The sequence below is a fragment of the Rhinolophus sinicus genome, linkage group LG18 (genome assembly GCF_036562045.2).
Source record: "Rhinolophus sinicus isolate RSC01 linkage group LG18, ASM3656204v1, whole genome shotgun sequence".
NCBI lineage: Eukaryota > Metazoa > Chordata > Mammalia > Chiroptera > Rhinolophidae > Rhinolophus > Rhinolophus sinicus.
Window position 1 is genome coordinate 17,721,424 of NC_133767.1, and position 60,270 is coordinate 17,781,693.

At 50.3% G+C, this 60,270-nt stretch overlaps 5 protein-coding genes and 1 long non-coding RNA gene across 12 annotated transcripts; 2 read left to right on the top strand and 4 right to left on the bottom strand.

The window, feature by feature from the left end:
- Positions 1-1,236: 1,236 nt before the first annotated feature.
- ZG16 (zymogen granule protein 16) lies at positions 1,237-2,765 on the bottom strand. Its single transcript, XM_019754742.2, has 3 exons — positions 2,608-2,765; positions 2,306-2,438; positions 1,237-1,634 (listed from the first exon to the last, which is right to left on the bottom strand). The coding sequence occupies exons 1-3, from the start codon at positions 2,660-2,662 to the stop codon at positions 1,328-1,330; spliced, it is 495 nt and encodes a 164-aa protein (XP_019610301.1). The 5' UTR covers positions 2,663-2,765; the 3' UTR covers positions 1,237-1,327.
- Positions 2,766-7,640: 4,875 nt separating this feature from the next.
- On the bottom strand, positions 7,641-34,785 carry QPRT (quinolinate phosphoribosyltransferase). Of its 4 annotated transcripts, XM_074322605.1 has the most exons (5): positions 34,629-34,785; positions 26,288-26,823; positions 25,630-25,761; positions 11,154-11,279; positions 7,641-7,694 (listed from the first exon to the last, which is right to left on the bottom strand). In XM_074322605.1, the coding sequence occupies exons 1-5, from the start codon at positions 34,639-34,641 to the stop codon at positions 7,656-7,658; spliced, it is 846 nt and encodes a 281-aa protein (XP_074178706.1). In that variant the 5' UTR covers positions 34,642-34,785; the 3' UTR covers positions 7,641-7,655. The 4 variants fall into 4 exon arrangements, with proteins under 4 accessions (XP_074178706.1, XP_074178705.1, XP_074178707.1 ...); XM_074322604.1 differs by lacking the exon at positions 7,641-7,694 and having other exon boundaries at positions 10,652-11,279; XM_074322606.1 differs by lacking the exons at positions 7,641-7,694; positions 11,154-11,279 and adding an exon at positions 25,119-25,463.
- Positions 13,858-16,175, top strand: LG18H16orf54 (linkage group 18 C16orf54 homolog). The gene is made up of 2 exons (XM_019754648.2): positions 13,858-14,012; positions 14,373-16,175. Exon 2 carries the CDS (start codon positions 14,373-14,375, stop codon positions 15,075-15,077), a length of 705 nt encoding a protein of 234 aa, XP_019610207.2. The 5' UTR covers positions 13,858-14,012; the 3' UTR covers positions 15,078-16,175.
- LOC141569442 (uncharacterized) lies at positions 34,043-36,718 on the top strand. 2 transcript variants are annotated; one of them, XR_012493060.1, is made up of 3 exons: positions 34,043-34,448; positions 35,188-35,608; positions 36,481-36,718. It is a non-coding gene; the product is annotated as an uncharacterized LOC141569442 (long non-coding RNA). The 2 variants fall into 2 exon arrangements; XR_012493061.1 differs by having other exon boundaries at positions 34,256-34,448; positions 35,188-35,272.
- Positions 36,719-37,622: 904 nt separating this feature from the next.
- SPN (sialophorin) lies at positions 37,623-41,356 on the bottom strand. Of its 2 annotated transcripts, none has more exons than XM_019717209.2 (2): positions 41,253-41,356; positions 37,623-40,864 (listed from the first exon to the last, which is right to left on the bottom strand). In XM_019717209.2, exon 2 carries the CDS (start codon positions 40,846-40,848, stop codon positions 39,676-39,678), a length of 1,173 nt encoding a protein of 390 aa, XP_019572768.2. In that variant the 5' UTR covers positions 40,849-40,864; positions 41,253-41,356; the 3' UTR covers positions 37,623-39,675. The 2 variants fall into 2 exon arrangements, with proteins under 2 accessions (XP_019572768.2, XP_019572769.2); XM_019717210.2 differs by having other exon boundaries at positions 41,261-41,344.
- A 13,522-nt stretch (positions 41,357-54,878) lies between these two features.
- On the bottom strand, positions 54,879-59,397 carry CD2BP2 (CD2 cytoplasmic tail binding protein 2). Of its 2 annotated transcripts, none has more exons than XM_019717318.2 (7): positions 59,128-59,397; positions 58,548-58,651; positions 58,178-58,313; positions 57,903-58,060; positions 57,372-57,804; positions 57,184-57,290; positions 54,879-57,108 (listed from the first exon to the last, which is right to left on the bottom strand). In XM_019717318.2, the coding sequence occupies exons 2-7, from the start codon at positions 58,623-58,625 to the stop codon at positions 56,998-57,000; spliced, it is 1,023 nt and encodes a 340-aa protein (XP_019572877.1). In that variant the 5' UTR covers positions 58,626-58,651; positions 59,128-59,397; the 3' UTR covers positions 54,879-56,997. The 2 variants fall into 2 exon arrangements, with proteins under 2 accessions (XP_019572877.1, XP_019572875.1); XM_019717316.2 differs by having other exon boundaries at positions 58,548-58,656; positions 59,128-59,368.
- Between the last annotated feature and the right edge of the window lie 873 nt (positions 59,398-60,270).

Below are 60,270 nucleotides of genomic sequence, written 5' to 3' on the forward strand. Positions count from 1 at the left end.
CAAAGACTCTTGCCCTACGATGTCTGTCAGATTCAAGTATAAAAAGGATTGAAGTGCTGACATATGTTACAACCTGGATGAACCTTTAAAACATGTTCAGTGGAAGAGACCAGACACACAAGGCCATGTTGCATGATTCCGTCTATATGAAATGTCTGGCATAGGTGAATCCATAGAGACAGAAAGTAGATGCGTGGTTACCAGGGGCTGGGAGAGAGGATGACTAGTGCCTGCTTAACGGGCACGGGGTTTCTTTCGGAGGTGAGGAAAGTATTCTGGAATTAGAGAGCGGTGATGGTTGCACAACCTGTGAATATACTCAAAACCACTGAAATGGCACACAGGGCAAATTTTATGTTATGTGACATATATCAATAAAAAAATTAGTGACATAATATTCCATTCCACGGACTTGAATGTTTAAAAGAAAGGAATTGTTATAAAAACAGGCTAGGTGTGTGTTTGTTTCTATAACGTTACTATTTCTTTATAACCTTTGTGCATATGTACCACATGGACATAACTTATCTTTGTCTAACTGGGAAGAAATGCCTCAGGACTGGGACCTAGAGTCCTGAAAATTCTTTCCAAAGCAGCTTTATGTTAGCCAGTCACTCGAATGCCTCCCATGAACTCTCACCAACCCTATGGAGATCTTCCCCATCTTGGAATGCCCTTCTTTGAGGATGGTGTTGGCAGCGTCGAAGCTGTGAGGCCGTGGTGGCTTCCTAAGGAGGGAACCCCAGTTCTGAGAGAGCTAAGCAAGAACACACAATGAGGTGAATGAAACTTGGGGAGTCAGGTGGGTTCTGGGAAAGAGCAAAGGATAATGACCCATGCCACCTACATACAGTGAACCGGTTCAGATCAAGAGACTGAGGTGCCCGCCTTTTGGTGCGATCTCAAAGCGGGGTGGTAAAGAAGAGAGGACGGCTGGAGAGTGGAACAGCTGGGGTGTTGGCAACAAGCCATGACGAGCCCTCAGCCTCAGAACCCCAGTTTGGGTAAACACTCTTAGGAGCTATCCTTGAAAACAGAGCTGGTGCAAGCTGGAATCACCTCCTCTTGATAAATAATGAAGAAAAGCCCAAAACGTTCACCTCTTTCCCCCGTCCTCCCACTCTACCCCAGATGGAGGTCCTAGCCAAGAATGAGAGTCCCACACCCGGAGTCAGAAGGGGATCGCAGCTGCGTGAGCGCACACACACAAACACACACACACACACACCCCAGGAGCCTTAGCCATGCCCTTTTATTGTTTTATTGCACCACGTGGATGGGGTGAGTGGTGAGGGGTTCTCGTACCCCCACTGCAGGTGCCTGGGGCTCAGCAGTCACTGGGGTATTCGTCCCAGTGCAGGCCGATGGCATTGATGAGGGATCCTGACCGGCCACTGATGTATCGCAGCACATTGTTGGGGTGCAAGGGGACGGCATTGAAACTCGTGCCTGTGTCTTTCCCGAAAGGCAGGTAGCGGCCCTTGTTAGTGACAAAGACCAGCTTCCGCAGGTAGTACTTGTACTTGCCGGACACCTGGATCACCGACTCCCCGGGGTGGAAGAAGATCTCCTCCAGGTCTCCCTGGGTGCCACCCACGTAGTCGCTCCACACCTTGCCATAGCGCACCTGGAGACTGGGGGCGGGGCGCGGAGGGAAGGGAGGGAGACACTGAGAAGTGTGATCAGAGCCCGGGACCTGTTGGCCTGTGTGCGGACAGCTCCACCTTGGTGACGATGACAAGTCACCCGCTAGTCCCACAGTCCGTGAGGGCTGCGTGAGCCCTTGCAGATCATACGAGAGACCTCAGCTCCTCGTTTTGACGACAAACAGGCTCACAGAGGGAACACAATTCGCCCAGAGTCACCCAGACAGTAAGTGCCCGCGCTGGAATGGAAAGTCTAGACGCCCACTCGGCCCCCACCCCCTCCCTCAAAGAAGCAGGGATTTTTCAAACATCGGAAAGGCTCTCCGGAGGGAAAAGCCTTGTCCGTGCTGTCCCGGGATGCAGAGCCACGATCGGAAGGATACACGCAAAGATGGAAGGTGCCACAGGGGACTCACACCTCGGGTGGGGGCCAACCTAGATAACTTTCGGCCCCGGAGGGTTTACAGTACGCGAGCCACCCAAGGTCACGCGTGTTTGGGTTGCAGGTTTCAGCCGCACTGGTCTGGAATCCGACTCAGCTCTAATACACCATGTTATCCCTGGGCCTTACTGACTGAAACAGATGTGACCCAAAGTGACTGAGAACTTCCCAATTTGGTGAGACGCTACAGGGTCCCCAGAAACTCAAAGCCTCTTACCCTACGATGTAGTATCTGTTGACGCGGACGCGGATGGCGGTGATGGGGCCGTCCAGCTGGTTGCCAGAATGAGAGAAGCGCTCGCCGCCGCCGCCGCCATACTCGCCGTTGTAGGAGGAGGCCCTGATCTGAACTGGAGGGGAAGCAGGAGTTGGAGGGAGCCGTTCCCTGAGCACCCGGGTTCTGCCCACCGTCCCTGTTCCCTGTTCCCCGCACTGCTCAGTCTCCGCCGCCCCGAGCCCGCCTCCGAGAACTTTGGCCACAGCAGTGACCTTGGGACCGGCTCATAGCTTCTCACTTACTGGAATTGGCCGAGGCGGCTGCACAAAGAAGGGCAAGAAGAGCAACGGTCAGCATTCTGGCGCTGGAAGGGCAGAGAGGAGAACGTGGAGATGGACCCTTTTTCCTTTGGGATTCACTTACCCAGACTCCCCTGACCTCTAGTTGAGACTCAGCCTCCTTGGTCCTTTCGCTCAGACCTTGCCGACCCAGCCTTGGGCTTAGAAAGGATTATCCATAGTCTCTAGTCCTGTTCCGTGCAGACATCATCTTCTGTGTCCCTAACCCTCTGCCTTTCCCTCCTCTGACTGTAGCCAGGAGATGGGCCCTAACCCTCCGTCTGGATCAAGCTGTGTCACGCCCCGTTCCCTCCTGGCACAAAGCGGGAATGGAGTTCTCCAAAGAAGCAGAGGAACTCTCCAAACCATGGAAATGGTTTAGTTTACCCAACCAGGAGTCTGAGAAAAACCTGACAGAAGTCTGCCTATGGTCAATGGGCCTGGCTCACGGGGCACCTGGGGCATAGTTTAAGTTCCTAGCTTCTCCCTGGTCTCAGAAAGAAAGGGGCATTTTAAAGATGTGTCTCTGCCACCTGGGGAGTCAAGGTGGTGATAGAAGACACTAGCAACACCAGAGCCCAAGTAATTCTGGTGGAGGTGGGGTAGATTGAGAAGGTGCAGGAGTTGGGACCAGCTCAAGATATTAGGTCCCAGGTGCCTGGTCTGTTTGTCACAATTCTGTCTCCACTAACACAAATCTGGCCATATCCATGCCCCTGAGCATGCCAGGGGTCCCCAGCCCTTCATCTGAGATCCAGGTACCGCTACATCCATGGGTGGCTCAGACCCTGATGCCACAGGTCTCCCCTGCCACTCCTTCCAGGCAGGCTCTTCTCTAGCTCAGCTTGAACTCCCCCTAACTCAAATCCAGGCATCCCTGTCACCCTGTCACCTTAGCCCAGGCCTCTGTCACCCCTCACCTGGCAGTTTCAAGTGCAAAGTAACCCCCCAGAAACTTCCAGATCTTTTATACCAGTTTTAAGCCCTCCCCCCACTCTTTATCGTGTGAACCTCACCTCCTGAGCAAACATGACTAACCTCTTAGGGTCAGTTGTCAAGCAGGGTCTGGAACATCTTATCCTGCCCCTCCTCCCAAGGGTTACAGGTGGCAGGTGGGGTCCACCTTAGGCCAAGGCCCAGCTCTCAGGAGGGGCAGAATAAACTTAAGAAAAAGTCACCAACGGAGGGGTCAGCAGCTTGTGGTGGGCAGTTACTAATCACCTCTGGGTGTGGTCTAAGATTCTCTTCCTCCTCTAGTGGGTGTTTGCAAATACTCTACCTGCAACCTCTCCAGCCATTCAAAATATCAGTTCTCCTAGAAAGGGATTACACTGCTGACCCCTTACAATTAGGGGTGCCTACTACTTGCCAAACAATTTTTCTCTCTCCCCCTGATATTTTATATGAAAAAAAAAATCCAAACATAGAAAAGTTGGGAGAATTACACAAGGAACGCCCATATACACACCTGTAGATTCTACCGTGGTTATATTTTGCTGTACTTGCTGCCCCCCGCCACCCCCATCTATCCATCCTCAATCTGCCAGACCCTTCACAAACCTTTTCTCGCTGAGAAGGGTGATTTGGTGCCAGAGGTTGTCGTGCAGGGCGTCTGGCAGGGTCTCTGCTCCCGCTCCCCACATAAGAACGCAGGACATGGTGAGGCCAAAAAGGAACACCCACGGAGCCATAGGTAGGGGAGTCATACTAGTATATTCTCGCTGGCGGTACTATAGTCTCACTGGAGGCTGGAGCCACACTGTCCACAACTACTTCTCTCTGCCAACCAACCTCACTTGCTAGCTGCAATCCACCGTACTAACTGCAATCTGCTTTTGCTAGCTCAGCCACCATCTTGCTAGCTCCCATTTGCTGCTAGCGTAGCCATGGCAGTTATATTAGTGGCCAATGGCTCACTGGTTACAGCTAACGGCCAACTAGCCACTGCTGATGGCCATCCAATCACAGTTGATGGCCATTTACTACCTAAGCCAGCACCTTTCTATGTGAGGCCGAGAGCCTGGAAACTGCTTTCTGGGGCTCTGTCCCCACAGAGGTAGATACTGAACAGTCTGTTCCCCTTCCAGGAACAGACTCAGGCCATCAGGCAAGTGGGAAGTTGAGGGAAGACAATGAACAGGTCGCCCTCTGGGGGCAATTCAGGGCTCAGGGCCCTCAGAACTCCTGGGCCCCAGGCTGGGCCAGCAGCCCACGCAGGACAATTGTTCTCCCCATAGGTCTGAAACTTCCCTGGGGTTTTGTCAGAGATGTCTTCTTTTCCCACGCCCTTCTCTGCCAGGACTGATTTCCTCTCCACCTAAAATCCCCAGGACGGATTCCTGGGTCCTACCCTGCGACCCCTCTAGGGTTGATCCCCTGAGTCAGCAGGTCTTCTGAGCAGAAAGGAGTCCAGGGAGGGGCTGGACTCATTAGCCCAGGTTATTAATGACTGTTCAGAGCACCCCACCCCCTGACAGGCTCACCACCTGGGACTGGGGCTCCTGGGAACAAAACGAACCTGATCCCAAGGAGCTGGAAAGAGAGTGGGACTCCTGGCGGGGAGATTCCAGAGCCAGGAGGATGCTGAGAATATATCATTGTCTGAGCTCTCGGAGTCCAAAACAAACACGTCCTGGTGACATGACTCAGACCTCATTCCAGCCATTCTGTCCTCTCTCTGTTTGCCTTTCTTTCCTGATTCTCTCCTGTTAAACAAAAATCTTGACTTCCATGGATGCAAGCCTTTTTAAAAGAAAGGGTTTACTGAGCCATATGGTAGCCCCGAACTAACCAGGTCCTGGGGCGTGAAATCACCAGCAGCAGCAGCAGGGCTGGCTGGAAAAGACAAACATGGCCGCCGTCCTGGAGTTGAAGGGCTCTTTCATACATTATGTTTTGGGGGGAGGAAGATGTAAGTTGTCTTGAAAGGATTTACATTGGCTGCACATATGGGGGGTTGGAAGAGGTGAAGTGAAAGGGGGCAGTGCTAGGACAGGTGCGGGTCTGCAAGGAAGACATATTTACTACTCGTTGTTTCCTGGTGACAGTCCTGAAAGTTCCTGCGTATTCAGGGCGTGGTGGCATCTAGTGGTCGGCTGATAGATGCCGGCAGGTTGATCCAAAGCTCCAACAGACATTCAGGAATGCGAGCAGTCGTTTGTCATTTGGCCCACAGCTATTAACCGGTTAATTATTCCTGTCTTTCTCTGCCTCTCCTGCCTGCTGTAATTGAATTTAAAACGTCTCAGAATTTTTCTCTTGTCACTCTCTTTCCCTTTGTCTTGACCTTCCTTCCCCCCACATCTCCAGCTCTGAGGCTTTTTCTTTACATTCCCTTCCTCCCTTGCCGTTTTACTTCGGCCTCCTCTCATCTTTGTCTCTCCATCTCTCCCAAGCTCTGTGCTCTCTCTCCTGTCTCACTATTGTCCATCTCAGCTCTTCCTTAGAAGCATATTGATAACACAGTATGAGACCAAACACAGGCAATCAATGCTGAGGTCTGAGGCAAACACCGTGGGAGAATGCCCTCATTTCCCTGCGTGACATATCTGGGACCATCAGAAAACAGGCTCCCATACTTGTCGTAGGGTCACTCTGACACACCGACCCCATCTGTGAAAATGCCAGTGGGGCAGCCAACAAGTACCCTACTGCATGATATGGCCGCTGAAGAAATCGACAAAGCAGAGAGTGAGCATGAAGAGAGATGGAAAGGCTGTTTAACTGTGGGGAGGCCCTCTGGTCAGGTAGCATTTGCAAAGAGACCTGATTGAAGTAATGGTGAGAAGCACAAATAATTTGGGTGAAGAGGGGGCCAGGCAGAGCGAACAACAAGCACCAAAGCTCTAAGAAGGAAGTGTGTGGGATGAAGTTAGAAGCAGCAGGGAGGGCAGGGTGGCTGGTGGTGAGGTCTGGGCAACAGCCATGAGCAGATGGCGCAGGGCCTGGGGGCCCCTGGTTGTGAGCTTGGATTCCTTCTACGAGTGAGGGGAGCCATTGAAGGGTTTTGCCTTTTAAAAGGGATTATTCCCTCTGGATTTTGATAGAGGGAGAATGGACTGGAGGGTGGATAAGAATGGAGATGGGAGGCCGTAGCAGGAGATGCATGGACCTTTCCCCATTTCACTGGGTCCCTCTCTCCTGCCCTCCTGGATTGCCTGGGAGCTCTCCCCTCTCTCAGACAAAACAGCTTTGTTCTCAAAGTCTTGGTGCAAATTCAGACCGCAAAGTGAGAATCTGATCCTTGATCCCCATCAAGGATTTTTCAAACAATATTTCTAAGCAATGGCATATACATTTCCTGTTAAGGAAAAAATAAATCCTCTACCGAGTCACTTACACGTTAGGCTCCTTGGTGGTTTCATCTGAACAAAGGATTTTACCATAAAAAATCTGAACATCACTTTCCTGTCTGCCCTTCACTGTTCCAATGAAGAGTCTAGTGAGTAGCAGTGACTTCACTAAGTGGCAGAGGGTCCCTCCACTCCCTGCCCTCCTGACGCATGCACCTCACATCGTAGCGCCTGCAAGTTGCTGCATGTGTGGTTCCCCTTCTGCCCACTGAGTGTCCTCTCCCTTTAAAACGTTCAGTTCACACCAGCACCACCACCACCACCTTCCCCTGCACCCACCACCAAGCCTCTCACAAGCACCTCTGCCCCATTTCTTCCCAGCCCCTCCACTGCAAACAGAATTCCTCCTTCCTTTCCCTGGTCTCCAGCTGTGCTTTCTACATCACTAGCCTGGCTCAAATTACCCTGCACTGTCATTTATCAGTTTACAATGGAAGCCTCCTTTGCTAAACACACGAGCATGTTTGAAGGCAGGGACTGTTTGATCAATCTCTGAACTATCTCTTGCATCTCACCTGGCACAGAGCAGGTGCACCCCAAAATAACTGTCAAATGCATAGGCTGCAGGGAGACTTCCATGAAATGCTCCTCGTTAGTCTTTTCACACCTCTGTGTGTCTCCTCTCCCAGGGTTGCAGCTGGGTTTCCTTCAGTTTCTTAATCAGGATTCCTCTGGAGAAACTCTGTATTCAGAAGAAAGCTGGACATAAAGACAGAATTCCAGGATGAGGTCCTCCTTCCAACACTTCTTAGCTGTGTGAACTTACAGAACTTTCATTGGTAAAATAGGAAAAAAAAATCTCAAAATCCTCAAGGACAGGGTTTTTCAAACTGTACGTCTTAGCCTACTCAGTGGGCCATGAAATTGGTCTAACAGCTCAAGACCAGGATATTTCAAAAGTGGAACAGAAAATAAGAGAGCATCACATGTCACTACTGCTTGAGCAACGCTGACCAAAGTGTCTACTTGTATACATTTTTTTGGCACCCCTGGTATTGCTTCAGTTAAATACTATATTCTGTGTGTACTGGCTCACAAAATAGTGTTTTTGTATTTAAAAAAGATTTGTTGTTTTAAACAAACAAAAACCTTGAAAATAATGAGAACTCTACTACTCTGAAAAGGTAAGGTGCTTTATATACCAACACTCAGTGCAAAACTGTCAGGCTGGACGTGGTTGGGACTCCTCAAGGGCAGGAACTAGAGCGGACGCCCAGGTTCAGGGTGGGTAAATGTACATTGTTAATCATCTGTTAAAATTGAGATATAGTTGACCTATAACATTATATTAGTTTCAGGTATATAACATAATGATTCGATAGATGTACATACCTAATGATTCAATATACAAGTATGTATATTGCACTACAACATGAGCTCATTTGTTTTTTAATTGGGGAAGGGGAACAGGACTTTATTGGGGAACAGTGTGTACTTCCAAGACTTTTTTTTTCCCCCAAGTCAAGTTGTTGTCCTCTCAATCTTAGTTGTGGAGGGCGCAGCTCAGCTCCAGGTCCAGTTGACGTTACTAGTTGCAGGGGGCACAGCCCACCATCCCTTGCAGGAGTCGAACCGGCAACCTTGTGGTTGAGAGGATGCGCTCCAACCAACTGAGCCCTCTGGGAGCTCAGCGGCAGCTCAGCTCAAGGTGCCGTGTTCAATCTTAGTTGCAGGGGGCAGAGCCCACCATCCCTTGTGGGACTCGAGGCATTGAACTGGCAACCTTGTGGTTGAGAGCCCACTGGCCCATGTGGGAATCAAACTGGCAGCCTTTGGAGTTAGGAGCATGGAGCTCCAATCGCCTGAGCCACCGGGCCGGCCCGAGTTCACCATTTCTTGAAAGCAGAAACCTATAGCAATGTTTTTAAGAATTGGCAGACAGAATGTTATATTATAAAGAGACATGCGCTTAAAGCCTGCTTCCAGCCCTTGACTTGCTCCGTGACCAACTGAGCTCCAATTTCTTCGTCTGTAAATTGGAGACAATGAGACCAACCAATTTTTGTCAACCCCCTACCTGGCACATGGTAGCTGCTGAGTAAATGTTTACTCTCCGCTCCCCGCAGATTCTCACAAAACATAGCCTTTCTTTTTGGTCTCTCAGATAAAGTTGATCTGGGCAGCCATGCTCTTTCTCATCTACAGTTAGCTTTCTTTGATGGTTTCGCTTGAGTTCAGATCCTAGGGATCTTGTCAAATGCGTCAAAAAGAATTTTATGTAAGTTGGCTTGGATGGCCAAAGTTGAAGTCACTCGGGAACCTGGTTTTAATTTCCTTTTATGGAGATAAAGTGACATGGTAGCTTTTTGTAAGCCTCCGCATTTTTTGCTTTCTGCTTCTACATCTCTTGCTGAATTGTTTGTTGAATGGCAACTCTCTTTGTTCCTGTGTTTTGTTTATCTTTCCTTTGTTTTCTTCCTCACAAAGGATAATCACTCTCCAAGGCCTAGGACATATGTAATATTCAAAGAGATGAGTGCCCACCCGAGTTCCTTAGCTGGGTCCAGTGCTCCCATCTTGCAGGAGAAGCTGCTATCCAAGCGAGAGTGGGCTGAAATCATTCCACCAGAATGCACTCCTCCTTGTTCTGTGTCAGGAAGAATTTATCTAAAACTACGGGCAGATTTGGTCTCCTTGGTATCGATCAATGAGGTTCAGTCATCTGCTCTCACACAGGCTGTGGTCTGTAAACGCATTAAGACAGAGGCAGAGCGGCGTACAAGTGAAAAGCACCAGCTGTGGGAACCAGCTGCTCCATTCAGAAGCCCTGTGCCCGGAGCAAGTGGTTTAACTTCTCTCTGCTTCTGTTTCCTCACCTCCCTCTTAGGGCTGCTGTGAGAATCAAATGGTTAATGTGAATCAAGCTCCAGGACTCATGAGCCCGGTAAGTGCCCTGGAAGTGTTTCTATCTGAATCAAGTGACCACAATGAAAACCAGAGTTTTTCCTAGGAAATGAGAAAACCATACAATTCCTAATTATCCCTCCTGTTTGAGTTATAAACCTAAATCATATATTACTAGCATTCCATACATATGAGTCAATTTTGTTCTTATTATTCTCGATTGAATATACTGCAGACCCACGAAAGCCCAGCTAGGGAGAGTCTGGCTGGGGCCAATCATGGGATTTAGCATCCACAGTACTTCTCAATTTTGTCCCGATTGCACCAAGATTATGAGGTGTTATGTTTCATCCCTTTTTGGTCACCACTCAATTTATGAAAGAATAAGGGCAAAATGCTCAACTAGCCACAGAACACTGATACACAGGCAAAGATAGCTTGGGTTTAATACAATCAAAAGCACCTGTGAGGTATGACCCAGCAATTCCACTCCTGGGTATTTATACAAAGAAATCCAAAACACTAATTCAAAAAATATATACCTATGTTTACTGCAGCACTATTCACAATAGTCAAGATATGGAAACAACCAAAATGCCCATCAATAGACAATTGAATAAAGAAACTGTGGTACATTTATACAATGGAGTATTACTCTGCCATAAAAAAGAATGAAATCTTACCATTTGCAACAACATGGATGGGCCTAAAGGATATGATGCTAAGTGAAATAAGTCAGACAGAGAAAGACAAACACCATATGATCTCACTTATATGGAGACTCTAAAGAAAAGATGAGCAAACAAAACAAATAGACTCAGAGACACAGAGAACAAACTAATGATTGCTAGATGGGAGGGGGTTGGGGACGGGTGGGAAGGTGAAGGGATTAGCAAGTACAAATTGATAGTCACCGGGTTGTGAAACAGTGTGGGGAATATAATCGATAATATTAATAATAATAAAAAGCAGCCCCCAAAAAAACATTTAGGAGGGTACTTGGAAACGGAAATGAAGTTTCCTGCCCCAGAGGGGCTCAGAGCCATCTGGGGGGCAAACCTAAAGGAACTAGTGAATGAGGTCAGAGGATCCAAGACATTCAGGCACAGAGGAGGGAATGTGGGTCCCTCCGGGGCCAGGGAAGTCTTCACATAAGCCAGGACTGCAGAGTGAAGAAAGAAGCGGGTGCCGAGCTTTTCACAGGGTCAAGCGCCTACAAGTCACCAGGGTGTCCTAATGAGATGCAGCTTCTGACTGGGCAGGTGTGGGCGGAGCCTCAGGTGTGCATTCTGTGTGCTCCCAGCTGATGCTCACCTTGCTGGTCCTCAGACCCCGTGGGCAGCGAGCGGGGTTCTCACGCAGCACCGTCTGGTAGAACTTTCTGGTGGAGGAAACGCTCTGCGGCTGTGCTGTCAAATACAGTCGCCACTGGCCGTGCCTCTAATGACATTTGAAACATAATTAGTGAGACTGAAGAACTGACTGGTGTCTGACTTCATTTGAAGAACCCCATGTGGCTGATGACTAGTGTATTGGTGAGAGCAGGTCTGCTGGAGCTCAGCTGGGGGAGGGCAGATCGGAATCAGCGGTGGGATTTCCTAACCAACTCCACACTCTTGCCGCTGCATCCCTCCCCCTCCCCAATTCAGGCCCTAAAACAGTGACATAGGATGGGTGGAGGGGGGTATGATAGGGTTAAGTCCAGAGTGAACCCTGGAAAAGGCCCCGCTGTTCCTACCTGATGAGAACCATTGACGTAGAATGTTCCAGTTACCTATTTCTGCGTTACAAACCACTCCAACACTTAGTGACCTAAAACAGTCATCTTCATTTTTCTCATAAATTCATGCTTTGGGCGGGGCTCAGGGGGCCTATCTCCCCTCTGGGCTACTTGGTGTGGGCAGAAGTGGCTGGAGGCTGGGGTCCTCTGAAGAGCTGCCCAGTAGGGGGCGGTAGTGGGCAGTCAGGCCGCTAGCAGGACTTTCATGAGAGCACCTCTAGGTATCCTGGGCTTCCTCACACATGGTGACTGTTTTCCAAGGCAGTGCATCCAGCGTGTGTGGGGGGGGTGGGGGGACTGCCCAAGCTGTGTAGGAATGCTATCACTTTTCTTAACTAGCGTTGGAAGCCATGCTGTCACTCCACAGGACTGAGTCGCTAAAGCCAGCTCATAGCCAAGAGGCAGGAGATTAGACCCAGTGTCATGCAGGGTGTTATGCAGGGTCTCTGGTTCCGCTCCTGAGAACGCAGGATACGGTGAGGCCTAAAAGGAACACCCACAGAGCCATAGGTAGGGGAGTCATACCACTTCTCGCTGGCGGCTGGTTGGAGACACAGGGAGCAGGAGCCACACGATGTGCAATCCGCCAGCGGCCATTTCTCTGCCAATCAACCTCACTTGCTAACTGCAATCCGCGCTTGCTAGCTCAGCCACGGCAGTTACATCAGTGGCCAATGGCTAACTGGTTACAGCTGATGGCCAACTAGTCACAGCTGATGACCATCTACTACCTGAGCTAGCACCTTTCCATGTGAGGCTGAGAGCCTGGAACCTGCTCTCTGGGACTCTTTCCCCACATTCCTAGAGGTTCATCCATGTTGTAGCAGAATTTCCTTTCTTTCTTTTTTTTTTTTAAAGACTTTATTGGGGAAGGGGAACAGGACCTTATTGGGGAACAGTGTGTACTTCCAGGCCTTTTTTCCAAGTCAAGTTGTTGTCCTTTCAGTCTTAGTTGCGGAGGGCACAGCTCAGCTCCAGGTCCAGTTGCCATTGCTAGTTGCTGTTGCTAGTTGCAGGGGCGCTGCCCACCATCCCTTGCGGGACTCAAGGAGTTGAACAGGCAACCTTGTGGTTGAGAGCCCACTGCCCCATATGGGAGTCGAACCGGCAGCCTTTGGAGTTAGGAGCACGGAGCTCCAACCGCCTGAGCCACCGGGCCGGCCCAAGAAAACTTTTTTATCGTCATAAATACATACAACATAACATTTACTATCTTAACCATTTTTACGTGACTAGTTCAGTGATATTAAGTTCAGGTTTTAAATTAGAATCTCATCAAATTCTATCTCATACGTCGCAAGGTCCAGAGCCCCAGGGCTGTTCAGGTCCAGCCATCCCACCCCATGCTGTACTTTGTGCTCCTTCTGGGACTTTCCTGCAGACCACAGGACAGAGTGATCTGAGTCAGGCTGCTGTCTGACTGCCTTGGGTAAGACAATAACATATCAACATATTTTTGTAGCTCTTCACATTACGTAACTGTCATTTTGCAAAACAAACTATTAATACCTAGTAAGAGTTGTGTTGTGTTCAGGGAGCCTGCCAGACCAGGAATTCACGTCTATGCTGCCACATACATGGGTTGTGTGACTTTGGAAACAACACCTCGCTTATTTGGGGCTTACCTGTCTTCTGTCAGCAAGTGAATCAAACCAGACAATCTGAAAGGACAGTGGTCCTGGAACTGATGACGCTCCATCACACCCTGGCCAGGATCCTTCCACCCCCAGCGTCAGGGGAAAGGAGACCAATGGCCAATGTTCAGGGTCTTGGACACAGGCCTGAGCCTCGTTTTTACCCTCCCTGGACTCTTCCCGGAGGCCTGACATTGTTGCTATCCAAGCCTAACCTCCCAGGTATTTTCTAACCACAACTGGGGCTAAATGGTCTGAAGACAAAGAGATGATGTGTGTCCATGGAAGAATGGAGAGGGCTGGCTCAGGCAGGAGGGCGTGTGTGGGAGGCTGGATGGCAGCAGCGGGTTTGGTGGGGCCTGTGGACAGGACAACCCCACACAGCAGGCAGAGCGAGGTGCCTCGGTGCTTGGGGGGCCATGGAGGGGGGTACTCTGTTTCCCCTTTCTTGGCCTCTGGGTGACGATTCTGGGGCCTGGGGCCTGCCTGTGGGGTCACACTGAGTTCAACAGAGCCACTGCCCATTCCGGCCCCACCTCTCTCCCCAGGAACCGCCTCCCCACCGCAGTGACCACATCCCTCCAGGTTGCCTTGGAAACACTCCTCAGGACAGGGGTGCTAGCACAGTTGCTCAGCAACAGGTGGTGCCCTCCCTTCCGGCCTCATCTGAGACTTCTGCCCAGTGTCTTTCCGCCTTTCCAAAGGCACCAGGAAGAGCTGCTCTGAAGGAAGAGGGGAGCCCGGACTGAACGACGTGAGGTGAGGCATGCAGAAGGCCCTCATGGGTGGGAACCCCTGGGGGCAGCACCCATCACTTCCTCTCTAAGACCTGCGGGGCCCAGGGAATGGGAGGAAGACGCCCTGGGGGCCCTTGGAGCTTTGTCTGAGGGACCCTGGGCTTTGGGGGGAAATGGAGCTTCTGGGAAGGGGCTGGGGGTTCAGAGCAGGAGGGCCTGGCTGCAGGCCTCAGTGGGCCCCCTGATTCGCTCGCCATCTGACTCCGCTGGTCCTTTCTGGGTCCCCTCTGCTGGGTCTGTTTCTGAGGCCCGATTCCCAGCCTCCTGACCTCTGTCTCTCACCCGGCTCCTGACTGGGCCCTCGCGGCCTCTCTCCCTCCAGATGGTGCTTCCTCTCCTGACCCTGTCTCTCCGGGTGCCTTCAACTCCAGAGCAGCCCCCTGGGTACATGGAGGGGCCCTCTGCATCAGAGCTGGGCTCGTGGTCCCCGCTGCCCTGTGGACCCTGCATCCCCATCATGCTGGCCCTGGCCTGCCTGGCCGCCCTCTTCCTCCTCACCACATTTGTGCTGGCCGAGCGCCTATTCCGCCGCTCTCTGCACCCAGACCCCAGCAGCCGCGCACCCACCCTGGTCTGGCGTCCTGGAGGGGAGCTGTGGATTGAGCCCACAGGCACCCCCAGAGAGCGCTCCGAGGACTGGTATGGCTCTGTGGTCCCCTTACTGATGGACCAGGCTCCAAACCCTCCTACCCCCGGGGGCACCTTGGAGGCCAGAGCAACAGCCCCACCTGCCCCTTCAACTCCACACTTCCCTCTCAAGTCCTTAGCCCCTCAGCCCCCGCCCAAACCCCAGGTCAGCAGCACCTTCTGGGGTCCCCAGGCCTGGCAGGAGAGACCCCACGCCCCAGGCCTGGTGAGCTGGGCTGAGCCTGAACAGAGGCCTGATGCCAGTGTGTATCTGGGGAGCCCTCAGGCTCAAAGGCAGAGGCCAGGAAGCCCTGATCCTGAGTGGGGCCTCCAGCCTCTGGTTACCTTGGAGCAGATCTCAGCTTTCTGGAGGCGGGAAAGGACCAGTGTGGGTTTCTGAATCCCCAGGGCCTGGAGGACTAGCCTCCCAGAGCATTGAGGAAGGCCCACCCTCTTAAAGACTTTGAGACCCTGAGGCTCCAGCCAGGGAACCCAGCTGGCACCTGAAGCAGCCTCAGGGAAGCATGCCCCAGGTTTTTCACATCTGGATTTCAATTCCACTGGATTTGGGTTTGGCCAGGCTGTGGGTGCGGACAGAGCCTGAGCTGCAGAGGAAGTTGAGAGGTGCCGAGAACTGGAGGTGGGGCTGACTCTGGGCCAGAAGCCAGGAAATCACACTGCTGGTGAAGAACTCAAGGTACCAACCAGGCATGGAATACCATCACCACAGTTGCCTCCAGCATGCATCTAAGATGCCAGTGTGAGAGGGAAGGGGTCCCACGGATCCTCAAGTACAGACAGTGCGGTGGTGACCAGTGTCAGCGGTGCTAGCAGGAGATGACAGGAATCCAGTTTCCAGAGCCACAAACCATCTCTCCAGGAAAACGCATAAAGAGAGGCCAAGACCAGGAAAAGGAGCATCTTCTATATATGAACTGTGACTTTGAGCCCCAGCTCACAGAAGGACACTTGAGGAGCCAAACTGGAGAGACGCGCTCTGGCATGCAGAGGGGACCCGGAGTCCAAACCATCGGGCTTGTCTGCCTGTTCTCTGTAAGGCTGACACACGCCAGCCCTCCGAATCTTACCCCTCCACGTGAGGGAGGCCTGGATCAAGGAGATCTGCGGTGGATCCAGTGTGCAAAGGAGTGCTGTCCCAGGCCAGGGCGGCTCCCAGGACATGCCTCTGGCCTTCTTCCCTCCCAGCTTGCTGGGCTGTTCCAGAGAGACAGATTTCCCCCCAGACAGGCTTACTTATAACGCTCCACCTGAGAAACAGAGCCGCAAAATGTCCTTGGCCCTAAAGCCATCTGTATCAGCTGACCTCTTTGGGAGGAGGTCCAGGGGCTGGGGACAGATGGAGTTTCCATTCCCCAGAGGTCTGATTTCCCGAAAGTTAGGATTTTTGCCATATCAGTTTACCACCTGTAATCTTATTTACTTTACACTTTCCTTTAAATTGGTTTCCAATTTGCGCAATAAATTTATTTTCAAAGGATTCTTTTTTTGGATCACCTCTGTAAATGGAAAGCCATTATCACTTGCCATAAATAGAAGGTAACACATGAAAAGAAATACAATGTAAACAAAGATTTTAAAATCTAAGTGGACACTGTTCCCTGCTGGAGTCACTGACCCACAGATGGGTTCTTTCTTTGTTAAAAGGAACCGATGGGGGCCGGCCCGGTGGCTCAGGAGGTTAGAGCTCCGTGCTCCTAACTCCAAAGGCTGCTGGTACGATTCCCACATGGGCCAGTGGGCTCTCAACCACAAGGTTGCCGGTCAACTCCCTCAAGGGATGGTGGGCTCCGCCCCCTGCAACGAAGATTGAACACGGCATCTTGAGCTGAGCTGCCTCCCTGATGGCTCAGTTGGTTGGAGCGCATCCTCTCAACCACAAGGTTGCCGTTCAACTCCAGTAAGGGATGGTGGGCTGTGCCCCCTGCAACTAGACACGGCAACTGGACCTGGAGCTGAGCTGCGCCCTCCACAGCTAAGACTGAGGGGACAACAACTTGAAGCTGAACGGCACCTTCCCCAACTAAGATTGAAAGGACAACAACTTGACTTGGAAAAAAGTCCTGGGAGTACACACTGTTCCCCAATAAAGTCCTGTTCCCCTTCCCCAATAAAAAAAAAAGGAACGGATGGGTCAGCAAGTGTTAGATGTTCTGGCGCCACCCTGAGGCCTTCTCCGGAAGTACAGCCGCCGACGGCCCGGCCCAGGGAGCTGAGACCCAGTGCTACTTAATGCCGTCCAAGGCTCCCCACGCCAGGGAAAGGCTGCTGGGCAGAGAGGCCAACACTCGGCTCTTCCTGCTTAGTCCTTGACCTCCCCTCTCACCCTTTTGATGCCAGCAATTGAAGGAGCAGCAGGGGACTGAGAAGCCCCCAGGCTAAAGGACTTCCCCAGGTGCACTCACCCAGCACTGGTCACCCCACACCTTCCCTGAGCCAGGCCCTGGGGGTGGAGGAACCAGACCTGGCCCCCCTCAAGGAGTTCACCATTTCTCTAGAGGCAGGGCTGGGGTGGAGGGTGTGAGATAAGAAGGGACACATAACTGATACAAGGCAGGGCTCTTGTCCCATCTCTTGTCACTTACCAGCTGGGTAACCATGTCACTGCTGGTCACCATCAGCTGCCAGGACTTGGCTGTGGGGATTCTAGCCACGATGAGTGGTCAGTCCACCCGGGAAACAGCGATCAGCGCTCAGATGTCTGCACACCAAGAGCTCAGCAAAAGCAGGACAGAGGGGAAGGGACACCTGAGCCAGGCCCCCAGGCCTCCATCTGGCTCTGTCACCCACTCACGTGGGTGGGTGACACTTCAGAAAAATGATTTTTATATTACAGGACCTCACAATCTGTCTATACAACGAGAGTTGAAAATTGAACAAGACGCTCTATCAGGACTTTTCCAGTTGTAACATCTGAGGACGGTACACAATGAAAGATGCATGTGTGCATGGAAGTTATCTTCCTCAGGCAGAGGAAGATAACTGTCCCCAAAGTCCTGCTGTCCCCCAAGTCCTCTTTGTATTCCCAGCCTCAGGACGTGGTCTAGAACAAAACAGGAGCCCAGGAAAGGGAAACGAATGAGCAAGTGGGTGGACAAAGGGATGTATCAGCTGTACCCTTTTTTCCTTTCTCCTTATCTTAAACCTGTCCCCGCCTTTCAAACATCACCTTCTGACTTTCTCATGTTGAGTGCTTCTTTTATTCTTTAGGCATGTGAAACACAGTCACCATCTGGTCCTTTATGCCATCATTCTGTTGTCTGGAGTTCTAGGGTGCTCAGTGGCATTCGTGACGATGGCTTCCTCTCATGCTTTTAATTTGGGCCTGTGAATTTGGCTCAGCAGTGCCTTTTTAGTGGGAATCCATGTGGCCAGTCAGAGGGGATGTCTCTCTAGAGAGGTTCTGTTTGCTCCTTCCCAGGATGCTTCAGGGGTATTACTGACGCTAGACCACATGATCTGTTCATGTCCTTTGGGCTTCTGAGACCATGCAGATGGTGTAAACAGGAAGGTAAATCCAAGTGAGGGCAAAGCTTTGGTTATGAATTCTTAGGGGAGACTTTTCTATTGCCCCCAGGTCTCAGGGTGAGTCAGACACGGTTCTTTTGTGCTGCCCAGACTGATGGGAAGGTTTTTTTCTAGCCTATTCTTTCCCTGAAGGTGTCACCCTTGAAGGGGCTGAGCTTGGTATCAGGGTTTCAGTGTCCAGTGCCCCAGGCCACGCCTCCTCTCCAAGCTCTAGGTGGATGTCAAACCCAGGCCCATCATTGCCAAAGCTCTGCAGGCACCGACAGCTCACACAGCTCTGGTTATTTTTGTGTGTGGCTCCCGGGGATTCCCCTTCTTGAAACCCAGCTGTGTATTCTAAAGGATGTTTGCTTGTGGGTTTTTTTGCAGCATTTCTAGATGTTTCATGGTCGGGATGTGTTCGTCAGCTGATACCATTCACAAAACCCGGACGGTTTCCTCTACAAACAAGTTCAATCTCTCCCACCTTAAAACAACAGCTGACCAACAACTAATTGTCCATCGCTCGCCATATAACATGACCTCTTGCCTCCTGCACAAACTTCTAGAAAGAGCTGTCTATCCTAGTAGTCCAGATTTTCTCATCTCCCCATCACTCTACAACCCGCTGCAGGCTTCCTCTGTACCCTTTCAGCACTCTGCAGAAACCGCTTTCACCAAAATCATGGCCTACCTGTTTTAACCAAGGGACACCTTTCAGCCTCCTGTTGGCAGTGTTAGACATTTTGATACTGTTCTTGACACGTTCTCTTCCCTTAGCTTCTGTGACTGCACACGTACCTGTCTTCTCTGCCCTCTCTCTGGCTATCCTGCCTGACTCTTCTGCCGGCTGCCCTCCTCAGAGGCCGCCTGTCCTGCACGGCTTCCCTCTCCCTCGACACGGGGTCTCGGGTGCCACGGCTTCCACTGCTGTCTCCTGCGTTGGAGACCCCCCAAGTCTCTACCTCCAACTGGGGCAGATATGGTCCTCCCCTCTCTAGGTTTTCCATTGTTCTAAAGTGATAGCACTCGTGGGAAAGAAAAGATAGTTAACTAAAAGGTTATCTCAGAACCAGTCCGTTGCCATTCCTGGGGATAGGCAGTACTAGTCCCCGGGATAAAGTCAGACCCCCACAAAAGCAGGGGTCAGGAATTGATGTGCATAAAGAGGCGGAGCCCAAGACACAGGTGAGTTGTGTGGATGAGGGATGGAGGTGAGAAGAGACCACGTGCCTGACTGCAAGGGGCGCTGCCACTTGGTGCCAACAATGCTGTCCATCCTGACTCTTCAGCAGAAGCTAGAAATCAGGGATTGTAGGTAAAATCAGCCAAAATGTACACACTCACTCACTCACTGTCGTGCGGGGTGGCCTGCGGGGTCTCTCTTCCCGCTCCCCGCACAAGAACGCAGGATATGGTGAGGCCAAAAAGGAACACCCACGGAGCCATAGGTAGGGGAGTCATACCACTATGGTCTCACCGGAGGCTGGGCCCACCAGACGCGCGACCTGCCGTCCGCCTTTCCGCCAACCGACTGACCAACGACTCTCCTCCACTCTCCTCGAATCTGTTCCTCTACTCTCTCCCGCTCTCCTCCGTAGCCGCAGCAGTTATACTAGCGGCCAATCGGCCAACCGGCCACAGCCAACGGCCAATCAGCCACAGCTGACGGCCATCCACTACCCGAGCCAGCACCCCTCCACGTGAGGCCGAGAGCCTGTAAACTACTTTCTGGGGCTCTGCCCCCACACTCCACCCCTACAGGGTCTCGCCTCACAATATACGCGACAAGCGTCTTCCACAAGGCGAGGGTCCCTGTGTCATATTAGCCTACTGATACCTACGGACGAAAAGAAACGGTAGTCTTAGGAACCAACAATGGCAAATCCCTTCCATCTGGGAGGATACATGCCAGCTTCTTGTCCTGGGAAAGGAGGGTCACTACCACTGGCACCTTTCCCGGTTTGTGGTTGTCGTGCGGGAGACCCTGCTCGCCGCGCCATTTTTCAGGCAGGGCGGCCTGCGGGGTCTCTGCTCCCGCTCCCCACACAAGAACGCAGGATATGGTGAGGCCAAAAAGGAACACCCACGGAGCCATAGGTAGGGGAGCCATACCACCACGGTCTCACTGGAGGCTGGGCGTGCAGACGCCGACCTGCCGTCCGTTTTTCCGCCAACCGACCGACCGACCGACGACTCTCCTCCACTCTCTCGACTCCATTCCTCTACTCTCTCCGCTCTCCTCCATAGCCGCAGCAGTTATACCAGCGGCCAATCGGCTAACCGGCCACAGCCGACGGCCAATCAGCCCCAGCTGACGGCCATCCACCACGCGAGCCAGCACCCCTTCACGTGAGGCCGAGAGCCTGTAAACTACTCTCTGGGGCTCTGTCCCCACACTCACTCACACACACACTCACACACTCAAACACACACGGACCAAGCCTGGGGGCCACAGAGGCTCATGAACCATCAGCTGGAGATCTCTCCTGAGCAGTAGGAACAAGCACTCCTGAAGTGGGTGTGCAGTGTCCCTCACTGTTCTGGCCTTTAGTGGTTTGAAGTGCCAGATGGGAGGGGGGTTGAGGAGGTGGGTGAAAAAGGGGAAGGAATTAAGAAGTACAAATTGGTTGTTACACAGTAGTCATGGAGATGTAGTGTATAGCACAGGGAATACAGTCAATAATATTGTAATAACTACGTATGGTGTCAGATGGGTACTAGAGTAGTCAGGGGATCACTTCTTAAATTATATAAATGTCTAACCACTATGCTGTACACCTGACATGAACATAAAATAATATCGAATGTCAACTGTAATTGAAAAATTTAAAAAAGAGGAAAAAGGTGAAGGGGCATAAGCGGTCCACATTTGCAGGTATAAAACAGTAAGTCATGGGGATGTAGTGTACAGCATGGGGAATACAGTCAATAGTACTGTGACAGCGTGGGACGGCGTCAGATGGTTGCCGGACTTCTCATGATGATATAAATATGTAGGTATATAAATGTTGAATAACTATTGTGTACACCCGAAGCTATTAGGTTGGTGCAAAAGTAACTGCGGTTTAAAAGGTTAAAAATAATTGCAAAAACCGCAATTACTTTTGCACTATCCTAACATAATACAGTATGTAAGCGATATTTTAATGAAAGTCTTTTTTAAAAGTTAATCGAAAGAAGGTACGGGGGGAAAGAGTTTTTAAACATCTGTCAGGATGTAGAGCAAAATAACAAAGAAATGGAAAACAAGAAAGAAAAGTTAAAAGACGAAGGATCATTCCATTCACTATTCATCTAACAGAAGTCCAGAGAAAACTGAGGGGAGGAAATAACCACGTTTGCATCCAACTGGGGAAAACATTTCAAGTGGAGATGAGAGGTCTGTGGAGCTGCCCTCACCTGGCTGCATTCTGGAATCGCCCGCCACCAGGGGAGCTCTTGGAAGCACGGCCTGGAGACCCCACTTCTCGCTTCTCTCCAAAGTGTGTGTGTGTGGAGGGGGGGGCGGGTTATCCTCCTGCCTGAAGCAACCACCACCCCCCTCACAAAACAAGGCAAAATATGAATATACGTGTAACAACTGTAATTGAAATATGCGGTACACCTGAAATTAATGTAATTAACATAAGTGGTTTTCAAAACACCGGACACCAAGCATTGAAAGATAGTAATGAAAACAAGTCCCAGAGACAGAGGAAAACAATTAAGGCTTCACCTTGTAGGATGGTTCTGCTTATGCTTTGAGAACTTCCAAACTGCAGGCAGGGGTCGGGGGTGGGGGGTCAGTGAGACTCAGAAGACTTCCTGAGCGGAGGGAATGGAGCTAAGAGTCCAAGGAGACCACAGCAGCTAGAGGTGGGAGAACAGAACACCGAGAAGAGCGAGTTGCCCAGGGAGAACCCCAAGATCTGCCCAAGGGCCCCCTGGAGTAGTCAGCAGAGAATTAGCACACGTGTGTGAGGAAAGTGCCAGGGCCAGGGCCCCCTGAAGAATTAGAAGGAGCTCTTCCCAGGCCAGGGCCGCTCCCAGCAACCGGACTGGGTCAACTACACAGGAAGGTGTTGCCTTAGCAGTGAGGAGTAATTAACCCTGAGACTGAGCTCTTCTCTGAAACTGCCTAACAAATCACACGCATCACAAAAATACCTGGTGTTCAACGAGGTAAAATTAGGGCAAGCAAGTAAAGATCACTATACACATGCAAAGAGGCCACAAAACATGACTCATACTGAGGAGAATAATCAATCAATTGAAACTAACCCAGGACTGATACAAATGTTAGAAGGAGCAGAGAAGGACATTAAAATGGCTCCTCTAACCGTATTCTGTATGTTTAAAACAGGTAGAGACATGGCGAAATGAAAAAAAGATATAAATTAAATTTCTAGAAATGAAAATGACAATATTGGAGATGAAAAGTACACTGGAATAACAGATTGGACACTGCAGAAGAAAAGCTTAGTTAAGTTGAAGACATAGCAACAGAAATGATCTAAAATGAAACCTACAGAGAGAAAATAATTTTAAAAAATGAAAAGTACATCAGTGAGCTGTGGAGCAGCCTGCGATGTGAGTAATTGGAGTGGAAGGAGAGCCATGAGGGCACAGAAAAAATATTGTAAGAAGTAATGGCTGAACAATTTCCACATTGCTGAAAATTATAAACCTACATATCCAAGGAGCTCAATAAACCTCACCCACATGGTTCTAGAGAATGCACCCATCAAAAAAAGGGACAAAGCAAGAAAGAGGAAGACATAGAATCCTGGAAACTAGGGATCCAACTCAAGACATGAAGGAGATTGAAACAACTATTTGACTTGGAGCTGATGGGTCCTGGAAAAACACACTTAAATAAATAAAAGTAAAAAAAAAAAAAAAAAGAGGCCGGCCCGGTGGCTCAGGGGTTTAGAGCTCCATGCTCCTAACTCCGAAGGCTGCCGGTTCGATTCTCACATGGGCCAGTGGGCTGGCAGGTTCGATTCCCACATGGGCCAGTGGGCTCTCAACCACAAGGTTGCCGGTTCAACTCCTCGAGTCCTGCAAGGGATGATGGGCTCCACCCCCCTGTAACTAAGATTGAACACTGCACCTTGAGCTGAGCTGCCTCCTGAATGACTCAGTTGGTTGCAGCGCGGGCTCCCCCAACCACAAGGTTGCAAGTTCGATTCCTCGACTCCCGCAAGGGATGGTGGGCTGTGCCCCCTGCAACTAGCAACGGCAACTGGACCTGGAGCTGAGCTGCGCCCTCCACAACTAAGATTGAAAGGACAACAACTTGACTTGGAAAAAAGGACTGGAAGTACACACTGTTCCCCAATAAAGTCCTGTTCCCCTTCCCCGATAAAATCTTAAAAAAAAAAAAAAAAAAGACATGGAGGAAGTCACAGCAGATGAAGCGAGCTCTCAAGGAGACAGCTACGAGTATACAGCAGGCCTGGAGAATAACCACTCCAGATGGAGGCAGGTCAGAAGGCTACCGAAAGGGGTCTTTAAGAAAATTAAGCCATTAGAAAATGTAACGTGTTTGAACGCAATGAGACATCTAACCCTCAAGGCAGAGTTTCGGCTTGAATTAGTGTTATACATACAAAGCAAACAGAACAACAAAGATGCATTCTTTTGGTTAAAAAGCAGCCAAATATCCACAAGTGACTTGTGGATAACTCTTTGCTGGGGCTAAGTCTTCTGACTGTTTCAGGTAAGAGGGAGGGAAGCGGTTACCCAGTGACCCACCAAACTAGAGATATATACGAAGATCTCTTTACCCCTCATCATTTTCTGGGTGTGCTGTGCTCGAGTCCAGTGATCTAAAGAGCCCTGCGTTTCTGAAATAAACAAAGCCTGCATTATCTGGGGAAAATCCGATGGGTAGAGCAATTAATGGAGAAGTTATTCACAGCCTCATGGTCAGCTCTTCCTCAGTACTTGGTAGTTTGGTCTCACACGTTGAGCTACTGAGAGCCCAGAAAGCAGGTCTTAAATGTTACTGAGGGGGTGGCTGGTTAGTTCAGGTGGTTAGAGCGTGGTGCTAATAACACCAACGTCTCAGTTTCGATCCCCACATGGGCCACCGTGAGTTGTGCCTTCCTTAAAAAAGCAAATAAAATAAAATCATTATTTAAAAAAAATGTTACTGAGTAACTGTCAAAATGATCTATTACTCAGGAAGTGATTGGAACAACATATGGAGGTGTTGAAACATGTATGGAATTTTACCTACCATCTTGTCTTTTTTTTCCTTAATTTTTAAAAATTTATATAAGATGCCATTAATTCAAAAGAACAAGACAAACAACTGAAAGAACAAAATCTCATAGACATAGACAATAGTTTAGGGATTACCAGAAGGTAAGGGAGGAGGAGGAAGCGGGGCTCTAGAAGAGGGTAAATGGGGTCTAATATATGGTGATGGAAGAAGAAGTGACTCTGGGTGGTGAACACACAATGTGAGATATAGATAATGTATTACAGAATTGTACACCTGAAATCTATGTAACTTTACTAACAATTGTCACCCCAATAAATTTTAAAGAAAAAAATTTAAAAAACGATACCATTAATTGTAAAACACAAACGATCACTCAAAAAGAAAATTGTCAATTAAACTATGACCAACGCTTTCTTATCACTTACCATTTCTATTTTATACTTGTAGAAAGAGTTCTTTAGGATTCATTTCAATGTAGATTACTATGTTTTGTCTGTAACCTGCATGCACAGGCCACAGCAGCTACATGATGGCCAATGCCTGGTTGACAGTGGCCATTAGATACCATTGATTAAAGATGTACTTTGACTTCAGAGAAGGCAGTGTGTGTGGGGGAAGTGCATCTTAGAACAAATGAACTATGGTAATTTCTAACATTTACTGAGGACATATCATGTGTGAATTATCACCCAAAGAAATCCATAAGGTTGATCATTTATTAGACCCATTTTACAGATTTGACAATTGAGGTGAGCAGAGGTAAAGTCAGCCCTTTGGGGTTACACAGCATTAAGTGGCAGAGTCAGATATTAGCCCAGGCTAACACTGAGAGTGTCCTGTTGGCCACTGTTCTTAAAGATATGTGACCTTGAGGGTCTCAGGAAACCATGTTATCCCACTGCCAGTGTCATCTCTTCGGCTTTAGGACAGGCGGGCATGGGGCACTGGAGTGGTCCCTTCAGCAAACAGCTTGAGGGAGAAGTCCAGGGCCGGGGCAGCCTGGGTCAGCATCCCCAAAGAGATGACATCTATGTGTGGCCTGCAGAACTGAGGGAGGTTGCCCAGTGTGATGCCCCCACTGGCCTCCACGCCCACGCTCGGGAACCGGGCCTTCAGTACTTCAGCCGTGGGGTACAGCTCCTTGGGGACACAAACCAAGGGGAGGTAAGAGCCCCCACCAGAGCTCTTTCCCAGGGAGGAGACCCTGCCTCACCTCTGGCCTGAAGTTGTCCAGCAAGATGAGGTCCGCTCCCGCCTCAGCTGCCTGTAAAGCCTCCTGTAGGCTGCTGCACTCCACCTCCACCTTCAGGGCGAAGTTAGCCGCCTGCCGGGCCCTTTGCACCGCCTGCCGGGCCAGGAGGGGAACAGTGAGAACAGTGAGCTGGGACTGGCATTCCAAGGGCCACAGAAGAATAACAAGCTTGGGAGTAAGGAGGAAATCGGGCACCGGGGTGGTTTCTTTCGTAGTCGGTGAAACCACATGAAATGACCACTTTTGTGGGTCCAAAAACATGGTCAATATTAGCACTATTTTGTATTTGGACCCGAGTTCAATTGACTTAGAAAATTAAAACAGGAAGGGTTTTCAAAAATATAGTCACAAATGGGAAACGGGTCCAGGGACGCAGAGTGACCTGTCCAAGGTGGTAGAGCCATCAACACCGGGCTACCAAGGTTTGTCCTTTGGTTTTGAACATCGTACCAAGGAGCAGAAGAACATGTGTAGAGAAGCAAATCCAACCCATTTGACAGATGGAGCGACTGAGGGGTCCAGGAGCCTCACCCGATTCCAGGCCAGGGCGCTGGTAGAGGGAAGGGCTATGATGGGGGTGGGGGCAGGGCCAGGGCAGGGGGCAGGGCCGGACATACACCTTTTTTACACCACCGGCTGCCACGACGTGGTTGTCCTTCACCATCACCAGGCCTCCCAGGTCATAGCGGTGGGGGACGGCTCCACCCACAAGGAGCCCATACTTCTCAACCAGCCGGAAGCCTGGCGTGGTCTTCCTTGTACCGGCCACATGTCCGGCCCAGCCAGTCCCCCTGGCAGCTGCCACCGCAGCAGCTGCAGAGCTGGCAACACCACTGCAGCGGGCGAGCATGTTTAGGGCCACCCGCTCCCCCAGCAGTAGGCAGTGGGCAGGGCCCCGGACCTCGGCCACCTTGGCCACAGGCACCAGCTTTGATCCCTCAGGGAGGAACCAGGAGACCTGGCAGTTGACTTGGGCAAAGATGGCATCGAAGAAAGGCCTCCCGGCCAGGACCCCAGGGGATTTGGCCCACAGCGCCGCCTGCGAGGGGGCTGCCCCTGTGACCAAGGCTGCGTAGTTGAGGCTGGGGCAGTCCTCATGGAGCCAGCTGTCGGCCAGGGTGGCCAGAGTGGTGGGGGGGAGCAAGAGCGCCAGGCCTGTGAGGAAGACAGAGAGAACACAGCATGACATTCTGGCTGCCCCTCTCGTAGTCAGGGGTGATTGTCAAAATACACTTGACCCTTGAACTTGGGGGTCAGGGACGACAACCCCCATGCCATCAAAAATTCCCATATAACTTTTGACTCCCCCAAAGCTAAGTACCAGCAGGGGAGGGGATTGGTTCCAGGAGCTCTCCACCAATACCAAAATTCACAGATGCTCACGTCCCCCATACAAAAGGGCGTAGCTCAATGCATCCGCGGACTCCCACCCATGGATCAAAAACAGCACAGATGAAAAAAAAGAAAAAGTACAGGTATTTATTGAAAATCCACACCAGTGCCTGGGCACAGTTCAAACTGGTGTTGTTCAAGGGTCAATTGGTTTAACAATCAGCTAAGCTGGCCAATCAGGGTAAAGATCTGGGGGTCCCCGGGGAGGAGCTGGGGTGCTGGGTGGGCCCTGTGGGCTTGTCAGGAGTGCCTGATTGAGCAAATAAAAACACAGGACACCCTGTTAAATTTAGATTTCTGACAAACAAGAAAGATGATATATCCTAGGTGATGTTTAGAACATACATATACTTAAAAATTATCTGTTGGTTATTTGAAATTCAAATTTTAACTATGTCCAATATTTTTTCTGGCAGACTTGGTGCTGGATCCACAGCTATTCACCAGCTAGGAGAGAGTAGGAACCACCTCAGAGCACCCTGCAGCCCTGCATAGAAGGATTAGTTAAGAAGGAGTTAAGGCTCCAGGGGAATGTGAGCTGTGGGTCTTTTTCATCCCAGTCTTCACAGCACCAAGTGTTCTAAAGCTGGGAGTTTAGCTTTTTACAGAGACTGAAGAACAGAGAGGAAAGACAAGAAGGCTGAGGTCACACAGCGAACTGGCGGCAGTCAGACCAGCCAGGCCTTGTGGTCATGGCTGGCGGTTCCTCTGCCTTTGCCCTCAGCTTGGCTACCTCTCCTACCCATCATCTTTCTAGAGATGGGGGCTGCACAAGGAGGCGAGAGCACGGGGAAATTGGGTTTGAACCCCTGCTCTGTGACACAGCTTCAGGAGTGTGGGCGAGTCCTTTGCCTGTAAAATAAGAGTTAAAGGCGTGGTGATGAAGCTCCTTCCTGCCCGCAGGTATCAGCTAAGGCACCCCCTCACGCCTGTTGAATGAATGTTGCTTCTTCCCCAAAGCACCCAATCTTCTCCACCCCCACCCTCAGCCACAGTCCTGTGATGGAACCTGACCCTCTTTCCCCAGATTGTGGGAAAAGAGCTAGCTGTGACCTGGCTGGGTGCTGGAAACAAAGTCAGTAAAAGGGACAGAGTCCCCACTGTCCCGGGTCCAGCCAGGCAAAAGGCCAGCGAACAAACGGCAGAGGTGCAGAGGCCCCCACTCCATTCAGATTTTGTGCACTGGGATTTGTTTTTTAAAGCGCATTTGAAGCCTTCAACTGGTGAGTATCAGATAAACTAACTGATCCATCTATGCAGTGAAACTCTAGTCTGCAAAAAACAAAGGGACCAGCTACTGATACACGCAAGAGGGATGCATCTCAGATGCATTGTCCTAAGAAGCTGGATTCAAAGGCCTACATACCATTTGAGTCTGTCCATGTGACCTTCTAGAAACGGCAAACCAAAAACCACAAAGAGAGCGGTGCTTGCCTGGGGTGGGGGAGGGGCTGGCCACAGAGGGGCAGCACCAAAGAGGTTTCTGGATGTGATTGAGCTGTTCCAGATCTTGTCTCTGATGGTGGTTGTATGACTGATGCATTTGTCAAGACTTGTACAACTTCTGAGAGGAAAGGGTGAATTTTACTTTCTGTAATTCTAGCTCATTACACCAGACTTTAAAATTAAACAATAAACAAGTCAATTGAAGGGGATCACTCTCCCATGTGAAACCCCACTTTCATTGTATTAGCTCCAGCTCTCTTGACTTCTTCCCATTTTTCATTTATTCTTTTGACAAATCTTTACTGAGCATCTGCTGGGTGCCAGGTACTTAGTATTTTTGGGTGACAGAGTGGGCAGCTCTTTCTCTTAGCTTTTAGGCCTTCGCCTTTGCTGTTCCAGGGTTTTGCCTCTACCTGATAGTCCCTTCCTTTACCCTCCCCCCACACTCCCCCTTCCCCTCCCCCTCCTCTGTTAGGTCTTCTCTTAGCCATCCCTTCCTCGGCAAGGGGCTCTCCCAGACCCCATAAATTGGGTGGCATGCTCACTCAGCTCCTTCTGCTTCCCCTGTCATCACACTCTGTTCTTGTTTCCTCTCTGGGGACCAAGATTTGTCCGTCCAGAGAGTTTTCTTGTGCCAAGTGCTTAGTACACCAAATCATACGAATGTGCTGCTTTATTTATTGGTCAGAAACAGTCAGATATAGGCAATGTCATATCGTTTTGCTTCATACTAAGTGTTCAGGTCTCCTTATCCAAGCAGAGGCCACACAGCAGAATGAATCACTTAGTTGGGGGCAGAGAGGAAGGCATGATTATGAAGTTCTCTAGAAGGGTCCCTTCAGCCACCAACTGGAGCTGGGTTTGGAGGCAAAGGGAAGCCGAGGCACTTGGCTGGACGAAAAGTGACAAAGCCCTTGAATCTGGGAGATAAACACAGGGATAGCAAGCAGAGGCAAAGGTGAGAGTTGTTCCTAAGGGAGCACCTTCCAGAATTAGCAGCTCCTAAGAGGGAGAAGCTTTGGGTTTCTGTCCTTGGGGAGCTAAAAACTGACGTAAAGAGTTGTTCAGGGAGACTGGGGACACCAGAAGGTAGCCACCTGCCCTGCCTGTGCTGTGCCAGCGGTGGGCACCACGGTTCTCTCACCCGCTCTCTGCGGAAACTCAACACAAGGCATCTTCCCATTTTACAAGTATGGAAACGGGATCTCAAGGAGGTTCCTACACTGTGTCCTGGTGACGCAGCTCATAAGCAGCAGCGCCAGGGGAAATGAATGACTGTGGTTTTGCAGAGACGAATGCCAGAGGGAAATGTGGGTGGCCATGTCCAGACAGTGGGTAGCAGGGTGCTTCTGGAGTTCTGACGAAATACAGGGGTGAGGAAAGGCGATCTGGGAGCCACCAACACATGTGGACGGTTACTGCGCAGAGCAGTGGGTAAGCGCTCCAGCTCAGGGAAGGAGAGGAGGGCTCCGGAAAACACCAGAGGTGTTTATAGAGCTGTGGCTGTCACAGGGAGAAGCAGGCCCAGGAGGGAGTGGGTGTCTGGATTCCAAGAAGCAGATTGTGAGCAAGAAGCAAGAAGGAAGACTGAAATGGGGACTGGACTTAGCAACTGGGCAGCCTTGGCCAGAGCAGCTTTGGTTCTGTGTGGTTGGGGAGAAACCACATTGTCATCGTCGCAATCTGTATGAGAGGTGAGGAAGCGGAAGCAGTCGGTGTGGACCCTCCTTTCCGCGGAGGTGGAGAAAGCAGGGCCCCCCACCTCAGCTGCACAGGGGCGTCACCTGGGGAGCTTTCCAGACTCTGCTGCACACGGCCCACTCCAGACCACCTGAATCAGAATCTTTGGCGGAGGTTTTGAAAGAGCTCCCCCCATGACTCAGATGCATATGAGGGTGAAGAACCAATGCTCACACAAGTCCCCACCTGGCACACCTCCGTTTATATGAAACGTCCAGAAGAGGCAAACTGAGAGAAACGTTAGGATAGTGTTTGCCTGGGGCTGGGAATGAACTCAGAACGGCATGAGGTCTTATTGGGGAGATGGAAATGGTCTGTGGAGAGTGATGGCTACTCAACTTGGTACATTGACTAACAAATCATTAAAAAGTCCACTTACACAAGCAAATAAAAACCAGTGCTCTGCTGGGAGGCAGGAGCCATTCTGCAATCGCAGGGAACCAGGGAGGAGGTGTTGGGCATCAAATTCAAAACCAAGAAGCAAAACAGCTAGACGCTGGACGCTGCTGGTGGGAGAACACACCACCAACCGTGCGACACTCTCGCTAAAACAGCTGCACCAGAGTCAGATCAGACTTCTAGACGCAACCACCAATTTACAAGAAAACCAGAGGACAGAGAGACTTGTCAAAGTATCCAACAGGCGTACAACGAGCAAAATTCAGAGTTTCAAAGACAACTCTACCAAAGGATAACCTGATGTCCTCAGAAAATACACGGCAAGGAAAACAAAGATGAAAACAATCTTCAAACACATACTAACCAATCACTGTGCCTGGCTTTTATGTGGTCCTAATTCAAACATACACATTGAAATCACATTGGAACACTGAGGATCCGATTTGATCACTGACTGGATATTTAATAACATGAAGGGAATTTTTTTTTAGAAATCTAGTTGTGATCATTGTGATTGTAATAAAAGAAAAGTCCTTATTCTTTTAGAAGATACATGCTGAGAAGTTAATACAGGCTCTCCTATTTAGCAGCCCTGAGAGAAAGGTACTTGGTGGGGGGCACAACTGCAGCTGCCTGGGGAGGCCTGGTGCAGAGGGCATGGGGGAAGCTGTTACACAGAGGGGGCAGCTGTCATGCCCTGTTCGGCTTTCTGCCCTTGCAGTTGTTACATGCAAGAGTTCTCGCAAGATGGCCGGACTTGCGAGGTTATAATTTCACCTGTGGGATGTAACCTTCTTCTCTCAAGGTGATACATTCTTAATTGGTTGTCCAGAGTTTTATTAAAATTGGCATTGCCGTTTCTAGGGGATACAAAATCATCGTGGGATATTTCTTGCACTGCTCTCTATACAAATTACATAAGAGGATACAGATAAACTGAAGGTCCTGGCACAATATCTGACAATTTTCCCCACTGGCACTTTGGCTGGGCTTGTCTCCTGTTTCTGTGTTGCCCTAACTGGACAGAGTCTCCTTGCCAGGAGGGATCAGAACTTTCACGCTTCAGCTTTCCTTCAATCATTTAACAAACACTTAATCATGACTTTGATGGGTAGGCACGAAGGGAGGCTCCCCGAATGGACCTACAATTAATATAACAAGTCTTTGCTCTTAATTGGATGTGTAACGATGTGGCCAGGCTGATACCAACAGTGGTGTTATATGAGGCTCACAGGGTCTTCCAGCTAAAACCAGGTAATGACGGTTTCCCCTAACTTACAGGAAACATTAACATAGCTAGAAGTTGTCAATTTCCAAGGTTTTGCCTTTATCAATTTTTCTTACAACTCTGGTGCCTACTTGTCTATAATGGAATTGTGAATGACATAATGTGTCATAATAACAACGAAACACTTTTACTCTCCTTCCTGGGCACCATCTCAAGCATTTTATATATATATGAACACATTTAATCCTCAGAACGACCATATGGGAATAGTATTACTCTCCCCATTTTACAGATCAGGAAACTGGAAGGGTGTCCTGATCAGGCACAGGAAAGGTAAGTAACTTGCCCAAAGTTCACACAGCTGGGAAGTGTGGAGTCAGGAACGGAAGCCCAGGAGGCTGGCTCCAGAGTCCCCTCACTGACCCCTCCTCATCACATTGTCACTTAATTTAAAACTAAATTATATTTTTAAATGATTATATGTTCATTATGTCAATATTCACAGTTCTGCAAGCCACAATCAGGGTTCCGAGTAGGAACAGCCTGGCTTGGGAGCCAAATGCTTGGATTGAGGTCCTAGCTCCACTACCCTTACGCTGGGCAACCTCAGGCAGTTTGCTAAACTCTGGGGTCAGTTCCTGAGGAAATCCCAGGGCTGCAAATGAGGAGGGAATGTGGTGATTTGTATAAAGTGACTGAGCCAAGGCCTGGCCAGCAGTCTTTGAGCCCAGGTGTCTGACTCTAGTGGCCTTGTTCTTCCATCTAGTCATCTGTCAGTCCATTTGGCAAACACCAGGTGGAGACAGAGGCTGGCCAGATGAATATTCTTTTCTTTCCCTTTCTCCAGCCAAAGAAGAGGCAATTGCCCATCACACAAGTGGTAAAACATCTACAGTAAAACATCTACAGAATTTCGGAGTCATTAGAGCAGCGACAAAGAAGCCTGGGGTAGGATGGGCACAGCCTGGGCAGGGCTTGAATGGCTGGAAAGAGGGTTTTGTTCAACAGGCAAGGGGAAATCACTACAACTTTTGACAAGAAGTCAAACGATCAAAAATGTACTTTGAAGTTTAAATATTTCAATTGTGCCTGGGGGTCCTGAAAGATGTAAGTTGGGAGGCTGTTGCAACAGCTGGGCAAGAAACAGTGAGCCTGGGTGATGGGCAATGGGAGGGCGTCCCTCCCGAGGCTGTAAGAAAAAGGGCCCACAGCCTGCACCCCGCCTGCACCCCGCCCCGCTCACACATTGGCCAAGTCTGACCTCTCTGCCGTTTCTCACCAGCCTGCCATCTGCTTCCGCCCCAGCTCCATCCTCGCCCCTGCTTTCCCCCAGTTCCTCAGCTTCTGCCTCACCCCCTTGAGGTTTAAACCACTCCCTCCTGGTTTAATTCCGGCAGCTCAGTGACCCCAGCACTAGCCCTTCTCAGTTAAACACCAGGTGTTGTCACACGCACGAAGACAGCAGCATAGGATGCCTCCACCAGGCCGCTGCCCCAAGGAGGTGGCACCAGAATGGAAGAGGCACAGGGGACGCCATGGAGGTCAATCCACAGGACATGGCAACTGTCTAGATATTGGGGTGTAAGGGACAGAGAGCAGTGAGAGCTGACCCTGAGGTGCCCAGCCTGAGTAGCAGGATGGTGAGGCATGAACACAGAGCTGGTATGGGAGGAAGATCAAGTTTGGCACGGTGGGGAGACAGACACACAGGCTTCCAGACTGGGGGCTGGAACCTGGGTTGTGCTTAGCGCTGGACAGACAGGTGTGGGGGGTCAACATCACCAGCGTAACTACCACAGAATGGGTCCTGAGTACCCTCCACCTGCATCATATCATTGAATCCTGACCAAGCCCAGGGAAGCCACTGTTTTCACTTTATCAATGAAGAAACAGAGTCACAGCAAGGCCAAGCGTCTTGACTGAGGTCACACAGCCAACATGTGGCCAGAACAGGACTTGAACTCAGGCTCTGAACCAAGAGCTTGTTGGGACCCCCAAGCAAAAGGGCTGGAAGTGACGGGCCAGCAGAAGCCTCAAACCAGGGGGTGGGAAGACCTGGGGAAGGATCCCAGTGAAAATGCAGGGAGCTCACAGAGGGAGTGGCCGTCCATGCAGCCAGTGCTGGTTTTCCCACAACCTCCTGAGCAAGGAACTGTTGTTGTCATTTTATAGATGCCAGGAAACGAGGCTCTGAGGAGTCAGGTGACTTGCCTAAGGTCACACACCTGTTCCTGGTGGGGTCTGGCTCAAACAGGAACCTGGCCCCCCTTTCTGCATACGGCCTCCTCAGCAGCATCTCCCCACCCGGCAGAGGGTCACTGGCCTCAGCTCCCTCCCCCACCTGAGGCAGATGCCACAGGACTTTGCCTCCACTCCCCCCCAACGGGGCTGCTATCCAGGAACAAAGTCCACAGGTCGGCCTCCCAGGAGCTGTGCCCTCCTCCAGGCCACCCCTGACATTGTTGGGGCTCAAGCCCCTTTCTTCCCCAGAGCTCCTTGGGACCCAGCAGAGAGGAGAAAGAAGAGTGAGAAGAGGATTTTGGGGGACAGAAAGGAATGCTCGGGGTTCAGAGAGGTTGGAGGGAGATGGGGGAGGTAGAGGAACAGATGAGGACCAGAGACTTGGTCTTCCGGAGGGGGTGGGGGGAGAAGGGACTGAGATAAGCTGGGATGGGGAGAGAGGCAGGAGGGCTGGGGAGACGGGGGTGCAGGTTGTGTGGAAACGCAGAGGAGAGAGGCCTGGGGACTCCTTTACCTTCAGGGTCCATGACAGCTTGGAGCGGCGGAATGGTCACCAGCTGCTCAGATCCTAAGTTCTGAGATTCCTGAGGCTGGGGGCGGGGCTGCCAGAGGGAGGGGAGGGAGGAGCTAGTCTAACCAGCCCCCATCATCCCTTCCCAGGCTCTGAGGGACTCCCTCGGGCCCTGGTCCAGAGCACCTGCAGCTGTACTTACCTCATGTGCTTCCCATTCTCAGAGGGGAGGCTGTTGTGTAACCCTCCTGTCTGAGCCAGGAGTCCTGCTCTTCCCATTCACCAAGCTCCCCTGGTGTGGGGCCATGAACGAAAGAGTGCACTCTCTTGTGAGAGCTGGGAAGCTCTTTTGATGGTGCACTAGGAAAATCTGGGCCTTAGATCTGGGTTCAAATCCTAATTCCATCCTTTATCTCAAGTACCTTTTTCTGCACCTCAGTTTCCTTCTCTGTAAAATGGCATAGTACCTATCTCATGGGTTCAACCGAGAATCCAGTGAACTGCGAATGACACAGAGTAGAAACAACAAGTGTCCACTTTTCTGCCCTTCCCTCTTCCTCAGGTACTCTAAAGGCACGGGCAGATCAGAGCTGGACTTCTGAACAGAAAAACTGGGAAACTGCCAGGAAGCTGCACTGGTACTTCCGGCAAGTTTCTGTTCAAGAACTGCCTGGCCTCCATTTCCTCATGGGAGACTGCGCGCTGTCGATGTGAGAAATGCCCCAACCTGTAGAGAATGTTTATGAGTTTATATGAGTCCAATTGACAACAACTGCTGGGAAGCAAGATCTCAACGCATTGAGAAAATGCTCCAAAGAACGGCAGTTTTGCAACGTATTTTATGTATTAGAATCAAAGGAGGAGATGTAAGGAGTGTTACATGAAATCCATTAGTAGATTACCTTGGCAAGAGAAAGCAAAGCTGGGAAATCTCTGGGATTGGATAAAAAGAAAACGGAGACACACACACTTCTATTACACTGGTAGGTATAGGATAACTAACAGTTAACATTTGCGGCACACGGAGATGTTATGTGGGAAACAAGAGTGAGGGGTTCTGTGGTCTCGTGCTCTGGTCTGGAAAAGCAGATGACTCTGACATTTCAAAGCTATGTCATCTTAGATGCAAAAAGACAATTGACGGGCTCACTTAAGGTAAAGATTGCCCTTTATCAAGGAAGCTACAGGCCCAGGATGTGACTACCAGCCATGACTCGCTTTCAGTTAGGAATTTTTATGTTCAAGCCAACTGATGGGGTTACGTCTGCTCTCTGAGCTTTAAGCCCTGCCACGCTGGGTGGGCCTCCCCTGAGCTGGTCAGGTTCAGTTTGTGGTCCCTTTTTGCCATTTTGCTGGTGTCTGGGGCCACTGATTGGCAATCCACAGGCATCTTCCAAGCCCTCTCCCATTTATTTCTCTGCAGCATGTGACCCTGCCAGGACTGGGACTCGGGTGACACATGAGAGGGTCCTGGGATGCAAACTGGGGGGGCCTCACTGTCAGGTTCCATTTGGCGCCTCAGCACCTTGCTTGCTTCACTCTAGTCCAGAACTGCTCTGACAGCCCTTCCCCAAACGACTTTCTCCCTAGACATCATTTTCTCCAGGATTCTCTCTTAAAGGCTCTTTGCTGTACACCCAACCCTCAATTCCGGTGTTCCCTCAGTATGGTAGAACTGGTTCTCTTTTCCTCCTGGGTACACCAGTGAAACTACATTTCCCAGCCTCCTTTGCAAGGAGGCCGCCCCATGACTGAATTCTGTCCCATGGAATGTGGACAAAAGTGATATGTGTCACTTCCAGACCTGGCCCATGAAAGTCTTTCCATGACCCTCCTCTTTCTTTCTCCTCCCCAGGAATGACAGAGCCACAAAATGGAAGCAACCTGAATGACCTTATGGAAGGTCATCCTCCAATGTCAGCAGTGAAGTGTTATATAAGCAAGGAAGACAAATTCTCTGGAGTTATACCCGAGTTTTGGGTTTGTTTGTTATGCAATTAGCCTGCCCTGACCAACACACTTAAGTTCTCTCCACAGATCTCCCCTTTCCTCATTCTACACATTGAATGCTGTTGTTTCTGCATGTATTCCTCTACCATTATTTAAATTGCTATCTAAACTCAATGACTTTGGAAGCCCTATCTCCAGCTCCGACTTCACTCCCAAGCTTCACGTGTCCAACCATCTCTAAACATCCCTGCTTACACTGCTCAGATGAACTCATTGTGTTTCCCCCCAAACTGCTCACCTCTCTACATTTCCACACAATGATGTCAACATCTCAATCTCCCCAAACAGGAAACCTTGACGTCTAACCTCATTCTTCCCCCCTGTCACCTCAACAGCCAAAAAGTTCTAAAATTTCGTTCTCTGGATAAATACAGAGGGTGCCTCAAAAAATGTATACACATTTTTTTAAAAGGGAAAAACTGTATTAAAATGGTAATCCTCAATATAGATCGACAAAAAAAGATGAATGCGAGTCACGTGCATATACTTTTTTGGCACCCCCAGTTTCAGACACGACCTCCGTGTCACCTGAGGCCATGCTCCCACTAGATCTAACTCACACTGGAATAATGCCCCCACCTGGGGCCACACTGCCCTCAGGCCATCCTCCTGGATGCCAAATTCACTCAAAAGACAGATCGAATCTTGCCACATGTTGACTTTAAAACCATCATTTGTTCATTCATTAATTCATTTATCCCTCCATTTAGTAAACACACCTTAGGTAGCTACAACGTGCGAGGCCCTGGGCTCTGGAGCCACAAAGGTGACACGGGGACGTGGAGGGACTACACGCTAATGAGTGAGGGACACCGTCACATATTTGGGGGATTGAGAGAGCCCTAATGGGTACCTTACCCACTCCCACCCCATTCCCTGTGGGATTCGCCCAGGACCCAGAAACCAGTAATGGTTCGGAAAATGGCTGCATGTGCTGAAGGACACAGGTGGAGCTGATGGCCTTTGAGTTCAGTAACAATACTTTTTTTTTTAATTAAAGTTTATTGGCATGACAATTGTTAGTAAAGTTACATAGATTTCAGGTGTACATTATCTATATCTCACATTGTGCGCTCACCACCCAGAGTCACTTCTCTTTCCATCACCATACATTAAAGCCCGTTTACCCTCTTCTATAGACAATACTTTCTAAAGCTGAATTGGGGCACTTGACAATCCAAGATAACAATTGCGGTTTTCCCTAAGGGACTTCTGGGACTCGTGTCTGCTGTTCTGGGGCTATAGTCAGGCCAAGCAGTACCTAGTGAGAAGTGGGAAAAGACGCCCAGACATGGCCCCGTGGGTGCCCAGCCTGGCTGGTGAAGGCTGGATGTCCACCCCAGCTCAGCCCGTCCCCACAGGCACAGGCTGTGGTGGCCAGGTGGATGCATAGCCACTCTCGGCCCTTCTCTCCTCCGCCTCCTGACCTGACCCTCTGGGCCCTTTCCCCGTCTCCTCCTGCCCGTCCTCTGGTCCAGACCACATGGCAGTCACACTCACATAGTTCCCACTGGCCTCTGTTTTTGTAGGTCAATCTGTCTGCTCTCAGCCACTTCACCCTGTGACTCAACAACTTCCTGTTTGCAAATTTCCTCTTTGCCCTGGGGAAACTGTAACTGCCAGGTCCCCTGTGTGCTGCCTGGGCTGCTTTCAGAGACAGCCAGCTGGGTCTTGTTCCCTGCTGCCCATCCAGAGCCTAGGGGAAGCCCCTGGTGCTGCCAGCATGTCCCAGCGGCCTCAGTTCACTCTCACTGAAAATCCTTAGAGAAGGGAAGGACAACGACCACAACACATGGAAACATGCAACAGAGGAGCGTCACCACTACCTGGCTGAACGGTCTGCTCTCCCCCTGCGTCATGTGGAGGGGAGGCTGACAGGAGGGGATATAGCTGCCGAGCTGGAGAGCCACACTCGGGTCACACATACGGTCTCTCAAGCCTGGCATTCTTCTCCTGGGCTGCAGACACAGTTCAGTCTGCTGCTTCCACCTCATCTGAGCACAGATGGCACCATGTTCTCGGCAGTTCCTCAGCCTGGCATGTCCTCAGCCCTTCCTAGCCCTCCCTCCTGCCCCCCTGCACTCACGCTACCCTTCACAAACACCACCAAATCCTTGCCTCTTGCCTACAAACTGCACCCAGGAATGGATCCACACAGGTGCAAGGCTTCTAAGAACTACACATGCCCAGAAACCCTTCTCACCTGTGCTCTTGGGAGGAGAACAGCTGAAGGCTTTGGCAGTTTCAGTCCAGAGGTGTGGGAGAATGTGGGCGTGGCTTGGGCAGGAGCCAGCCTAGAGTACAGGTGCTGTTACAGGTACACCCGACAGCACCTCTGGAAGGCGCCACCCTGCCCCTGCTCCAGCCTGCCCTGGCACACAGCACTGGGGCCCAGATATAAATAAGGGAGCTTCATGAGGTGACCCCGTACCCTGTTTCCCTGAAAATAAGACCTAGCTAGACAATAAGCTCCAATGCATCTTTTGGAGCAAAAACTAACATAAGACTCGGTCTCATATTTTATATATAGTAAAATAAGACTGAGTCTTATGTTAATTTTTGCTCCAAAAGACGCACTAAAGCTGATTGTCCGGCTAGGTCTTATTTTTGGGGAAACATGTTAGGATTGCCCTAACCGATGGGGTCAAATGTGCTTTTCAGAGTAATCCTAAGTGGGCGTTTGCTGGCTGGTCATTTCCTTCTTCTTCCCAGATTCTGCTGTCCCTGGTGGAATCCTCTGAGAAGTTGTAAGTCAAGGAGTACGGCATTACGGAGACTCAACAGCCGGTTTCAAGGATAAAAACGTCGGCCAAAATGTGACGGAGAGAAGCTGGGGTTGATGAGGCTGTCCCAGTGGGTGCAGGCCCGGCCTTCGGGGCTGGGCGCCCATGTTGGGTGTGGGGGCTGCTGGGGGTTCCCAGGTGAAGAAGCTGGATGAGGATTCCGAGTGCGGATGCTGAGCGACGAGGTTGGAGTGAAGATTAGGACGGTGATGAAAGCGAGAAATGATTCTGACCGCCAGGCTTGGTGTTCACAGGCTCTACACGACTTCCCCGTCTCCCGCGTCTGGCCCATCAGAAATGGGGGACTCCAGAACCTCATCCTCACTGCCCACCAGAGGCTCTTCTTCCCCCTTTGTGCTGGAGGCTGACCCAGCTTTGAGCTCCTCCAGGGCCAAGGAACCCTGGCGAGACTTCCTTCGACCAAAGAAAGTGGTGAGTGTGGGCCGCCGGCCAGACCCCTCGCCGTCGGGGACCCCAGAGCCCTTGTCACCACCGGACACTCCCACTGTTGTTATCACAGCCTCCTCATCAGACACCGGGGTTGGCCCCACCCAGGCATCTACCACCCCATTGCGCTTTGCGCCTCTGCTTAGCGTCAGTGCCCCGGTCCTCCGCTTCTGCCGTTGGCGCCAGAGCAGGAGTAGTGCCAGGAGGACAATGACCACCAGCATGGCCACAAGCACAGCCATCAGCAGGGTGTTTTTTGTCCCCTGATATGAACTTGGGGGCTCTGGGGTAGATATTTTTACCATGGAGATGAGGGAGCCACTGGTCCCCTTGGGGGTCTTCGGAGAGCTAGTTGTCACGGTGACAGGGAGTCCACTGGTCCCTTCGGAGATCTCCACCGTGCTAGTTACCATGGTGATAGGGGGTTCACTGGTCCCATCAGAGGTCTCCAGAGAGCTACTTGTCATGATGACAGAGGGTCCAATGGTCCCCCTGGAGGCCTCCAGAGACCCAGTTGCCATGGTGACAGTGGATTCACTGGTCCCATTGGATACCTCCAGAGATCCAGTTGCATTGGTTCCACCAGTCACATTGAGGTGTCCTGAAGCAGACATTGCTGGGACAGTAGGGTTACTCGTTTTAGTAGAGATTTCCTGGGTCATTAATGAATTCATGGTGTGAGGTTCCTGGGAGACTATTGACGCAGGTACAGGGGTGTCATCGCTGTTAGGAGTAGAAATCTCAGGAGAGGACACCTCACTGGCTGTATGACGAGGCGTGGGGCCCTGATGCGTGGCCTGGTTACTTCCCCCAGGGGTGCTTCTGACTGCATGGTGGGAGGCCATTGAGTTAGGGTATGCGGCCTCAGTCGTGGTTGAGACCACAGGAGAAGTGGGCTGTGCGGACGTAGTCATGTTCAGATCTTCGGCCCAGACACTCCCAAAGAGGAGGAGAAGCAGGGTCATTTTCATGACCACAGGCATGAGCAGGAGTCAGGATCTGAGGTGTGGAAGTTGGAGAAATGGGACATATAAGGAGCCTGGAGGGGGAGGGGGGTAACCTGACCAGGCCCTTCCCTCCTGCCCACTTCCCTGCCAACTGCCAGGCCTAACCTGCGGTTTAACAGCTTTTTCCACCCTTGCTTTTGTATTATCAGATATAGCAAGGGCACAGATGCTGGCCGCTCTCCCGTCAGCTCTATCCCACAGACCCCTGTGGCCTTGGCAGCTGGCACTCCAGCAGCACCATGCACCCTGGTCTCCCCTGATCCCATTCAGCCCCAATGGCTCCTGATCCTCTTTTCCCATCATCTGTCAGAGTCTTTTCAAGCCTTAGTCACATTCCCAGGTCTGCTGAGACCCCTGCCCCCCAAGTCACACCCCCTTACCAGCTCACTTGGTAAGGGCACAGGCAGCTCCAACTCCTCCTGAGGCTGGGGCAGGACTGGGCAGACGGGCCCCAAGGGGAAAGGAAGTGGCCCTGGCTCCACCCTTCCCCCCCCCAGCATCCTGCCCGCCCCGCCCTGTTCCTACGGCTGCTGTGATGAGAGTGCCATCACTTACTCTTTCCGGGGTCTGGGATGGTACCAGGGGCTCTGAGGTCTCAGCTGAGGCAGCTGGGCTTGGGGGGGCAGGGAGTCTGGATGGGGATTCCTGGGTCTTAGCTGTGACATGGGATGGCAAGAGGTGAAGCTGGGATAGGGAAGGGGATCAAAGCCTAGGTGATGGGAACATGCTCTTGAGATCTAGGGGGTACAGGGGAGGAAATGGGAGGGGAGGGTGGTTTCCTTTGTATTTGTAGACCCCAAGCTGTTAGGCCAGGACCCAGGGTGGCACGATTTCTTGTCCCAAGAGCTCCCAGGAAGTACTAGTGCAAGAGGAAGCCCCTGATGCTGCTGGCGGCAGTGAAAGCCTTTGCTGCAAGAGGTCCCTGATGAGGGCTTGAGGATTTATCAAGAAGCGGAGGGGTCACCACGGTGGTCCCCAGTTGTGGGGTGCTTAACGAAGTCAATGTGGTTGCTAAGCAGTCACACTATATCTTATTTTTGCAGAAGACTAACAAAGATGTGGGAATCTGTATGGACAGCAGTCTGGAAACGTACCTCCGAGGGATTAACCAAGTTTCTCAGGGCAGCTATGAGGAGAGGTTCCTTATCGTCTTCTTTGTTTTCGGACTTTCCTCTCATTTGTAAGCTTTGAGTTTTAGTGTGTGTATGGTTTTGGTTTTTTGCCTTTCTTTTAAAATAATCCAAACTGATTTTTATATTTTAAAAGTAATCATAAATGTTCGTGGTAGATGATGGAAATGACTGGGATCGTATCCCACTCACAAGCTGACAAGTGAATCTGACACAAAGACATGAGACTCCTGGGTCAGAGACTCCGGAATCCATTAGTCACCACACAGCCAGCAGCAGGGGTGTTATGTCTGCATCAGCTCCCCTGGCCCCCAAGTCCCACAGGGTGTCACACACAGGCGTGCCCCACAAACTGAAGAACACTGAGCTCAGGGGATTTTCCTCTTTCTGAGCAGGTGGTCCACGAGCCTGCTTCGTCCTAAAGGGAGACTCTGCTTCATCCCTCAGTGACACACTGCAAACACAGCCCTGAGAAATGGCCTGGCTACACACTGGGCAGGACTTTGCGTGCTTGGCATAGCAGCAGCAGTATGCAGGGATGGCACCTCCAACAGTCGGGAGGGTGTAAAACGAAAAATCTCCACACCGCTGCCGCACATCTGTGTTTACACGGCATGTAGTTCACTGCAGTGCGTAGAGTTTATAATGTATGCTCTTCTGCACTTTTTGTTTTTTTAACTAAACTAACAAAGGAAGGAGAGAGGGAGAGAGGGAGGGAGAAAAAGGAGAGAGAGAGAGAGAGAGAGAGAAAGGAAGGAAGGAAGGTAAGCATTCCATTGTCAGACCTTTAGGTGGTTTCAGACTTAGGTTGTTTCAACATTTTGCTGTTGCAGCCAGTAAAGGAGGGATAATTGCCGGCCAAGTACTTGGAGGTTTAAAAAACTATTGAATTCTAAAAAAAAAAAAATCAATAAAAGTGTTCGTAAGACTGCACGAAGATTCCTAATTTTTCAATCTTTAAAAAAAGCACTGAAAAGAAATTTTTAAAAGATGAAAAAAATAAAAAATAAAAATAAATTAAAAGTTTAAAAAAATCACTGCAGCAAAATTCATGTTTGACAAAATTGTCACCGCAACCCAACTGCTGCCCACAAAGTGATATGTTCCCCAGGGTCCATGTGGGGCCCCAACCCCAGGGAGACCTGAGAGGACTTAGGTGGGTCCAGGCTCTAGCCTGAAGCACTCAAGAAACAGGGTCTGACCAGCACAGACTATGGACCTGGCGTGGAGGGAGAGGTGATGACAATGGGAACACCGGGTGTTCCTGGAGCTGTGGAGGCCCCGCCCAGCCATGGACCAGGAGGTCACCCAGGGTCATCAGAGGTTTGCATGCTCACGAGTGATGGGAACAACTCGTGTGCTCTGAAGATAATACCCCTTCCCGGCACAGGCCCCCATCCCCACCCGGGTTTGGACTTTTAGCTCTGACCTTCTGCAGGTCTTTGAGGGGCCATTTCCAGCCAGACACCAAAGCAGACAGGAGTTGGCACCAGAGAGCCTGCCCCTCCCCACCCCTAAGCCAGATGCCAGGAAAGCCACAGAAGAGGAGTTGGGGTGCCTGAGCTGCTCTGTGTACTCTCTGTGTGGCCATGGGTCAGTCATTTCATCTCTGTCTCAGTTTCTTCATCTGTAAAATAGGGATGATATCATATGCTGGTTTTTGAAGTTCTTGGGAGGATTAAATTAGATAGTGTGGGGCCCTTAATAAAAGCATAGTTAATAATAACCGATGTGATAAGAGACAAGTTGTGACGTCCCATTCTGATCCCCCAGGTCAAGATCAGACTCCAGGGCTATGGGATTTGGGTTTGCTTTGGAGCCTGGGGCCCTTTCTTCCCATCCACAACCCTCTCCAGGAAGGGAACTGACCAGGCAGGCAGCCCTTGTCCTCAGAGAAATTTCCATCTAGTCAGAGAGACATTTGTGTCCTAAGTTATTCACAGAACATAATTGTTTCTTAATTTTTATCAAAGTCATGCATATTATAAGCACAGAGGGTTTATCATGAATGGTAATACTCCCCTTTCTCTTCCAAGTCGTGGTCCTGGAAAGAAACCGTTTTTAATCCTTTTTAACTTATTCTAGTCTCAGTTTTTCTGGTAGGTCCATATCCTTAAACAATATGCTCACTCTGCTATTTCTTGATAGACCCTTTTGCCTGCCCTCATCTACTGGCTTCCGGCTCAACAGATGAGTATTTGACACCCTGGCCCCTACCAACCTCCAAGGTCAGCTCCATCCCTCTTTTTCGGCCCTTTGTAGCTAAAATGCTTTTGTGACTTTAAATCATAGCCCTCTGTAGTCATTTTCAGTATCAGTTGTCAGGAGCAATGGCACAGAGGATGAGGGGTAAACAAGTGTGTAACCTTGGCAACAAATATAAACTTCCTGGTTCGTGAGAAGAGGTTAACACTAATTGTACCTGCCTGGCAGCCTTGTTCTGAGGTTTCAGGAGCTAGGACATAAAGAGAGCTCAGAACAGTGCAAGCGATCCTAACCCACGCAAACGTTGGCTAGTCTAAATTCTTGATTGTCACTTTGTGGCTTTCCTTCCTTTACGTGTGCATTTACTTTTATATAGCTCAGGGTGGATGATATTTGCATTCTCTTTGCGTCATCTAGCGCTGCAGTGTCCAATGCAGCAGCCACCAACCACACAGGGCTATTTTAATGAAAATGAATTAAAATTCAATAAGATTTTAAATTCAGTTCCTTGATTGCAACTAGCCAGCTACATGTCAAGTGCTCAGAAATCATGTGTTTAGTGGCTACTACTCTGGATAGCACAGAAGGGGAATATTTGCATCACCTCAGAAACTTGAGATCAGTATTCTTTGGCCCAGAGTGTGAGTCTAAAAATGGAAAACTACTTGTTTTTGTTCTTTATTAAGATTATATAAATATTGTTCAGTGCACAGCCACTAATGTATTATGATTATTAATCCTTAATTATACATCTTTGAGTTTTTCTTAGAGTTTCTCATTGCTTTTTCCTAATTCCTTGTTCCAAGCGGCCTACCTGTCCCCTGCCTCTCCCTGCTGCACAGCTTCATCCTGTGCCTGGTAGATTTCTCTCTGGGGGGGATCCCCTGTTTTCTGCCCCCCACATCCTCCTCTTCCATGGCTTATCCCCTTGTTTTTGCTGGAGCACATCCTCAAGTCACTTTCTAAGAAAGAGATTTTCCTAAGAAGAAGGTAAACCTCCTAAATAATCTTGAACCTAACTGTGGCTTGATTTTATTCTCATACTTGCTTGATATAGAATTCTAGGCTGAACACTGCTTCCCTTAGAAGCTAGAAAGCATTCACTCCTTTTCTTCTACGATCCAGACACTTGATTTTGCTGATGCTAATCTAAGAGTTTTTCTCAAGAAAAAAAAGAGAGAGAAAAATTTAACAGTCCAGCCTTCAAATTGGAATGCCCTACTCTAATACCTGCAGCCCAATTAGCTTTTCATTTGTTTACTCTGAAGGATGAATGAACTTTAAAGAAATACCAGACATTCAAAGAAACCCTGCAACATGAAAGGAAAGCACAAACTAAACCAACCCATCGTCCATTCTGCCTCCCTCCTTCCTAACAGAATCTCAGTTGTTCGGAGGCCCACCCTCCACACACATCAGCGACACTGACCCTTCTTTTAGCTCCAGGAGAAAGTCTGATTAATCTAAAGTAATCAGCCCCGTCCCCAGCCATGACTGGGTCAGGAAAGAGAATGTGACCCAATTCCAGCCACAGAGATGCAAGGAAGAGAAACTTCTTGGAAAGTGCTTCCTGCGCTTTAAAAGAAAACTAGAAAAAAATAAAAATAAAAATAAAAATAATAGGGGGCCAGCCCAGTGGCTCAGGCGGTTAGAGCTCCTTGCTTCTAACTCCGAAGGCTGCCAGTTCGATTCCCACATGGGCCAGTGGGCTCTCAACCACAAGGTTGCCAGTTCAATTCCTTGAGTCCTGCAAGGGATGGTGGGCTCTGCCCCCTGCAACTAAGATTGAACATGGTACCTTGAGCTGAGCTGCCGCTGAGCTCCCAGATGGCTCAGTTGGTTGGAGCGCATCCTCTCAACCACAAGGTTGCCAGTTTGACTCCTGCAAGGGATGGTGGGCTGTGCCCCCTGCAACTAAGATTGAACATGGTACCTTGAGCTGAGCTGCCGCTGAGCTCCCAGATGGCTCAGTTGGTTGGAGCGCATCCTCTCAACCACAAGGTTGCCAGTTTGACTCCTGCAAGGGATGGGGGGCTGCGCCCCCTGCAACTAGTAACGGCAACTGGACCTGGAGCTGAGCTGTGCCCTCCACAACTAAGACTGAAAGGACAACAACTTGAAGCTGAATGGCACCCTCCACAGCTAAGACTGAAAGGACAACAACTTGACTTGGGAAAAAGGCCTGGAAGTACACACTGTTCCCCAATAAAGTCCTGTTCCCCTTCCCCAATAAAAAAATCTTAAAAAAAAAAAAAGAAATATTACCATTTGTGACATAAATGGATCTTGAGAGTATTATGCTAAGTGAAATACGTCAGACAAAAAATGACAAGAACCATATGATTTCACTCATATGTAGGCTATAAAACAAAAAACAACAAACAAATGAACAAACAAATAAAACAACAAAAAAACAAAAGACAAACTCATAGATACAGGCCAAAGAATGGTGGTTACCAGAGGGGAAGGACGAAGAAGGCAAAGGGTCCACTATATGGGAGGAAACTAGACTTTGGATGGTGAGCACACAATAGAGTATACAAATGCTGTGTAATAAAGTTGTGTACTTGAAATGTATATGTTATTAACCAGTGTTACCTCAATAAATTTAATTGTAAAAAAGAATAAAATATCTAAGAATAAATTTAACCAAGGAGGTGAAAGACCTATACACTGAAAATTATAAGACGATGAAAGAAATTGAAGATGACACAAATAAATGGAAAGATATTCCATGCTTATGGATTAGAAAAATTAATATTGTTAAAACGTTATACAAACCAATGCAATCTACAGATTCAGCGATCACATTGAAAAATTTCAATGGTATTTTCCACAGAAATAGAACAATCCTAAAATTATATGGAACCATAAAACACCCTAAATAGCCAAAACTACCTTGAGAAAGAAGAACGAAGCTGGAGGCATCATGTTTCCTAATTTCAAACTATATTACAAAGCTCTAGTAATCAACTCAGATGTCCATCAATGGATAACAATGGATGAATGGATAAAGAAAATGTGGTGCATATGTATATAATGAAATATTATGCAGCCATTAAAAAAAAAACAAAGAAAGGAAATCTTGCCATTTGTGACAATATGGATGGAACTTGCGGGCATTATGCTGAGATAAGTCAGACAGAGAAAGACAAATACTGTATGATATCACTTATATGTGGAATCTAAAAAACAAAACAAAACAAAAAACCAAACTTGTTGATACAGAGAACAGATTGGTGGTTGCCAAGGTGGGGTGGACAAAACAGGTGTCTTTAGTTAATATACGGTGACTCTAGTTAATATGCTGTATTGTACATTTGAAAGTTGCTAAGAAAGTAGATCCTAAAAGTTCTCATGACAAGAAAAAGAAATCGTAACCATGTGGTAATGGGTGTTAACTAGACTTATTGTGGTGACCATTTCATAATATGCACAAATATCAAATCATTCTGTTGTACAACTGAAACTAGTATGTTGTATGTCAATTATATCTCGAGCAAAAGCAAAGAACATAGATGATGGGGTTAATAAAAATGAGAGAAAAACATTCAAGCCTAAGAAAGGCTTGAGTAGAGTAACCAACTCCACATTAGACTCTGAGTTTCCTGGGGCCAACCCCAAAAGGAATAATTTGCATGATGAGTTCTCCTAATTAAAAAGGAGGAAACAGTAGTTCCTCAGAAGAGTCCAGTGGTTTCTTGGCACTCCCTTCCAAAATTGATTTTCATGTGAGAACGTACCTCATGCCAGCTGACGTCATGGCTGTAATGGTTGATGGGCAACCCTTCAGTCATGGGAAAGGGCCTGGGCCATGGTGTCAGACAGACTAGCTTGGAGGTGACTCCACCCACCGTCAATGGTGTGTACTTGGGCCCTCTCCTGGGCCTCCATTTTCCTGGCCTTTAAAATGGGAATAAAGGTCCCAGTGTTGTTTAATTTGCTCATGTATTCCACAAATTTTGTCGAACACTAACCAGGTGTCAGGCACACGATATAGTAATGAACCAAAGAAAGTGGCGAGTAATCTGTCCTCCTGGAAGTGACCTAAAAAGAGACGGAGACTCTGGACAAATAGGTAATGTTCAGTATTATGGAGGAACATAAAGCAGGAAGGGAGGAATAGGAAATTGTCCTTTCTCCAAGAAGGCCTCTCTGAAAAGGTGATGTCTGAGCAGAAACCTGAGGGAAGCGAGGGAGCCAACCATGGATCCCTGGGGAAGGGAATTCCAGAGGGGGACAAAGCCAAGTCAAAGACCCTGAAACGCATCATGCTAGGCATGTGATGGAAACCCCAAGGTGGCCAGTGAGGCTGGAGCAGGTCAGCGAGGGCGGGAGGAAGGTCCAGATCCTTTGATGTGACCTGAAGGACTTTTGTTCTGAGTTCATGGAGAGCTGTTGGGGGTGCTTTGCCTTTGAAAAGGCTCCGTCTGGCTGCTGCGGGGGGAGACTGATTGGGAACCAGCGAGGAGGCGTCTGCACCTGGCCAGGTGAGCGATGACCTAGTCTGAACCCGGATGATCCCAGATGTGGAGAGAAGGACTCAGAGGACCCATATCTCGAGGTAGAACCAAAAGGGGTTTTTTAACATATTGCATATGGGGTGAGAGAGAGGCTCGAAGACACCACCAAAAGTTTGGGCCTAACCAACTGTAAGAGTTGAATTGCCATTTTCTGATATGGGAAGGTGTGGGGGGTGGAGCAGGTTGGAGGAGAAGATAAACGAGTTCATCTAGGGACATGCTGAGTTTGGGACGCCTATGAGACACACAAGTGGAGGCCTCAAGTAAGCAGTTTTGAAGCTGGTAGGAGGGCCCTTGCTGAAGATGTAAATCTGGGGGACATAGGCATTTGGATGGTGTTTAAAGCCACGAGTCTGGATGCATTCACCTCAAGAGTGAGTGTTTATGAAGGTACGAGAACCAGCACTGACATGTGAAATGGTGCTACCCCAATTAGAGAGGGCCAGGGTGGCTCAGAGAGACTAAGTGACTTGCCTAAGGTCACACAGCTGGTAAGAGGTAGGACCAGCCTTCAAAACCAGACCCTAGTTCCAATCTTGCTGGGCTCCTTTACAGACATCTGTGTAGGATTCTGTTGGTCTCATTGGACCAGTGGCTGTAATTTAGAATATTTAGAGACGTTAACTAGTGTTCACTCTGGCTCTGAAGCCATACTCTGTCATCTGCGCTTTAAGAAGAGCTGGAGCTTCGGGAGTCCGAGGTTGGACCTGGAGGTCTTTGAGGATTCCCACACACTGAGACAGGGCAGATCTGTGTGTTTCACAGCCACAGGTGGTCGGAGTCCTGATTTTGAAAGTTGGAGGAACTGGTCACCCAGGTACTGGCCAGTAAAGACACGATTTTGGATCTACCCTGGCCCCTGAGCAATGAATGGAGTGCTTAGCATATACTGCAGCAGGCCGTCCTCCACACTGGAAAAATGTCCAGATACGAATAGGTGTCACCAACTGCTTGCCCTAAACCAAAGGTAAGCGTGCTGCCCTCTCCAGAGCTGTTATGAGGTTAAACAAGAAAGTATCAGTGAAATCACCCAGCTCACCGCAGGCCCTGGCCCGGAGTTTACTTTCTTTTTTCTTCTCCTACCTCAGCCATTAACAATCTCTGCAAAGATCTGTCAGAAGCTATTGGACCTCCAGGGATCCTCACCTGTCCCTGCCCCAGGCATCTGTTCAGTGTGACTTGTTCCACCTGGGAAGTGGTTCCTCAGAGCCCTAGGGTTCAGAGGTGGTGCTTTGGGGCTGATCACCCTGCGCTGGTTGTCATCTGCCCCACCCCCCAGATGGGTCTCTGCCCTGTTCTTTGCCCTGGAGGCTCCCTTGCCCCCTCTGGCTTCCACTTAGCGTCAGCTAAAGGTAGGACAGGCTGGAGATCTGGGGAGAGAGGAGTGAGGGCCTTTCTTCCCGCTCCCTTCCTGCTCTGCTCACGTGACTGGCAGAGGTTTCATCTCCCTGCCCATGTCTGCAGCATCTGTCAGGTGTCCCATTGTGGTATTGTGATTTATAGTAACAACACCATATTTCATCTTTGTCCTTGTTTCTGGCACAGAGCTACCCCCACCCCCTCCCTCCTACACACACAGGCATTGGTGATCAGAATTTTACACTCCTCTGTATCTCCAACTGTCACTAAGTTTCAGTGACACAATGTCTTCCCCTTCCCCTTCAGTCCTAAAGGTCACAACAGCTGCCCGTTGTTGATAGCCTTTGGGTGCTTCCACATCCTGTGCAGGTTCTTCTATCCACACCCATATTGTTACAAGGATTGCCTACATCAAAGCTCCTAGAACTGTGCTGTGCAGTATGATAACTGCCAGCCACACGTGGGTATTTGAATATAAATGAATACTATTTAAAATGCAGTTCCTCCTTTGCACTAACCACATTGCAAGTGTTCAGTAGCCAATATGGGTGGCTAGTTGGGCCAGTATCTGAACAGTTCAGATACAGAAATTTCAGTCGTTCCAGAAGGTTCCATTGGACAGCACTGCTCTAGAAGGATCTGAGTTGGATTCTGTTTCCTGCTGGAATTAACTGGTACATGCCCCACATAGGGCAAAAGCACGGCACTTTTATCTGCTTTACATATTTGGGAATCCAGTTTAAACTGTCACTGATCCATAACTATTCTAACAGGCATACGAGGATTAAACATTAAGACACATGTGGATGGAAGCATGAAACATTGCAACTACTTTGGAAAAAGTTGGCAGTTCCTCAAAATACTAAGTGTTTTAAACCAGATAGACATAACCACATGACCCAACAATTCCACTCCTAGGTATATACCCAAGAGAACCGAAAACATAGAAACTTACACACATGCGAACATTTGTCCGTGAGGCATTCTTTGTAACTGCCAAAAAGCGGAACAACGTACATGTCCATCAACTGAGGAATGGATGAACAAAATGTGGTCTGTTCAGACAATGGAATATTACTCAGCTTTAAAAGGGAATGAAATAGTGACACATGCTACAACATCGGGGAACCTTGAAAACATGACAGCAAGTGCAAGAAGCCGGGCACAAAGGACCACATATTGTACCATTCCATTCATCTGAAATGTCCCAAAATGGCAAATCCATAAAAATCGAAATAGATGGGTGTTTGCCAGGGGCTGGAGAAAAATGGGGTACAGGGTTCCTTTCTGAGGTGCTGCAAATATTCTAAAATGGATTGTGGTGATGCTGTCTTCACTTGGTGAATGTATAAAAAATTCACTGAATCGTTACACCTTGAATGTGTGAATTGTGTGGTATGTGAATGATATCTCAATAACGCTACAAAAAAGACTAAAAAGTACGAAAAATTTTAAAAGCAGCATATTATTAGAAGCATGGAGGTAGATACCAGTAGAAACAGCTAGAAGGAAGTTAGAGCAGCTGTGCAGGAGCAGACTTGTGGGGGAGTTTTTGTTTGCTTATGCTTTGGCATGCTATTTGAATTTTTAAAACTATGTGCATTATTATTTTGATAGACAAATAAAAAAAATGTAAAGACTTTTAAAAGGAGGGATTGCTGCTGAAAATGACTATTTTAAGAAGTGATTTAGTACCCATCCCCTGAGTTTGGAGGCATGTGTATTTAGGACAGTTGCTTTCAAGTAAATAACCTAGTGTGGCTCAGGAATCTGCCCTGTCTCTACTGGGGGACAAAAAGTGTTCCTGAGCCTAAAGAAGGGTCAAAAAAAAATCCTCGCAGGAGGCGGGTGGAATGAGGGCATGTGGAAGGGCTCTCTGGCCGAGAGTGGGCGTCCTACGAAGAGGGGAGACCTTGAACAAAGAGAGGCAGAGTGGGGCCCGGGCTGGCTGGGCTGGAGCATGGGATAAGAAGACATTATAAAGAAGAAAACGTGGGGCGGACAGGTGGCTCAGTTGGTTAGAGTGCGGGCTCTAAGCAACGGGGTTGCCAGTTAGATTCACACTGGGCCAGCGAGCTGCGCCCTCCACAATTAGAATGAAGTCAATGAGCTGCCACTCAGCTCCAGGATGGCCAGATGGCTCAGTGGGTTGGAGCGCGTCCTCTCAACCACAAGGTTGCTGGTTCGACTCCCACAAAGGATGGTGGGCTGCGCCCCCTTCAACTAACAACGGCAACTGGACCTGGAGCTGAGCTGCACCCTCCACAACTATGATTGAAAGGACAACAACTTGACTTGGAAAAGTCCTGGTAGTACACACTGTTCCCCAATAACGCCCTGTTCCCCTTCCCCAATAAAATCTTTAAAAAAAAAAAAAAAAAAACAGCAACAAAAAGGAAAACGTTGGCAACCTGGTCCCTTTGGAGCCGGTTCTCCATTTCCTCCCTTGGGCCAGTATCTCTGTGCTGAGACTGAGGGGATCTAAGCAGGCCTGGCCTCCGTGTCAAACCACCTTTCTAAACCCTTTCCAACAAGTATTTATTGAACATCTACTATGTGCCAGGCGTGGCACTCCATGCTGGGGAGACAGGCTCCCCATGGTTGCAGTTCTCGTGGGACCTACTGAAGCCACAAGGATAAGGGTTACAAAGGGACAGCACAAGGACCTATGGGACCAGATCACAGGGGCTCCGACTCCAATCTGGGGTCAGGAAAGGCTTCCTGGAGGAAGCCTCTCGGCTGGGTCTCACCCTCAGGAAGAGCTGGGCAGCTCCAGCTGTGTTCCGGCTGGGAGAAGAGAAGGCCAGCGGCTCAGGGTCAGGCGTCCCGACCACTGCCTGGGAGCCACTGACTGTGTAACGAGGCATCAGCCAGTTGGTGGGTCTAGAAGGGGTGGGATATGTATCAGAGGCATTAAGACTCCCCTAAACTCCTCAGGCTTTGTAGAGCCTGGCCTTTCATCCAGCTCAGTCCCTTTGGGGGCTTCCCCAGGTCCCACACGATGCCTAGGGCAGTGACACCCCAGCCCGCAACCAGGGGTGCCCAGACTCACTTTCCCTCACTCCTGCTACGTCCCTGGAAAATGGCCTGGCAGAGGCAAGAGGCTGTATTTCACAGGTTCTGGTGTCCTGGATGCAGTGATATCTGCAGCTTTGACCTTGAACCCCCATGACCTTGCCCATGGCTAAGTGACACCCCCAGAAGTTAGAATGATCCTAATGACTCCTCCACCCTGCCGAGAAACTCTTGGGTCTAGACATCTATCCATTGCTCACCCAGGTCACACCTCATCCCTTTGGGGCAGCAAAGACAAACGGTCCCACAGGTCTCCACTCTCCGGCCTGACTCAGGAGGAGGCCGTCCCCCTGACACACAGGACCAGGGAGGAACTCGCTCATTCCCGGTTCATTCAGCACCACTGAGCCCATCTCAGGCTAAGTGGTGGAGACAGGCCAGGAGAAACTGCACTGGGTGTCGTGTCAGACATTTGTGCTGCTGGGCGCCATGGAAGAACCAAGCAGCCTGGGAAGTGGAGAGCAGGAGTTAGATGCCGTTAGGAAAAGGAGGTCTAGAGCTAAGACACAACAGGAATATTAGCTGGTCTTTCCCAGAGACTCAGGAGAGAGAGGAAGGCATCACTGGCCCAGACTGAAGAAATGAAATTACCTGCCCTTCCTGGGAGCAGGCTGGAGCCTGGAGTGGGGGGAGAGCAGGGAGACGGGAAACAAGGGTAGATGTGCAACGCAAGGGGCTGGCTCAGCCGGGCCCTGGAAGATCTGCATCAGCTTCCAGCTTGTGAATGTCATCTTGAGGGCAACGTGGAGCCCACAGGTTTCCAGTAAAAGGCGAGGAACTTCACCTCCATGGTCTTCCTCTCCAAAACCCGTAACCAAACCTAATCGTGAGAAAAACACCAGAGAAGCCCAAATTTTAGAAATGTATTACAAAGGACCTAACCAGCTGTCAAGGTCCTCAGAACTGTCAAGGTCAGCAAACAAGTCTGAGAATCTGTCAGACCAGGGGAAACTAGAGGCATGACAACTAAATGTAATACGGTTTCACAGGGGATTCTGAAACAGAAAAAGAACATTAGAGAAAAATTTGTGAAATCCAAGTAAAGTATGAGGTTTAGTTAATAGTAACATATTGTATAATGGAATATTATTCAACAATAAAAAAGAATAAAGTACTGTTATGTGTTATATGGAAGAATCTCAAAAACATGCCAAGTGGAAGCAGACACATAAGACACAAAAGACCACCTGGAGTATGATTGTATTTGTAGGGAATGTCCAAAATAGACAAATCTAGAGACAGGAAGTAGATTAGTAATTGCTAGAGATTGGAGGGTGAGGGGGCAGTGGGGAATGATGGAGAGGGATTGCTGATGGGTGGGGTTGCTTTTAGGGTGAAATGTTCTAAAATTAGACTGTAATGATGATTGCACAACCCTGTGAATATACTAAAAACCATTGAATTGTACGCTTTGAGTGCATCTCCCAAATCTGTTAAAAATTGTTAATAGTTGAAACATCATTGGTTCATTCGTTGTAAAAAACGCACCACTGGAAGATGTTAAAATAGGGGAAACTGAGTGAACTCCGTGCTATTTCTGTTAAGTTTCCTATAAACCTACAAAATTAGTGTAAAATATAAAACGCTTAAGTGTTGATAGGAAAAGGACATGGTCACAGAGAGAACTTGGTGATACTATTCATGAGGGGCGAGGCGTTCGCTGGGTGGAGGTGTTAGTTTCCTCTTGGTGCTCAACAAATGACTACAAACTTGGTAGCTCAAAACAACACATTTTATTAAGGTCTGGCAGTCGGAAGTGCAGAATGGTTTTGACTGACCTAGAGTCCTGCCAGCGGGAGCTGCATTTCTTTGTGGAGATAGAAAAATCAGTTTTCTTGCCTTCTCCAGCTCCCACAGGCCACGGCATTCCTTGGCATGTGGCCCTTCCATCTTCAAACCCAGCAGCAGTGTAACATTTTCAGCTACCTCTGACTCTCCCCCCTTTCACTTTATAGGGGTCCTTGTGATTATATTTGGGGCCACCTCAATCATCCAGAATAATCTCCCCATCTCAAAACCATTCATCACAGCTGCAAAGCCTCTTTGGCCATGAAGGTCGCATACTCCCAGTTCTGAGGTTAAGGATGTGGACATCTTTGGGGAGCCATTACTTTGCCTATATAAAGTGTCATCAGGGAGGTGGACACAGGAGCAGGTTGTGAGGGGAAGAGGTCAGTTTTGGACAGGTGGAGCTGGGGTGCCTGGGGAACACTCAGGGACCACCCCTTGGACGTCCATTTACTGGCCAAACACTAAGCACCTTCCGTGAGTCAATCACTGGGGTAACATAAAGCTGAACATGGTTATTTCATTGGTCCTAAGACACCTGCTTTTCTGAACATTTCTGAAATCAGGATGCACCTTTTAATTGCCATCTTACAAGTGGCAGGGCTTCCCTTCTGAATGACACAAAACAAATCATCTTAACATCTTGGAGTCAATGCAAACCAGGTCTGGCCTGGCACTGGAGCAGGTCCAATTTTTCCAAAAGTTGGAGGCCTCACTAAAACATTGGGTATGCCCACACATCTTTCCTAGTTCCTGGCCTAGCTCGGGTCCCACGGCTCTGGTGCTCGGCTCTCCTGTAACTGACAGATCCCACCAGCACCCTGGCCTCACACATCTCAGCCCTTAGCCCTGCCACCACAGCAGGGTCCAGGCACCAGCCCCTCGCCCCGGGGTAACCTCTCATGGGTCAGACTCAGTGGTGTTCCACCTGACCACACACTGGAAACACCTGGGAGCTGTTAAAAGACCCACCACCAGGCTACTGCCTAGACCAACCTAGTCTGAATCTGAGGATAATTTCACAGCTCTCCTGCGATTCCAAGATGGGAAGTGTTAGAATCAATCTGTCTGGGTGCAGAGGCGGCAGCCTCAGGCAGCACTGGTGGTGGTGGTGGTGGGGGTTTGTGTGGGGGTGGGTGGGTCGCTGGGGGTGGTTAGGTGTAGACTACACAATTACACTTGTCTGCCTCCCTCCCGACTCTGAATTCCTGGAAGGGGACCCGCCTAGTTATCTCAGTTCCCTCAAGGCACTGACGAGCCCTATGCCAGGCACAGGATGGGAGCCCAGGTCATGGAAGCTTCAGGGCCTCAAAAGCCAGACCGAAAAGACCTAGTACCAAAAAATGTCTGGGAAGGGAGCCTACTGGGTCTGGGCCAACCCTCTGACTCACTGTGTGCCCCCCCAATGACATGCTGCCCTACTCTGTGCCTAGTCGATGGGTGGCGGGATCAGGTGACCTTGTGCCACCACTGAGCCTGCACTTCACTTAAGGAGCCTGAGACAGTGGGAGCTAGTGAGTACTAAGCTTCCTGCTCACACCCAACTGCTGTCCCAGCCCTTCGAGGCCTAAAACGCCCCTTCTGGAGTTCCGTCCTGTCCTGGCTGCCAGGACGTGCTGACTGAGATCCTAAAAGCCAAAGACCTCAGAACAGCAACAGGAACCCCCAGTGGGTACTGGAGAATAGTATGTACGTGAGGGATTTTTAGGTGGTCAGCAGAGGCCAGGTCGGGAGGCCACAGGTCCCTGACACCCTGGCTCTGCCCCTAGGATTGCTCAACGGTGAGATGGTTCAAGGGACCAGAAACTTCCACAGAAGAATTTCATGAGGAAATAGTCAAGGGCTGAAGCAAGTCCAAAGGGGCTGTGGGGGTCCCTGGTTTCTGGCCATCAGCACAGCCGAGGCCTTAATACACAACTACAGGCTTTTATTGGGAAAGAAAACTAGCTGAAAAGAGGCCCCCGATACCCTCACTGCCAGGGGCAGCTGGGGCCTCCTCCAGAGTCCAGGAATGAAGGGGCCCCCAAACTGGGCCCTCGGCAGGCTCAGGTATACAGGTCAAAGTCAATACGCTTGGAGTTGTAGAACTGTCCACCAGGGGGGTCCAGCTTCCGGCAATACACACCATCCGGGAAGTAACCTTCGTTCACCCAGGTCTGCGGGAAGAGAAGGCAGAGCTGGTGGAGGACTGATGGGGTGCGAGGGCAGAAAAGAGGCAGAAAGGGGTTTACCTGCATCTGGGTGCTGGTGAAGGGCCCGTACAGCTCAGCATCCCCTGTGTTCTCCCACTTATACTCCCACATCACATCCTCCAGACCGTCTCCGAGCGACTCTGCTTCTAAAATCACAGGCAAAGCTGTGTGGGCCTCCAGTGCCATGCCCCTGCCCACAAGACCCCGCCTCTGCCCTTCAAGCTCACCTTTCTGGGCAGGGGATGGGGTCACCAGCTCCTCCTCTGCCACTTCCTCAGCAAACATGTCCAGAGAAGGTGGGGAGATGGGGTCAGGGGGTCCTTGGGTCTGGCACCCCAACCCCTTCAGACGCATGGCCAGCCGTTCCCTTGTCTCCTGATATACACCAAGGTTGCCCCGGGCTACCATCTGGTCAGCCAACCCCGAGAGCCTGTCCAAGCGCTGGGGGGAAGAGGGCCGTCCGGGCCCCTTACTGCCCCCTTTGCCTCCTCCTCTGGCCCCCAGGCGCCTCAGGGCCCCAGCCACTGTCTCTCTGGGCAGCAGCAGCTCCAGGAGGCCCTCCAGGAGTGCCTGGGCGCTCATGGGTGTCTGGCCCAGGTTATCCTCCTCGTCGGAGTCCGATGGTGGATGCTGGTCCGGTGGCCGCTCCTTGATCTTCACCTGTACCACGAGAACATGGAGATTATTTCTGACAAACTGTCCGCAGAGCCCGAGTCCCTGCCGCCTCCGGCCCGGCCACGCCAGCCCCTGAGCCAAACCCAGTCAATGTTGTCCAGCCAGCTGTCTCGGATCTGAGCTTCTCGGTTCAAGAAGTAGTTGCCGTCAGCATCAAAATGGCCTTCTTCCATCTCTTCCTGGAGGTTGAAAGGTGTGATCCGCACACCTCCCTCACTGGGGAGTGTGGCCGCCTCCTGACCTGCACCAAACACAGGCATTTCACACTAAGCATGCGACAGTGACAGAAGGAGCCCTGGGCCACATCCCAGAAGCCCGTTTGTTTCCGCAGCAGATTCAATGTTTGCGTAGACCTCACCTTCCACGTCCTCTGAGGCCAGGATGTCGTATTTGCTGGACCCCTCCTCCTCGTCGTCCTCCTCATCGCTGTCCAAAGAGTGTTTGCCTTTGAAGCGGCTCCCAGGCCCTCCTGCCCCGGCCACAGGGTCCACCAGCTGTGAGCAGGAGCCAGCAGGTCGAGAGAGGCAGGTTACCGCCTAGTCCTCAAAATGCTCTAGGATCTGGACTCAAACTGACAATCTCCCAAACCCATTTCTCAGAGAAGATGGCGAAGCTAGTCCTTTCCTTTCTAACCCTCTTTGCATCCCACGCGTTTTCCCTTTTCTGATCCTAGTTTCTTTTCTCTCCCCCTCACTCCTCCCTACGACGCAGGAGTCTGGCCCCCTCACCTTCTTCTTGGGGACACTGATTTCATCCTCATCATCCTCATCTCCCACGCCTTGAAAGGTCACCTTCCTCTTCGGCATGACTGGACAGAGGGGCCTGCCTCAAGCTGAACTGAGAGAAAGGACGCCGAGTAAGGGAACCGGGCGAGGAGGAGATTCGCCGCGAGAGGGCCCCAGCGCAGCAAACGTTTCCCCTGGTACAGAAACAGGGGCCGAAAGGGGCGTTGACAGGCAAGAGGCGCCGGAACCTGGTCTGGCATCCGAAAGACTGGCTGGAACAAAGCCTGACAGGTGGGAGCGCCGAGGATGCCCGACCAGCTCCCCCACGTGACCACCCCCATTCCCGGCGCTGGCATCCTGGGCGCGACGCCGTTCCCCGGGCTAACACCCGCTCCCCCACCGCCAGTTCTCTTGGAGCTCGTGAGGCTCGGGCGGACCCGGGACCTGGCGTCCTGGCCGCCCCCCTTTCCCCGCGCCGAACTCCCAATTCCGCGGGGTGACCCCCGACTGTGCCGGGCGCTGTGTACAAATGAGAGGCGCCAGAGCACCAGGGACCCCAGCAGTCCCACCGGCGCGCACTCACCTAGGGACCCCGGGAAGGTGGGGGAAGGAAAGGAGCGAAGCTTCCGCCAGGGCTTCATCCGGGGCACCGGGCCGCCATCACCCGGAAGAGAACTGTGGAAGGCGCCAGGAGGGCCGGAAGTGGCTTCACTGTGGCGAGAGCAGGCGGAAGTCCGAGAGGAGCCGGGGAGGGCACACTCCCCCCCAGGAGTGACTCGAGCTGCGTGGGATGGAACGACGAGCAGGGGGCACTGGAGAACGCTTAGACCCTGATGGGACGCGAGGGTGGCCGGAAGTGGAGGGATGGCCCATGATGGCACGCGAGGGTGACCGGAAGTGGAGGGATGGCTTACAGCCGTAGAGGCGCTGGGGAGAAAGTGGCGCCCCGGGTGTGGCGGACAAGGTCCGAGCAGGGCCAGTGGGTTCCTGCTCTGGTTTCTTTCCAGGGTTGCGCCACCCTTCCCTAGGGCTGGCGGAGGTTCTGCGCCCCTCATCATCTCAGTGCAAACCTGGCCTTCCCACTCAGCGTCCAGTTGTCTGCTTTCTCCTAGTTCAAGGTGCAGCTTTGCGCTTCTCCCTGAGGAAGCCCGGCTCTCCTGATGGCCCGCCTGGAGGCCCCTGACGGCTCGTGGGGCGCTTTCCGAACACAACTCCTTTTAGGACCCAAGGGGAACCATTTACCATCACCCCCCCACCACCACCACTGTTCCCTCCGCGAGTTCCTGGTTTCTGAGGTGGGAAGAGCCATAATCAAAGAGGTGGCAGTGGCACCTGTGCCCAGTACACGGGCCAGGAGCCCCTCGTGCCCTGATGTCAATGGGCCTGGAAAAATGCAGTAGAGCCTCTCTCAAACCACTCCCTTAGCCCCTGCCTAGGTCCTGTAATCTGGCCCAACAGGCAGAACTGTGGTGGGGATGTGCTGTGGGGACAAGTCCTCGAGCTCTTAAGGACACTCGGAGTCTGAATCCCACTAGGCTACGGCTGTGCCCAGGAAGAGCCTACTGGAACTATCGGTCCCCAGGAAACGATGAACCATCCCTCCAGTCTCCTGCCCCCAGTGTTTCCTCCCAGATTGGACTACCATGAAACTGCAGTTTCTTCCGTGGGTCCAGGACACACGCTCCAGACCACGAGGGCATCTCCCTAAAGGGGGTATGAAATACCA

What these genes read in the sequence shown, in the direction of transcription:
- QPRT (XM_019717323.2), bottom strand. An exon ending in CAGCCGGTGGTGTAAAAAAG is followed by an intron (nt 25,762 to 26,287) that starts GTGTATGTCCGG and finishes CTGGCCCGGCAG; the next exon opens with GCGGTGCAAAGGGCCCGGCA. An exon ending in TGGACAACTTCAGGCCAGAG is followed by an intron (nt 25,557 to 25,629) that starts GTGAGGCAGGGT and finishes TGTGTCCCCAAG; the next exon opens with GAGCTGTACCCCACGGCTGA.
- ZG16 (XM_019754742.2), bottom strand. Translation starts at nt 2,662, where the DNA reads ATGCTGACCGTTGCTCTTCTTGCCCTTCTTTGTGCAGCCGCCTCGGCC. An exon ending in AGCCGCCTCGGCCAATTCCA is followed by an intron (nt 2,439 to 2,607) that starts GTAAGTGAGAAG and finishes CTTCCCCTCCAG; the next exon opens with TTCAGATCAGGGCCTCCTCC. An exon ending in AACAGATACTACATCGTAGG is followed by an intron (nt 1,635 to 2,305) that starts GTAAGAGGCTTT and finishes CCCCGCCCCCAG; the next exon opens with TCTCCAGGTGCGCTATGGCA.
- SPN (XM_019717209.2), bottom strand. Translation starts at nt 40,848, where the DNA reads ATGCCTGTGGTCATGAAAATGACCCTGCTTCTCCTCCTCTTTGGGAGT.
- LG18H16orf54 (XM_019754648.2), top strand. Translation starts at nt 14,373, where the DNA reads ATGGTGCTTCCTCTCCTGACCCTGTCTCTCCGGGTGCCTTCAACTCCA.
- CD2BP2 (XM_019717318.2), bottom strand. Translation starts at nt 58,625, where the DNA reads ATGCCGAAGAGGAAGGTGACCTTTCAAGGCGTGGGAGATGAGGATGAT. An exon ending in TCAGTGTCCCCAAGAAGAAG is followed by an intron (nt 58,314 to 58,547) that starts GTGAGGGGGCCA and finishes TCCTGCTCACAG; the next exon opens with CTGGTGGACCCTGTGGCCGG. An exon ending in GGCCTCAGAGGACGTGGAAG is followed by an intron (nt 58,061 to 58,177) that starts GTGAGGTCTACG and finishes TGTTTGGTGCAG; the next exon opens with GTCAGGAGGCGGCCACACTC.